The 71,206-nt window shown below is 32.3% G+C and overlaps 7 protein-coding genes and 1 long non-coding RNA gene across 14 annotated transcripts; 3 read left to right on the forward strand and 5 right to left on the reverse strand.

Moving 5' to 3' along the window:
* Positions 1-12,277: 12,277 nt before the first annotated feature.
* On the forward strand, positions 12,278-17,468 carry LOC25502283 (protein ALP1-like). 4 transcript variants are annotated; one of them, XR_005643521.1, is made up of 6 exons: positions 12,286-12,669; positions 13,189-13,738; positions 13,818-14,653; positions 15,925-16,056; positions 16,268-16,312; positions 17,178-17,468. XR_005643521.1 is itself a non-coding variant. In XM_024773213.2 (3 exons), exons 2-3 carry the CDS (start codon positions 13,202-13,204, stop codon positions 14,535-14,537), a joined length of 1,257 nt encoding a protein of 418 aa, XP_024628981.1. In that variant the 5' UTR covers positions 12,286-12,669; positions 13,189-13,201; the 3' UTR covers positions 14,538-14,891. The 4 variants fall into 4 exon arrangements, 1 of the variants encoding a protein (XP_024628981.1); XR_005643523.1 differs by lacking the exons at positions 13,189-13,738; positions 13,818-14,653 and adding an exon at positions 14,902-15,330 and having other exon boundaries at positions 12,278-12,669; positions 15,546-16,056; XR_005643522.1 differs by lacking the exon at positions 16,268-16,312.
* A 2,500-nt stretch (positions 17,469-19,968) lies between these two features.
* On the forward strand, positions 19,969-22,706 carry LOC11412391 (heat stress transcription factor A-8). 2 transcript variants are annotated; one of them, XR_003008051.2, is made up of 3 exons: positions 19,969-20,422; positions 21,257-22,342; positions 22,445-22,706. XR_003008051.2 is itself a non-coding variant. In XM_024773519.2 (2 exons), the coding sequence occupies exons 1-2, from the start codon at positions 20,177-20,179 to the stop codon at positions 22,124-22,126; spliced, it is 1,116 nt and encodes a 371-aa protein (XP_024629287.1). In that variant the 5' UTR covers positions 19,969-20,176; the 3' UTR covers positions 22,127-22,706. The 2 variants fall into 2 exon arrangements, 1 of the variants encoding a protein (XP_024629287.1); XM_024773519.2 differs by having other exon boundaries at positions 21,257-22,706.
* A 2,802-nt stretch (positions 22,707-25,508) lies between these two features.
* Positions 25,509-28,022, reverse strand: LOC11410138 (vacuolar iron transporter 1). Its single transcript, XM_003630932.4, has 4 exons — positions 27,633-28,022; positions 27,456-27,541; positions 27,264-27,378; positions 25,509-25,968 (listed from the first exon to the last, which is right to left on the reverse strand). The coding sequence occupies exons 1-4, from the start codon at positions 27,881-27,883 to the stop codon at positions 25,671-25,673; spliced, it is 750 nt and encodes a 249-aa protein (XP_003630980.1). The 5' UTR covers positions 27,884-28,022; the 3' UTR covers positions 25,509-25,670.
* A 5,574-nt stretch (positions 28,023-33,596) lies between these two features.
* LOC112417065 (uncharacterized) lies at positions 33,597-34,263 on the forward strand. The gene is made up of 3 exons (XR_003007525.2): positions 33,597-33,794; positions 33,884-33,942; positions 34,037-34,263. It is a non-coding gene; the product is annotated as an uncharacterized lncRNA (long non-coding RNA).
* A 2,805-nt stretch (positions 34,264-37,068) lies between these two features.
* Positions 37,069-39,114, reverse strand: LOC11411163 (vacuolar iron transporter 1). Its single transcript, XM_003630933.4, has 4 exons — positions 38,861-39,114; positions 38,648-38,733; positions 38,443-38,557; positions 37,069-37,431 (listed from the first exon to the last, which is right to left on the reverse strand). The coding sequence occupies exons 1-4, from the start codon at positions 39,112-39,114 to the stop codon at positions 37,134-37,136; spliced, it is 753 nt and encodes a 250-aa protein (XP_003630981.2). The 3' UTR covers positions 37,069-37,133.
* Positions 39,115-42,879: 3,765 nt separating this feature from the next.
* On the reverse strand, positions 42,880-45,344 carry LOC112417058 (disease resistance protein TAO1). The gene is made up of 3 exons (XM_024771791.2): positions 43,829-45,344; positions 43,693-43,744; positions 42,880-43,305 (listed from the first exon to the last, which is right to left on the reverse strand). Exon 1 carries the CDS (start codon positions 45,202-45,204, stop codon positions 43,954-43,956), a length of 1,251 nt encoding a protein of 416 aa, XP_024627559.1. The 5' UTR covers positions 45,205-45,344; the 3' UTR covers positions 42,880-43,305; positions 43,693-43,744; positions 43,829-43,953.
* Positions 45,345-45,437: 93 nt separating this feature from the next.
* Positions 45,438-48,911, reverse strand: LOC11410139 (disease resistance-like protein DSC1). Of its 3 annotated transcripts, none has more exons than XM_039829608.1 (4): positions 48,296-48,911; positions 46,868-47,951; positions 46,428-46,730; positions 45,438-45,814 (listed from the first exon to the last, which is right to left on the reverse strand). In XM_039829608.1, the coding sequence occupies exons 2-4, from the start codon at positions 47,777-47,779 to the stop codon at positions 45,764-45,766; spliced, it is 1,266 nt and encodes a 421-aa protein (XP_039685542.1). In that variant the 5' UTR covers positions 47,780-47,951; positions 48,296-48,911; the 3' UTR covers positions 45,438-45,763. The 3 variants fall into 3 exon arrangements, with proteins under 3 accessions (XP_039685542.1, XP_024627558.1, XP_024627557.1); XM_024771790.2 differs by having other exon boundaries at positions 48,107-48,911; XM_024771789.2 differs by having other exon boundaries at positions 46,868-48,911.
* Positions 48,912-53,288: 4,377 nt separating this feature from the next.
* On the reverse strand, positions 53,289-57,079 carry LOC11411164 (ell-associated factor Eaf). Its single transcript, XM_003630935.4, has 4 exons — positions 56,773-57,079; positions 56,077-56,580; positions 54,863-54,905; positions 53,289-53,943 (listed from the first exon to the last, which is right to left on the reverse strand). The coding sequence occupies exons 2-4, from the start codon at positions 56,566-56,568 to the stop codon at positions 53,501-53,503; spliced, it is 978 nt and encodes a 325-aa protein (XP_003630983.1). The 5' UTR covers positions 56,569-56,580; positions 56,773-57,079; the 3' UTR covers positions 53,289-53,500.
* Between the last annotated feature and the right edge of the window lie 14,127 nt (positions 57,080-71,206).

Genomic DNA, 71,206 nt, shown 5'->3' on the forward strand with positions numbered 1-71,206 from the left:
TTGATTTATCACGTTTGGATGTTTAAAAAAAAAAAAAAAAATTGATTTTCCTCTCAATAAAAAAATTGATTTTATTTGTAGAAGAAGTGAGTAAAACAGAAACTATAATTTCTTGTTTTCTTCTTTTACAATTAATTTTAGCTTTAAATTAACTGTTTAATTCACTATTACATAAATACATTCGGACATAAATTAATTTTCACTTAATTCACTTTTATCCATAATGAAATTTACATAATCAATTATCATCAACAATAATCAAACATATTATGTATCTTTAGCTTTGTGATGATTGCTTAGACTTCTACTTACTATATTATAAAATTAAGTTTCTAGGATTTTACCATTTTGCTCCTAGGAGGGGCATTTTAGTAATTTTCAATTGATGGGGTGTGGTTAGTGCCACCTCATCATTTTTAGGGTGCATTTCCCATTTTGCTCTTCACAATTTTTTTTAATTATTTTATATTTTTAATAACATTTAACTATTTTTCAATTTTGATTTTTTTTAACTATTTTCTAATTTTTTTTCTCCCAAATTCAGTTGCTTTTACACTACCGTTGTGGGAGATTAAAATACCGTTTGACCCGGTTTTTTTTCCTTCAACTTCTCTACATTTTTAAGGAGAAGTTAGGCCAAGTACAATATCAATTAAGTACTTACTAAAAAATGTACTTTTTTTAATGCATAAAATTGAATGGAATGAGCTTTGGCCAAAAGTTGTTGAATGCTACTTCAAAAAACTACTTCCCGACAATTTATTTCACAAGCATCTCTCTTCAATTCACGTTGGGAACCTTTTCTTTTATTTTCTAATATTATATTTCAATATGTTTTTTCCTTCCATTTAATTTTTTTAGCCATTCCATTTAATTTTTTAAAGGAGGTTTCATTTAATTTTATTACATTTTTTTCAAAGAAATTTTATTATCTTTTTATCATTTATATATTTAATTTAAATATCGTTTAATCCTAACAACCTCACAAATATTTTTATTCACGCTATCATTTAATGATACAAAATATTTTTATTTTCTTTCTTCAACCTCGCAAATATACAGACACACATATTAGCGTTTAGAGTAATACTTTATGTGTGTCTGTTTTTTTGTTACGCTAATGCGTATAATTTTTATAAAATTTTAATTTTAATTAAAAGTACAATTGTAGATGTCTTTTCTTCAAAAAAGGTATAGATTTCTAAAAAAATTATGCTTATCTTATCTTATCTTATATATATATATATATATTGCACCTTTATATCGTTAAAAACTATGCATATCTTTTTCTTATTCAAAAAACTAAACATTGCAAAATAGAAAAGATATTATTTTCTATTTTGTCAGCATCAGATGTTAGAATTTTGTATAAGTTTGATAATGACCCGAATAATGTCTTTCCTTATGTAGTGGGAATATAGTTGATGTAACACTATGGGAAAAATACTCCGTAGCTTTATCATTTACCATCTATTTACCTTGAGTTCTTTGCTTCCATTTTGTAGTCAATGTCAACCCAAATATATGTAACAATTGGTCAGGTTCGAGGCTGCTCATCAACCTACATCATCCGGTTGTTAAGAAGTTTAAGACTTAGTAAGTTTGCATTATGATTTCACAATACAGTGTTAGAGTAACTTATTATTTCACAATCCGATTTGATTGTTTTTTGACCATGTTTCTTGAATTGTTGTCGTGACCTTAACACTTCTCAAGCTCAGAGTCAAAGCTTCAGTTAGAACTTAAGTCAGAGTTCGACTTCTTCTCAACGTACTTCGTACAACGATTTTTGCAAACTGTCTCAGGTTAGGCCAATTGCTGAATTTATAAACTTAGTCAATGTCTGCTTTTTTTATGCACAAACATGTTTTGAGTTTTTTTACGCACAAATTAAAAATACATATTGCATTATTTTTTTATTTCATGTGCATATTTTGTGTTAGGAAACATATTGCATCACTATTTGGAAAACAACTAAATTCAATCCTAACCAGTTTGGATTGTATTATGAGAGTTGCTCCTAGGAGGGGCATTTTAGTAATTTTCTATTGATGGGGTGTGGTTAGAGGTGTCAAATGGGCCGGCCCAGCCCGGACCCGAGAGGCCCGACTATAGAAATGGGTCAGCCCGCCCAACCCGTTTATGATTGGGCCGTGAATTCTAGAGCCCGGCCTGGCCCGTTTTTATGTATTTTCTTATGTATTAGTTACTCACCATTATTTTTTTGCTAAAATATGATTGGATGGACTTAAAAATATAAATAATTTTTATATTAACATTGAATAATAATTAAACTCTAGATTATTCTTTCAATTAAATCAAATTAATAATTTATAAATTTTAAAACTGTAAGCTAAATTCATCCATATTTATTAAATTTATTTATTTAAATATTTTTTTGTTAATAAATTTTAAATTAGTTGATAATGTTTTAAAAAAATAAAATGAAATATGGGCTAACGGGCCGGCCCAAATTTTTTATGGCCCAGATGAGCTTGGGCCGAAAAACCCCGAGTGCATTTTTTGGTTAGTTTTTTAGGCCCAGTCCGGCCCAAAAACATGGGCCAATGGACCGGTCCATGAGCCCGGCCCATTTTTGACAGCTCTAGGTGTGGTTAGTGTCACCTCATCATTTTTAGTTAGTCTATGAAACTTGCAATCTCTTTTATAAACCTAACTATTATGTAACGTTAATCTGCATATTGTTGGTTCCTTCATTGGTTCCAATTAGTATCATGTTAATTATAATGTTGTTTTCCTAATCTCTTGAACAAAATAAAACATGCTCTTTTCCTACATCAAATCTTTATAATGCTTTGGTAAATGTTTTAGAAATGTACATATATATAACTTCTAATTAACACTGCAATTTGTTTTGTACCTAGCACTTTTCAAATGAGATATCAATGACATTTTTAAAAGGAAGACGGAAAACAATCACACTCATCGACAAACAAGCTCAAAAAAGGTATAAGTGTCGCTTGATAACGGCAAAAAGAGCCAGTTATAAAAAATACTTAGGCGGCCAATGGTTCAAATTTGCCGAGAACAGATGTTAGAGGTAGGTGATAAGTTAATTTTTGATCTAGAGAAACCACCTAAAAATATGCACGTTCAAATCGTTCCCAAATAAAGATTTGGTGTTCATGATCCGCACTTTCAACAGATCACCTTAACTCTAATCCTAGACTAGATTATATTCACTCACCGATGCTACTTCTTTGCTTGATTTCATTTGATGTAAATATGGGTATCAATCATTTTTTGGTAACTCTATAACAACAACACTCTTTTTTATAATTTTGGATAATATGTAAATTCACACATCATTGGTTTCTTTATTGGTTCCAATTGTTTTCATCCTACATATTATGTCAATTTGTATTCTCATAAACTGATTATATGCTCTCTTAATCAACTCATACATATTTTATGATGAATCACAATGTTCCGTCGTTTTAATATCTCTTCTTTCGAAGAATTTTTTTTATCGAATACGTTATTGAACCCGTGCGAAGTTCGTACGGGTTTGTAACTAGTTATTTTAAGAAATTGATTCAAACTAATAGTTAGCTGAATCATCTAAAGACTGGTACTAACAACGCTCTTTTTTTTTTAGGTTAAACTAACAACGCTCTCTTATCAACATTATATCTAACATTCACTTTATTGTTGTCTCAAATTAAAGCTTTATTGTTGGCTCAAATCAAAGCGGATGTCACAGTTAAAAAATGTGTTTCACTCAAAGCGATGGATCCGACATTGATTTTTTTTCAATAACAGAATAAATATTGAAAAGTGTGTTGAAAATAGTGTTTTTAATATTTTTCATGAAAATATTATGCTCCTTGAAGTTTAAAAGTCTGTTTTTTTTGTTAGAACTAGCATCAATGCGATTGTCTTTCCGTTTTTTCTATTATACTTATTTTATTGCATTTGTTTATAATTTGTTTTTTGAATATATCACGATTAAATAAATATTTATATTATTTCTATTATTGTGAAATTGTTCTTATTATAAGATTTAACTGATTTTTTAGAAAAAGATTTAAAAAATAATATCACACAAAAGATAAATTGTAGTTAGAATAATTTAAATGAATGATATAACTGAAAAAGTGTTGTGATTTGTTAAACTTTACTATTTTGCATGATGGTGTTATCGACATGTGGAGGTGAAATTAGCATTATTCAAAAAAATTACACTGTCTATCTACACCGCTTATAATCTTCTTTAACAATCAGCAACTCAACACGACATTGCAGTTGACAGCTTATAGTATAGCATAAAATGCTAATTTAAAAATCAATTTTTTTTTGTGTGACGCCTTCTTCTTAACCTCCTTCCAACAAAAGATCATTTGTAAACTCGTGTTGGAGGGTGTGGGTGGTAATCTAGAAGATGTGGCTCGTCCTTTTCTTAACTCTGACTTTTTTCAGTCAAATCTGGATCATTGTTTTCGATTGGTTGGGTTTATCTATCGTTACTCTGTTTCGTATTTCAGATCATTTAAATCATTTTGGATCCTTCAGAGGTTTTTTTAACCGCATGTGTGACATTATTCATTTAATTTGGTCTTCTATAGTCTGGGTGTTATGCAAAGAAAGAAATCCACGAATCTTCAAGAATACAGATGAAATTAAATAACTTTGCTTTTGACTACCACATGTGCCGGCTAAATTCTTTTCAATTCTTGTATGGGTTCTCTTTATTTTTTCTGGCATACGGAATGATGTAACTTTGATTTCTCTTTGCTTCACTCTAGCACTATTTGTGCAGGGTAAGTAAAAAAATGTTGGTTAATATAATTCCATTTAAGTTTTTATTTTATTTTAAAAATGACAAAATAGTGAAAATATAGGGACCAAAAGTACAATCGCAATTAGGGATGGAAAAAGGTTAGGGAGGCCTACAGGGGCCTACGACCTAACCTACGTCAGGTCAGGCCAGATTAAGTTTTTTTCTTAAATAGAGAAGGCCTGAGCTTTTTTATAAGCCTATTTAGCTTAAAAGATCAGGTCACAGACCATTCAAAAAGCCTATTAGGCCAACCTATTTAAATAAATAGAAATAATAATATTTATTATTATATTATATTTTGTACTTTGAATTAAAATAAAAATTTGTTAACTTTTTCAGTATTTTAAGCTTATTAGTATGCATTAATTTTTTGCATATATAAATGTATTATTATAAACTAGAATTGAAATATGGTACAATATATAGTAAAATTCTCTAAAAATTCATGTTGATTATCAAAAGAAAGTTTAATCTAATTGATATATTAGTTCACTAGTCTATTTAAACTTACATCGCATTGCTTATTTAAAAATGTTAATACGAAATATGCTTTTAAACAGATTAGTAGGTCATGTCAGACTTCCAGAAGACTAGAATCAGACCTAAAAAGTAAGCCTATGACAGGATTAAAATAGTTCATCATATATTTTTAATACATGCGTTTTACAAAAAAAAAAAAAAAAAAATGATCCTTGTAGTCCCTACACAAGTGTATTAAGTTTTTTTTTTTTTTTTTGGCCGAAGTTTAAAATCAAGACTTTATATATATTGTGCATTGGCCCTATAAATGAGCTAAGCTCACGAAGACTAAGAATTTAGTTAGGAGTATAAATTTGTAAACCTTAATCAATAATTGTCTCGTTTTTTTTTTTTACTAAAACCTTAATCAAGTAATTGTTATAGTGTATATAAACAAAAAACCACGAAGGTATGGACAATGCATAATATATGCAAGGTCCGGAGTTCGAACTCTGGTAAAAAAAAACGTATATTTTAAAATAATTGCGAGAATGTTTCTTTCTTTTTTGAAGGAGTTGCGAGAATGTTTCTTAAAAAATAAATTTGCGACAATGTATGTACATGACCACCACTACCAAATTAGCTTCTGGTTTTTTTTACACAGGTTAAGAAGCAAAGACTGAGGTACCATTTGGTCAAGTTTTTTTCGGTCTAAAAACTATTTTAAAACAAAGTTAAAATAAAGCTCTTTACGAAAAAGGCTAAAGTTGTTTGGTTTCTTTATTTTTTTTTAGTTCTAAAGTTATTTTTGAGTTAAAAGCTGTTTGGCAAAATATTGTACAAAACTTTGAATTTATTATTTTTTGGTGGTGTATGGGGTTCGAACCCGGGACCTTGCATATATTTATGCATTGTCTATAAATAAAAAAACTTTGAATTCATTATGAATTAACATAATAAATAAAAAAATGTCTAAAATATTTTTTGAAGGGAAAAAATGTTTAAAATATAAAAGATATATTTTTACCAATACTATATTTACTCAATGACGTTTATTTTGTGTAACATGAATACAAATTTGTATCATCATATAAACGACTTGTTAAATATTTGAATAGGAGAAATAATTTAAGGAGGCTCAAATAATAACATAAATAATATCAAAGTAGTTTGGAAAATTAAAAACAGTAATCATCTTTTTTTTTTTAAAAAAGACATAAATCATCACAAACTCAAACATTTCTACTCTCCATCAACGCAACTCCTATTTGATTTCTAACTTTATTCATGTAGCCTCCATCTTGCACTCTTCCTGGATTATATGAACTGATTTCTTCATTTATATTGCTTTCTTCGTCATGCTCAATCATATATTCAGAGATAACATCACATTTATTAAACTCTTCATCTTCAACTTCACACATTCGAATAAAGTTGTGGAGTGCTGTTGTTGCAGAATATATCTATAATATGTATATGTGTGTGTATATAATGAGAATAATTGATTTTTTCTTTTTCAATTATACTCTATAACAAATTTTGTTATAAGAATACCATATTTTTAGTGTTGGTCAAAAAGATAAGAATTTATATTATATAATATTATATTTGTTACATTGCTGGTGTCATTGAAAAATATATATTTAGTTTTTTTAATAAGAAAAAGATATGCATAGTTTGTTACAATACAAATGTGTAAATTATATATAAGTATAATTTTTTTAGGCAACTACACTTGTACTTTTAATTAAAATCAAAATTTTATAAAAATAATTATACGCATTACACAACACTAACAAAAATTATATGCATTAGCATAACAAAAAAAAAACAGAAAGAGGAACATAAAGTATTACTCTAAACGCTAACGTGTGTGTATTTCCGTGGTTGAAGAAAGGGAATAAAAATATTCGGTGTCATTCATTGATAGCGTGAATACAAATATTTGTGAGGTTGTGATGATCAAAAGATATTGAAATTAATATATAAGTGATAAAAAGATAATAAAATTCCTTAAAAAAATAGATAATAAACTTAAATGGAACCTCATTAAAAAATTAAATGGACCGGTTAAAAAAATAAAATAAAATAAAATGGAAGAAAAAAGCATATTGAAAAAATAAAACAAAAGGTTGCCGGCGGGAGTTGAAGAGAGGTGCTTGTGAAATAAATTGGGGAGAAATAGTTTTTTGAAGTAGCATTCAACAACTTTTGGTTAAAGCTCATTCCATTCAATTATATGCATTCTAAAAAAAGTACTTTTTTTCGAAGGTACTTTATTGATATTGTGTTTGGCCTAACTTCTCCTTAAAAACGTAGAAAAGCTGAAAAAAAGTCGGATCAAACGATACCTTAGAATCGATCTTTAGCACATTCTTCTATTTTTAATTATGGAGAGTTACTTCATTAGAAATCCTACGTTATACAAAGGATTTACCGTGAGCTGCTTCAAATAAATAACATAGTATATTAATATGCTATATATGTAATGAAAAAAAGTAAGATAATAAGTGTGATCTTCACAATCTAGGGTGTGCAGGTGCAAACTCTCGACTCAAGTAGATCCGCCACTTATGACTTACACATTTGTGTTTTATGTTTTGATATTCAAATAAGCAAACATAATTTATATTTAGATATTCTTTTTTTTTTTTTTTTGATAAATAGACGAAATGACAAAACTATTATAAACTCACACACATAAGTGGAGGTACCGGGGTTCGAACCCCGATCATGGCATCCGACCTAACAATTTCGGCATTTTGCCAATTGAGCTAGGACTTTTAAATTATATTTAGATATTCAAATAATATATACTTCACTGCTTCAAATACGTTTATTTATTGAAAACAAGTAAAACAAAAAAACCAAAAAATTATCACTTAATTGTAGTTATAGGTTATCATGCACTTGATTGTCATTAGAGGTTATTCTACTTTGTCACGTCAAGTTCTTCAAGTGAGAGAAAAAAAACTAATTATTTCTTAACAGAATTACATAATTCATCCTTTAACTTAATTTTATGTGATACTCTTATCCTTTATTTTTTTGGTTTCATTTTAATCATTTATGGTATAAAATGTCAAAAGAGACTAAGGCTATGTTTGGATTGGTGGTATGAGATGAGATGGTATGGAATGGAATGGAATAAATTAATGTTCCATTGTTTGGATTGTCATTAAAAGGATGGAATGGAATGGAACCCAATGGTATCCATTTCATCATATTCCATTACTTACTTACATTTTGGTTCCCCTCCAATTTGGGTGAAATGGAATGGAACCACTTATTATTTTATTTGTCCAATGACTAAATTACAAATACAACCTCATCTTCATTACATTTCTTCTTCTCCCAGCCTTAGAACTCTGTTTTTTTTCTTCAATTCTTCAACGTAATTGAACACGACGTTAATTAGAATATATGGCTTCCATTATCATACAAAAAAAAAAAATTCGTTCAATTTAGAGAAATCTTTATTTTTTTAGTTCTGCTTATTGAAAAGGTATCAAATTTATATCAGAAATAACTTTCGTTCTTTTATTCAAAAACAAATAAAAATGTTTCATTTCTAAAATATATTCATATTATGAAATCCATTTTAATATATAGTACAATAAAACATTGATATATTTTATAAGTACAATTTAGATTAATATATTTTAAATATTCAACATATTAGAAAGAAATTTTTTTAATAGAAGAATATATTTTAACCAAGGGTAAAAATGGAATAAAAATGTTATAATTTATTCCATTCCGTCAACTTTCCAAACATTGGAATGGAAGATTTATTCCACTCCATCATAAAATACCCAAGGAGTGGAATGGACTCTCTGGTCCATTCCATTCCGTTCCATTCCGCTCTGTTATGCTCCATCAATCCAAACAGAGCCTAAAACTTAATTTACCAAGCCAATACGTAAGAGAAATTTTACGAGAACAATAGTAGTATAAAATAGGCTTAATACATCATTTTTGGTTTTCACTTATTTTTGGTTTTCACTTTGGTCCCCTAACTATATAGTGTTTCAATTTGGTCCCATAAATCTTCTTCTGTTTATTATTTTGATCCTCTCCATTAGTTTTTAACCTTAAATGTCTAAGGTGAACCAACTTTATAGGTGGTCCACCATAGACCTTGTTAAATCTTTTATTTTTAACCGTTTGATCTTTTTTTTAAATGGATATTGTTAGATCATGAAGAGATCTATTTTACCTAATAATGAACCACAAACACCTGATTTTTTCATCCATCTTCTTCCCCATGTTCTTCTTCATCCCCAAATAAAACTCTCATCTTTATTCATCATCTTAAAAAAAAAAAAACAGAAAAAAAATACAAAACTCATTCATAATCAGAAACACTACATCTCAATTCCAATAATCTCCTTTATCATATAAATTCAAAAATCCAAAAATTAAAAATTAAAACCCAAAATCCAAAAATTACCTTCCTTTCCAATTCCAAGTCAGTCCCTTCAAATGCACCAACTCAGTAGTTGTGGTGGTGAAGGTTAACACGAAGCAACAAAACCCTTAGATCTGACCTCTTCTTTCTCATGCTTATATTGTTTAATTGATGTTTGCTTAGTTGATTAAAAGGGAAAAATGATTTGAACGTTTGGTTCGTGTGCATTTTTACTTCTGTTCCTGTTGTGTTTTGTTGTTGGAAAGTTAATTCCATCTTGGAGTAATTGTTATGAGTTTAGATGGGTCAATTAAAGTCTTTTCCAACTTAACAGATTTAGTTTTGCTCCTCCTTGCGTTTCAGTTAACCAAGTTAAATCTAATTTTTTTTCATTAATAAATCAATGGGTTCCTATTGTTCTGAGGGAAAATTATTTACCGTTGGGTTTTTATTCCTACGTTGTTTCAAACATAACTAGGTCAATTCTAACTTGTTTTAGTGATTAGTGAAGGATTCAATCAGTTTTTGTTTTTTCTGGGTTTGTTTGTTAATTTTTTCTAGGTTTATATGAACATAATGTTTAAGATGATGAAGATAAGAGGAAGAACATGAAGGAGAAGAAGAAAAGGAAAAGAAAATTAGATACCGGTGGTTTACTGTTATATACAATGGACCTGCAATTCAACGGTCATAATCATATTAAAAATATTAGACATTAAAAAACTAACTGAGAGGACCAAAATAGATAACGGCGTAATACATAAGAGACCAATTTAAAATGTTTTGTTTTATAGTTAAAGGACCTTTATGAAATAAAGAATTAAATTAAGGGACTATATGATATATTAAACCTATAAAATACTAATCGGACTAAATTTGGAATTAGTATTTAGTCTCTTAAGTATTTCACATGTATTATTGAAGATGGTTGAATTAGTAAATGCCTATAAAATACAAACAATAGTTTTTATAAAATTTCGATTTTGATTAAAATTACACGTATAAATATTGTGCGCTTTTATATTGTAACAAGTTATATATATATATATATATATATATATATATATTTTTCAATGACACTAACAATTCAGCAAATATAATATAAATTAAAGAAATGATATTTGTACAACCATTTGGTGACAACTTTCTCTCTCATTCTTATATGATGCTATCATTCTCTCTCTCCATTGTTTAAATGGTTGTACGAATATCAATCTTCTATAAATTACATTATCTTTTTGGTTGACACCAACAATATAATATTAATATAATTAAATTTATTTAAGGGTTAAATTGAAAGTGAACAACTCAACTCAAAATAATGTATTCTCTTTATATTTATATATATACAACATAGTTTATATTGTTGGGAAAAAAACATGGGTGGAAAAATAAACACTCCAAGTTTTATGGGAGGGCATAAGAAGCATGGGGAGTACATCCCAAAATAAATAAAGTCGGGTTCAACCAAACCAATTTTTTCACAATTTTTTTTCTTCATTTTATACGTTTCTCACACACTCTATTCTCTCCTTTCCCCACCCATGCCAAAAAAAAAAAAAAAAACACTTTGCTCAAATTATATAATTTGAACATTTTTTTTTCGTTATACAATCCGAACCTTGTAAATATATGGTTCGAAAATTATAATCCAAAAACCTTCACAACATTTCGGCTAATATAATTCAAAAAAATTTGTACCCCCCTTAAGAAGCGAATTGTAGTGTATGTACTGACACATTTCAGATTTTATTTTCCGAACCAATGTTAAACAATTGATATCATATAATCTGAACTGTGTCAACACATAAACAAAACAAATGTCGTTAAAATGAACATCTTTTTTTGATGAATTCAGACACCATAATTGTCAAGAACATGCATCGAAACATATCATATTGGAAAAAATTATGGAAACACACGAAACAACATAAATTTAAAACTAGAATCATCCAAATATTATATCAACAAATTCAAACATAAATTTAAAACTTATTTACAAGTTTTCTGAAGGTTTTTAATCTTATAGTTTCAGAACCGTATATTTACAAGTTTTGGTAAAACCTGAACAAAGCTATATTACTGCCTTCAATTTTAGGAAGGTTCGGATTGTATAATATAAAAAAAGGTTTTAGGTTTATATATTATGAGTAAAAGGTATTTTAGAGAATAAATAGGGTGCGTGAGAAACGCGCAAGGTGGGAATAGAAATAATCATTTTTTTACAAGTAAACGATTCCAATTTTCTAAAAACAGGGCCTAGTTTGATGTAGCAGGCCTAAAAATTGACAGATCTACTTACGATTGTAAAATTGCTCTTTCGGCTTCCCAATCTGCTCTCAGGCACTCCAAATCTATGTTAATACTCCAAAAATAATCTAAAATATTTCTATTTCGTATATACAGGGGATTCAGTATAAACAAATAGTATATATGCTTCTTAAAAAAAAGCATATATGTTGGAGATTTAGAGTGTGTTTGGATAAAGCATTTTAGTGAGGGAAAGTAATTTTTTGGAGTATTTAAATTGACTTGACCCAAATTCTATTGTTTGGGAAAATATTTAAGTCATTTTTAAAATTCAAGGCATTTAGATAAGAATTTCTCTTTTGCAAAATTTGAGGGATTTAAAATAACACCTAAATTACTAAAATTGTAAAATTCTCTGTCATTTTCAAATCAGCTTTTCACTCTCTTCTCTCGCGACTCACTCTTCTTCTCTCACGAAGCTTCACCGTCCCTCTCTCCTCGCCGCGGCGGTGCTTCCCTCTCCTTGCCGCCGTTTGCTTCTCTCTCCTTGTCGTCACAGTTCTCCCTGTTCGCCGTTTGCTTTTCTCTCGCGCGCTTCACCTTCACCTTCATCGTGCCTCTCTCCTTCTGCGGTGGTGCTTCTCCCTCCTCGCCGTTGCCGACGCCGCCGTTTTCTGTCTCTCCTCTCCGTGACAGTTTTTTCTCTCCTCGCCGAAGTTTTCATCACACGCGACTCTCACTAGCTCAGGTATGTACATTTTTTTGCTTTTATTCGATAGATTTCAGTGCTTTTTGATTTTAAGCTGTTAGAATTGATACATCTCAGTTCTTATGTTAAAATTTGTTGGAATTTTTGAATTTTTGAATTTGTTAGAATTTGTTGAATTCATTGTGTATGCTTGTGGTTTGTGTTTGATTGACTTTTTGTTGAATTCATTGTGTAAGCTTGTTAGATTTTTTGAATTTGTTGAATTCACTGTGTAAGCTTGTGGTATGTTGAATTCACTGTGTAAGCTTGTGTTTTGCGGTGTAAGCTTGTGGTTTGTGTAAGCTTGTTGAATTCACTGTGTAAGCTTGTTAGATTTTTTGAAATTGTTGAATTCACTATGTAAGCTTGTGGTCTGTTGAATTCACTGTGTAAGCTTGTGGTTTGCGGTGTAAGCTTGTAGTTTGTGTAAGCTTGTTGAATTCACTGTGTAAGCTTGTTAGATATTGCTCTTGTAAAGCTTTTTCTATCAAATTTCAAGTCATAATTTCTTGTGTTTAGATTTTAAGCAGAAATGGACACTATTACAATCAATGATTCAATAGCTTCAAGAAAACGTAAAAGAGATGAAGAAGAGATGAGAGAGCTTGAGGAAACAACGTTCATTGTTGTTAGTGTTGCTACTATGCTTTTAGGTGCAATGATTTGGTATTATAATACATATTTTGTTAAGGAACCAGCTCGAAATTTAGAATTGGAAAGGCGCAATTTTCTAAATCGTTTATATAGAGGAACAGAAGCTGATTGTATCGAACAGTTGAGAGTTAGCAAGAGGACATTTTTTAAGCTTTGTAAGATTTTAAAAGAGAAAGGGCAATTGGTAAGGACAAGAAACGTTCCGACAACTGAAGCTGTCGCAATGTTTTTGCACATTCTTGCTCACAACCTAAAATATAGAGTAGTTCACTTCAGTTACTGTAGATCAAAAGAAACAATAAGTAGGCAATTCAATAATGTCCTCCGAGCTATTATGAAAGTGAGCCGAGAATATTTGAAGTTTCATGACTATCATCTAGAGGGTCCAGAGGCAAATAAATGGAAATGGTTTGAGGTAAGTTTGAAATTTGTTTGACAACTTATAAATAATTTTAAGTAGTTATGGTTGCTGTAACTTTTTTTAATGTTTTTAGAATGCAATTGGAGCACTTGATGGGACACATATTCCAGTGACGGTTGCTGCAGAAGATAGGCCTAGATATCGTAATAGAATTGGTGACATATCAACGAATGTCTTAGGAGTTTGTGGTCCAGATTTAAGGTTCATTTATGCTTTACCAGGGTGGGAAGGATCTGCTGGAGATTCTCGAGTATTGAAAGATGCTTTACAACGCCAAAATTGTCTTCGAATTCCAAATGGAAAATATTTTCTTGTGGATGCGGGATATACAAATGGCCCTGGTTTTTTAGCACCGTATAGAGGGACTAGATATCACCTCAAAGAGTGGAATGGAAACACCCCTCAAAATTACAAGGAGTTGTTTAATCTCCGTCATTCACGTGCAAGGAATGTAATTGAAAGGTCATTTGGGGTATTGAAGAAAAGATGGAGTATACTAAGAACTCCTTCTTTTTTTGATATCAAAACACAAATTAGAATCATTAATGCATGTTTCGTGTTGCACAATTTTATAATAGAAGAAAAACAAACTGATGAAATTTTAGAGGATCATGACTTGGAGCTTTTATCTGTTGTTGATGAAGAGTTAACCAACCAACAAACGCTAAAAGTAGCAACTAATGATGTAGATGAAGTCGCAAGCGTTCAAGTGACTGAAGAATGGACAACATTTCGTGACGCATATGCGAAGAATATGTTTGTTGAATATAAAGATAAAATGAATATTTCTTAGGTTTAGTGGATTATAGGTTCAGTGATTTGTTTCTGCTGCTGTTGGTTTGTGCTCTGCTGTCTTTTTGGTCTTGAGATCTTCCTAGGATTTTGGCTTCTGATGCTACTGTTTTTCAGGTTTACAGCTTTCGATGGTTTCATTTTCTTGGGACTAGGTTTTTTTGTTTTCTAAGTGGTTGTGTGTTGCACTGCTGAGTTTAGCTAGGTATTGTTCTTTAAATTGGTGGTGTTTCTGTTTGTTTTGGTGTGGCAGGGAATCGGTCTGTGAATCCTTGATAGTTTTACCTGCTAGTTGCAGTTTTTGTAATTCTTTTGTTATCATAAAAAATTATGTTTCTACCTTATTGAAATCTAATTGTTATTAGTGTGTGGATACTTGATTTCAAGAAATGGATTCTAGTTTAGTCAATGCAAGAATTTTGGGCCACAAGACAAAGGTAAAAAGAAAGAGGGAGGAAAGTAACACTGTGGAAAAGAAAGAGGATGTACGAGGTTACTTCACGTGGAATTTGGAAATGGAGCGTGTTTTAGCTGAGGCACTTAGAGATCAAAGAAGTTTGGGTCGCCAGAGTGACGGAGCATGGAAAGCAGTGGCATAGAACGCTGCAGCTGATGTGTTGTCAGCACGTTTTAATGTCCAGCTTATCGGAGATAATGTGAAAAACCGAATCAAACTTTGGCGAGGATGGTACGGGATAGTAAGTGATATTCTTAGTCAAAGTGGATTTGATTGGGATGCCCCAAAATGCATGATTAATGTCGAAGATGAAAATGCATGGAATGAATATGTCAAGGTATTTCATACTTCAATTTCTCTATCATATTTTAATTTCTCTTTATGTTATACTTCAGTCTTCAAATTATAGCTAGCTGAGATCTAGTGTCATATAAATCAGCAAGTTCTTTACTTCTCTGTGTTACTTCTATGACATTTTCGATTATTGTTGTAGCTAGCTGAGATCTAGTGATCATTATTGTGATTATTGTTGTTTTTTTTTTTGTTTTGCAGTCTCATGAAGAAGCCAAACGGTTCCGATTTAAGGTCATTCCAAATTGGGATGACATTGTAGATATATGTTCTAAAGATAGAGCAAGTGGAGTTCAAGTAGAACATGCATTTGATGCGGATGATGTTATGAGCAAAGAAGCAAATGTGAATGAAAATAGTTCTGATGTGTATATCGATTTAGAGGAACCAAACTCCGCAACAAAGAAAAAGGTACAATTCACTCGTGCTAATAAGGGTAAAGATAGAGAGGGGATGATGAACTCTATGAAAGAAGTAGCCGAATCATTGAAGGACTTTGTGCAAGTTAGTAGAAAAAGAATGGAAGGAAATGCTCAGGCAGTGGTGCAAGAAGTTTTGACTGAAATGGAAATGATTACTGATATTGATGAAGAACAAAGCTATAAAGCAATCAATTGGTTGATTGAAAATCCGAGCAAAATACCGGTTCTCAAAGCACTTTCGTCGAGTAAGAAGAAGAGGTATCTCTTGTCTTCTATGTCTTGAGACCAAGGTAATTTCTCTGCTGAATATGATTTCTCTTTAGTCAGTAGCTGTAATTAGTCATGATGTTAGGCAAGTTGATGTTAGATTATAGCATAAAATTTGTCCTGGGTGTTTTTTTGGTGCTGTTGTTGGTGTTTTGGTGCTGCTGGGTCTTTATATCTTAATTCATTTGTGCTGCTTCTATCCAAGCTTTGTCATCTTTACCTTTGTTGTATCAGCTGCTGTGAGTGTTGTGCTGGTGCAGTTTGATCTATTTGCAGCAGGTGTGGGTGAATTTCGAACATTATTGGATCACTGTCTTTTACGTTAGTGTATAGCTTTATTTAGTTTTTGGGTTGGTAGTGATTACTGTTGAAATTTATACACAGTTTGTCGGAATTGTTGGACTTGAAACATAGTACATACACCGTTTTGAGTGTGTTTGGTTGTGCCTAATCTGAGAAGTTGTATCTAATTAGTTATGATCTAATTAAATTTATCTCATTGGTTCTAATTAGTTTTATCTCTGTTCTTGTATTCTTTTGTTGGAAGGAAAAAAAATAAAGAAAGAATTTACAATTTATATATGATGGAAGACATCAAAATTTGCTTCTGTTAAATCTTCTGAAAGTGATGTTAAAGGATAGCTATTGAAATCTTCTATTGAATTGTGAGTTTGAAGTTGTCCTTCCCATGAACTAGTTCCATAATCATCAGATTTCATAGCATTATTATTTTCCATCACAGTACTTCTCATTTGAGATGGATAAATAGTACTCATATTTGAGCTATTGCATGAATTGCTTTCTTTCCCTTGATCATTAATGAACAATGAGCTGAATTTTGAAGCTGAATTGTTGTATGAAAACTCTGTCACAAACACATTCGCGTGATCCGATTTTTGGGTAGAGGTTCCACATATATAAGGATTTTGGTGTGACTACATTGTTAGGTGTTCCGCATATTTCCGGCACCTTTGTATGTTTTTGTTTGTGGTCGAAGCTTTTGTTATTCTTTCACTAGTTTGGCTTCATAAATTTCACTTGTTGTTGGTACCACTGGTACCTTATATTTCTAATAAACCTTTGTCTTGGCTTTTAAAAAAAAACTATATGAATTTATCCAAGATTTTGCTGTGATTTTGTGCAGTTGATGATTGAAGGATGACGACTATAGGCAGACTGGTGACAATGGAGGGATGACATCTACAATTGAACTTAATTACTGTACATGTGTATACCACATTTGTTGTGGGGATTATTACATTTAGTAGTTAATTCTAATCTATACTTGTCTATTGAAATTGTCTACGATGAGTAGTTAATTCTTTTTAAATGTCATTTTCGCAGTGGCGGAGAATATTAGACACATGGATTATATGTGTACTTACAACTCTTATAATACAAATATTAGTTTTATTAAAAAGGTTTTTTGTTTCAATATTTTTCTATTCTTACAAGTCACGTTTTAGAAAATAATCCAAATTCATTTCCATTTCACGTGATTTTGCTAATAATTGATGTATAATATGCCAGATGTTTAATAGAAGGAATTATTAGGGAAGAAAATATAGTTATTTTGTTTCAATTATTAAAAAAAAAAATGAACGATTGTAAAAAAAAAAGTGAATGAAATCGAGTCAAGAAATTTAATAAATTATGATAGAAAAAAATTTAAATTAATTATTTTTTTAGGATTTTTTTTTTCCAGTTAATTAGTTTAAAAATGGAAGAAATTATAAGAAATAAAATTTAGTCAAATAAAGGAATTCAATTACTTTGTCATCCAAACAATGAATTTTGAAAATGAAGGAATTCATTCACTTTACCCAAACAATGAATTTTGAAAATGAAAGGAATTCAATTGAAGCATTTGAATTCCTTAGAATTTCAAATTCCCTTGGATTTTCAAATGCTCTATCCAAACACACTCTTAGGGTTTGTTTGATTTAGTTTTCAATAACTATTTTTCAGTTTTTAAAAATTAAAAACTAGAAAACTTGTTTGGATGTATGATTTTGTAAAATTGTTTTTAAAAACTTTTTGCCATTTTGCAGTTTTTAAAAGTAAAAAACCAAAACAGCAAATATGGGTTTTGCTTTTCACTTTTGCTTTTCTCTTTCAACAAAGATTGAAAACAGAAAACACGGAGAAAATGTACAATTTTCATTAATGGCAGTTTGGTAATTAAGTGGAAGTTCTATTATTATTTTTTACCTATTCTTATGTTGACGCTCACAGCCTCACACACCGGGAACCTATTCTTATATTAATTGAATTGAATTTTTGTCTATTCTTATACTTCATCCGTCCCATATTTAATTGAGCCAAAAATTTATTTCACATATAGGAAAATATATAAATGAAGGAGATAGAAAAAAAGTTTTTATCTACCAAAAAAAAAAAATGTTTGAAGTGTTTTTGTTAAGTATTGGTGAATTCTCCACTATTATAAATGCAAAGTAGAATATATTGAATTGAGAGTGATGAAAATAATATTAATTAGAGTTATAAAGGGGAAAAAGTAATTAATATTGTATTGGAAAGTGAAATGACTCAGTTATTTTAGAACTTTTTTTTTTTTGCAATTGACTCGGTTATTATGAGACGGAGGGAGTATTAATTTAATTTAATTGAATTTTTTTCATTATTTTTTTCCATTATTTCTTGAATTATAGCTTATTATTTAATTGTATTCAATAAATAAATAATCATTAAGTCTCCTTGAGCTTAGCTCAATTGATCGGAACATTGCATAATATATGCAGGGTTAGAGTTCGAACCCCGGACACCTCATTTCTTCACATTTAAAATGTGTGAGTTTCAGCCACTAAACTACTTGACCAAAAAATAAATAAATAAATAACCATTAATTCAATCAATCATGTGTAATCCTTTTTTTTCTTCTTGTTTGATAAAGTGACAAGTACTACCGATACTCACAGACAACTATGAGGTCTCGGATTTAAATTTGGGTGAAGGTGTCTAATCTAATATTATCAACATAATTACATTATATGAACAATTCAGTTAATTTTGGATGACTAACAAAAAAGTTAGGTTGTTTCTATCCAATTAAATAAGATCTAATTTTGATCAATATCTAGAAATCTAAATTATAAATCATAATTTTCTTTTACTAATATTTGTAATATACGGCGGTTTCCTTTTATAATTGGCCTACAAAATACTTACATCTATGACAACAAGATATCCTTTTTTTTTTTTTTTTAAGAAATCAAAATGAAATTATATAACTACAACAATAGCAGTTCCCAAGCACAAGGTTTGCCTAGGAGACCACTAAAAAGTTACAAGAAGTCAGAAACATACTAAAACAGAGAAAACTCAGACAATCTAACGGGCAACAAGATATCCTATTTAATGTAAAAATACATATATTATTTTATATAAAAAAATTGATGGAGTTTTAATCAAATAATTAATTGAATTGAATAACATTTTTTTCTTAGGCATTATTTCAAGATAGTGTTCTTAAGCATTCGCTTGAAATTCAATTCCCATTAAAATATGTATCAATCAAACACATTTTCAATTTTTTAGTTTTCAAAATAAATTTATCACACAAGTTTTTTTATTTTTCATCTCTAAAACTGTTTTCAAAAACAGGATTACCAAACAAAATTTTTGTTCTTTTTCTTCTTAAAAACTAAAACACAATTTTTTTTGCCACCGTAGGAGATTTTTTATTTTTTTTGGTCAGGACAGTAAGAGATTTATTATATAAAAAAAGGGAAAAAATTGTATAAAATTTTTTACATTAAAAATTGTGTAATCAATACTTAAAAAAAAAAAAAAATGTATTTTTAATTTAATTTTTTATTTTCTAGATACTTTAACCAGCACCGGTTAACATAACCAAAAAAATAAATATATATTTGTAGAAAAAGAAAAGTATAAAGGATTCGAAAACCCAAAGAAAAGTTTTTGGTAGAGGAAAAGAAAAGAACGCGTGGATGGAGTCGATGGAGGGAGGCGCAGCGAAATTTCATAAATCTTCTAAGTCTTTGTTTGTAGTTAGTTAGACAACTGAAAAGTCATTCTCTCTCTCGCTCTCTCTCTCTCTCTCTAGAGTTCTACTATTTCTTCTTCCTCATCAGTCATCAGGTTAATTGTTGATTAATAATAATGGTGAAAGCAGCAACATCGAGCGAGAAGGGTGGTTCTGGTTCTGGTTCTGGTTCGGTGGCACCTTTCTTGAACAAGTGTTACGATATGGTTGAAGATCCTTCTACCGACTCCATAATCTCATGGTCCGCTGATAGTAACAACAGTTTCATCATCTCCAACGCTGATCAATTCTCACTCACTCTTCTCCCTAATTATTTCAAACACAATAATTTCTCCAGCTTCGTCAGACAACTCAATATCTATGTATGCTCTCTTATTCATCCCCTCCCTTCAATTTTATATTTGATTTAGGTCATTCTTTTGCGATTCTCTCTTTCATATATGTTATTTAATTTCTCTGTTCCTTTCCCCAATTATTAACTGTACATCGTTCTGTTTCAATATTATATTATATTATTAATGGATATAGCTATTCGGTTTCCTTGATTTACATACTACTATTTAGTATAAAATAGGGTTTGTTTGTATTTTACTTCTAAGCCACTTTTTGCGTTGTTGATTTTATATTTTCACATAAGCCCTGTGACTGTGAGACTGTGTTTGGGAGACCTTATGCCAAATTTGAACATACCACTATTGTCTATTTAGTACAAAGTGTTGTCAAATAGCAGCTATATCACTGAAAAACAACACACAATTTGAGAAACCACTATTTTTCCGCAATTGCCAACTTTGATGCCCATAAGCAGTTTTTCAGCTTATTTTCATAAGCTCTACAGGATAGCTTCTAAAAATAGTCTATATCTTATATGAAAACAGTCTAACTATTTTATTTTTAGTTATAGAAATAGCTTATACATAAACTGTTATATAACAAGTGTTTAAGCTATAAGTGCTTGATTAAGTTGTTTATCCATACAGGATCATAATCCTATGGTGCTGCTAAATTGAAAATGTATTAGATAATATACTTGACCTTTTGAGAAACCTTTGCTACAACAACATGCAACCTTTTCCCACTCAGTAGGAGAACCTAGAATAAGTTTGTTTATCTTGAGCTGCATCTTTACCGTGTCTCTATTTGTTTAGAGTGTCTCTCTTTTAAAGTCAGCAACTGATGACTGTTGAATTTATCAGGGCTTCAGAAAAATTGATGCAGATCACTGGGAATTTGCCAATGAAAACTTCATTAGGGGTCAAAAGCATTTGCTGAAGAATATACGTAGAAGGAAACATCCACATGTTGCTGCAGATCAGCAAAAACCATTGCCACCAAAAGACAACCGCGATGAACCATCACAAGAAGCAGTAAATCATGGCCTTTGGAGAGAAGTTGAGAATCTAAAATCGGATAGAAAAACCCTCACGCAGGAGTTGGTCAAACATAAGCAGCACCTTGAATCTTCTGAGAGTAAGCTGCTTCTACTGAGTGACCGCCTTGAAGGAATGGAAAAGCATCAGCAGCAGATGCTCTCATTCTTGGTCATGGTCGTGCAATGCCCTGGATTCTTGGTTCAGCTGCTTCACCCTAAGGAAAATAACTGGCGTTTTTCTGAAGCAGGGAATATGTGGGACCAAGGTAACCAAGATGACAGACCAGTTTCTTCTGATGGGATGATTATAAAGTATACACCACCTGTTGCTGAAAAACTAAAACCTGTTGTTCCACGATCTCCTGCCTTTAATAAGCAACCAGAACCTGAGGTTTCTACGGATGGGTTAAAAGACCTGTGCATCAGTTCTGAGTTCTTGAAACTGCTTCTAGATGAGAAATTGTGTCCATTAGATAATCATTCTCCGTTTCTTGTACCTGATTTACCAGATGACGGTTCGTGGGAACAACTATTTTTAGGCAGTCCTATCCTCAAAAATGTTGAAGATACTGATCGTGAAAACGAGGAGCAAACTGTTAGTGACACGGAGATGGATCACATCATATCTGAAGCTCTAAATGAAACATCTGATTTTGAAGCGATGATTATAGAAATGGAGAACACTCACGCATGAGTTGAAATTATATGCTGATGGGGGATATTTGATGGGCTACAGAGTTTTGGAACCTCAAACTGAGAAGAACGATTTCTAGCTTCTAAAAACTAGCAAAATATAGAGAGAAGGAAACAAATTTCCTCGCGCTGAAGTTATAATATTATCAAGTCACAGTTTAACTATTCTTTCTTCCATCTTCCTCCAGCAGCTGTTTGATCGTCATCTGGATTCAGTGTAAGCCTGGCTGCATCTTTATCATTTGTCTACGTACTAAACAACTCAGCCAATCATATAATGGAGCTGATTGAGGATCTGTTGATTTGTTGCTGTTTGCAGATCTACCTAATATCTGAATACTAATCGGGATTTGCTTTTTGGCTTCTTGATATGGTGTCCAGTCCCGTCTCGTCCGGGAGTTGTATGGTCTGTAACTAGTACGATGGATCAAATGTTTCATATTAAGTTTAGATTGTAAGGAAGAGCGTTGAAGGAGCTTTGTCTTTTGTGCCACCCTAAACAGTCGCACATGGCTTCCTATACTTGTAAAGAACAAGTAATTAATAGAAAACATGGTTTTTTGCCATATTATTTTGCACTAGCCGATGCTTGTCACTATTCTAGTATTATTCTCTTCCCCTCCCTCTAATCAATCCTTCTCCCTAGTTATCTGTGTTTTGCTCCAACTCTTGTGTATGATCGCTGATATGCTGAAAGAGTTTTTGTTGCTCAATGAAAGGGTCTTATGGCAAAGAGTAGTATTTAAATAAACTAGAACTTTGATTTCATGGTAAAGGAGCACCAGTCTTATAACAACTAAATAAGAGGATAAAAGTGTCACACGCATGTATACATTGCATAACCAAAAAACTCAGCAACACGGACACAAACGCAAATAGGGATTAGTTATATAATTCAAGGATTGATTTGCTGTTTTTCAACATAATCTGATGTAAATATTTTGATAGAAAGGTTACATGAAGATTCATCTTCAACCTCTTTTCATTACAACATTACACACGTCTAGTACAATTCAGAAGCATGTTCATAAATTCAAACAAGCAAACCATGACTATCAAAAACTTAATCAACCTAAGCTCAACTCCTAAAGTATCAATTTTGTCTATCAACCTCACCCTCCAAACAACTTCATTCTCACTTTCCTTTGACTTGAACATGAAGATCGATTTTCTAAATATTTTTTGCCGATACACCCACCCCCATCATTTCAGATTCAATTACAACAGTTTTGTTTGAAGGAATTTTGGAGATTTTTTTATTTTGAATTCAATCAAAAAATTAGGGTTTGAGGTTATTTCAATTGGGAAGAACATTACCACTAATTATTGGAAGAATTTTTGTGAATTTTGGAGTGTGGATTAAAGATTGTAAAATTAGGGTTTCAATTTTATACATTTGGGGAAGAAATAGCCATTGGGGAAGATGACATTCTTACATTTTCTGCAAATCAGCCAAATTAGTCCTTGAAAATGTTGGTTACAATCGGCCATATTAGTCCATGCTTATATGGCGTCTGACATGGCAGTCCATGTGAGAGGTTAACGGCCACGTCAGCTCCGTTAACACTCCAGTTAATTGGAAGGACGAAATTGATTGTCATTTTACAAATTCAGGGACGAAATTGATATTTTGCAAAATTTGGGGACGATTTTGACCGATGCTTGCAAATTCAGGGACGAAGTTGATGATTCACTCTAGTATCAATATATATTTTTGAATTTTTTATAGCCATCACTACCCATGGAGATGTTTTGTATGTGCCACTTATGCTTTTAATTCAACCAAAATAGCATTGAAACCACAAGTTTAGCCACATTCAAACTTTGAAGGACTTCCCAAAATTTCCCACATTCAGAGCATGGAAGGTTCTCCCGAAAGCAAGAAGAGCTGTTAAATGGGTTGACCCATTCCAGCCAGAGGAGTCTGGTTAGATAAATGGGTCAAACCAACGACCCATGCATGGGTTGACCCATTCCAGCCTAAGGGGTCTGGTTAGATAAATGGGTCAAACTGACGATCCATGTGAGTTATGCGGGCTAATGGGCCAGTCCAGCCCATTCAATATAAAATAAATAGGGGTGTGTTGGTAAAGAATTAATTAACGTATTTGGAAATATCAAATGAGTCTCGTAAAAAAAGTATCATTTAAACACGAGAATCCATGCTTCAACGCAAAACCAAACTGCTATTAATCAAATACCCCCAAAACAACATTAGAAAGCAACTAGGAAGAAGATTCTAATTGTGTATCCTCTCCTACAAGCTGCCCAGTTGCCACTTGAGGAACAGGAGGCTCCATCACAATTTAGTTTCACGAAGCCTTAAGGAGAAAGGTTCTAATTCCAATTACCAAATTAATAGACTCTAGAGCAGTAGTACCTGTTCTGTTTATCTTGTTTTTCTTTTTCAAAATAAAAAATCCATAGAGAACAAACATGGCACCAACTCAATGGTGAATATAAACAATCCTTATGCCTACATTTTGGCAAATGTAAACTGATTGCAAATTCTTAGATTTCAAACATGCGTTTTTAAATAGAGGCAGAATCCGTTGACACCAGGTGTAAGTCTAAAGGCTTGCACCAAATCCTAACCATTCAATCTATTTAATCTAATGGTTGAAAATATGGAAACAAAAAACTTAATATGTGTCATGTAATAAATGATAAAGATTTTATAATTAATTTATTACCTTAAATTAGTCACAAACAAAAACATATTCCCTTTGTACTTCTTCCTTGCCATTCTTTGCCATTGATCAAAATTGTCACCCAAAATAAAAATATCAAAAGTTTCACAACAGTCTTCGATTTTTTTTTTTTGTTTGAGGAAAAGAGACTTTGAAACTTAAATTATGATTTTCGCATAATCATGTTTTTATTTTAAAATAATTGATCAATGGATCTGAAAAGAAAAATCCCTGATGGAACTCAATTGAATAATTGTCTTAGTGCTTGAAAATTACGTTGAGAAACAAAATCAAGAGTTCTATATGTGATTGATTAATGGAATTTAGAAATTGGAATTTAATTGTTTCTTTGAGATTTTTGTAGTATTAGGGATTTGTTTCGTCCCCAGTATAAGATGAGAATGGTCAAAAAGGAAAGAAAACAAATACTCACGTGTTACTCTATTATATTTCTTAATGTGTTTGTCATATGGAAAATTATGAACCAATGGATTGATAACATTGAATGGTTAAGATTTGGTGTAAGTCTTAAGACTTAAACCTGGTGTCAACGGATCCTGCCTCTTTTAAGTATATTTTTAAATTTTATCTCTTGTCATCTTGCAACAATAGCCATTTAACACCTCTTCAAATGGTGGTGGCAAACAGTTGCACCATAATGATCACTCATTCCATGTATCAACTATCGAAGGAGACGATTAAAATGCAAATTGATATCAACCACAAAAATTTCAAGCCAAAAGTTAAATGGTTCATGAAAATGTGGCAAGAAACTGAAAATTGTTGCCAGTTACCACCACAAGTAGCATCTAATAGACAAGAAGTAGAAAATAATAGTTCTGAAAGAGCATGAAACTATGGATGGAAAGCCTTTGCCAAACCATAAGCAGCCGCAGAGGCAATGGCACCAATTAGAGCAGTTTCCAAAGCACTCCTGATTGGCTTGTTGCCGGTGAAGGATCCCTTGACAAAGCCAAAGATAAGCAAAGCAATCAATGTAACCACCACTGAAACAAGAACAGCCTCTGATGCATTTCGAATGAACATGTAAGGAATGAGAGGAACAATTCCACCCAATACGTAAGCAATAGCAATTGTCATTGCACTATACAATGCTCTTCTCGGATCTGGCTTCTCTAGTCCCAACTCAAACCTGCCACGCCAAGTAACCAATTTGTTAATTAATTTGTTCAATCAGTCACAAATTCACTAAGTTATCTTCTATTGTAGAAATTAATTCATATTTTTGAGGAAGCAGGTATTGTAGAAACAATAAAAAGGTGCATGTATATAAAATTGGATTATATCAATTTGTTTATTTTTTCAAGCATTCAGAGTCATATTTGATTGTAGCAAGTATTCACATTATGAAAGATGCATGTAGAAACAATATAAAGGTGGATGAATATAAGTTGGATTCATGTTTCAAAACTTCTCTTCATAGTATAAAAAAAAAATGGTCTTTCGGTTCTCTACATCCACCAGTAAATCTGTACCTCTAATTTGATTTCTAAAGTAAACCATATCAATCTTATTTTAATAATTCAAATTCAAGTCGGAAACATTGCAACATACTTGTATGCATCACAATATTTTTGTTCTGAAAAACTTTTTTTAGGCACAAGTTAGAGACGTTTATTTATTTATAGAAGCATAAATATTAACATTGTATATGCACAGGATCATTTATTCATCCTAACTAGCTGTACATTATAAATAATTATAAAAGAAACCCACGTGTAAGGTTCTCTGGGATAATTCTTTTGACTTTTATCATGTTTTTATCCGTTTGCATTTCATGGACCAGTAGCATATGCCTAATATTAAAATAACTTGAGCTAATTATTCTCAGCTTTCCAACAACAAAAACAACAACAAAAAAAACATTGATTCTAAAATACAATGGTTTGGAATTAAAAAAAATGGTTATGATAAAAATTGAAATCGAGGATTTCAAACTTTATATTTTATCTTGACACATATTTCTTCTAAGATAGTAATTAAAGTTGAACTCAAGTTTAGAAAACAATGTTAAAATTCATAGAAAAAGTTTTACGCTCATTTGAAAATCACAAAATTTGGAGATGTTAATCTTCAAAGTTGCGAGGAATATATTAAATTAATTAATTTTAAATATTGACGTACTAAAAAAAAAAAAAACAAAAGGAGAGTCGAAATAGTAGTATTATTTGTGTAACTGTGGCACGCATGACCAAAGTTTGGAATCTATAATCAAAGTATCAAAGCATGTCCACACTGAAAAAGTGGAAACCCACAACCAGAAAAAGTGCCTTTCTCTTTCCAATCCCACTCTTGCTTGCAAGCATATAGCATTCAACAAGTAACGACGCATAGCTAACTCCAAATTTTGGACAAATTACTTTCTCATGCGTATTATTAACTCAACAAATATTAAAATAAAATAAAATAAAATAAAATGAAACTTACTTCATCATGAAATCAAGCCATGCTTGAGGATTCTTTCTCAGAGCATTCACCACAGGTCCATATTCATGTGCCTCTATTCCATACTCAGCCAATATTTCTGCCACCTCAGCTGCTTCTGAAATTTTTTCACACAAATAAAAAACAATTTAAAAATCAAATAAAAAAAAATAAAAAATAAAAAATATTACGAACCAGTTTCTGGTACTGTAACGATTTCTTCTTGTTCCCTTTTCAATTCTCTATTGTAATGATCAGCTTCACCTTTTGCAGCCAAATACCTTCACAACAACACAGTGCAACGTTTCTTCAAATCAATTCATGATGATAAAAAAAAAATATGATCAAAATTGAGTGTGTAAAGAGTGTTACCCTCCGAGACCCATGGAGATGGCGCCGGCGGCGACTTCGGCGATGCCAGCAGTGAGGACGATGGAAGAAGTAGCATTGGCGCCAGAGAGACCGGCGGCGAGGGCGAAAGGGACGGTGAGGCCATCGGAAACGCCAATGATGATGTCACGGACGATTTCACCCGCGGTGAAGTGCTTTTCAGTGTGGCGATTGAGAAGGCTCTGTTTCTCAGGTTCAAGGTTTAGTCTGTGTTCGTCGCCATTACCAGCCATTTGAAGTAGTGTATGTGATTACTACTACTAGAAGTGATTTTAGAATTGGAATCCAAACAAAGCCTAATGTGCAACTGTTGTTATATATGCTGCGCAATTGTATACTACTGCTATAACCCAAACGTCGCCATTGGGATCGTTTCACTTCATTTTTTTATGGAATTAAAATGGATTAAATATATTTTTGATCCTATAAATATACAAACTTTTTGTTTTAGTTCTTATATAATTTTCCTTCAACTTTTAATCCCTATAAAATTTTTCATCTTCATTTTTGGTCCCTCTTTTATAGTAAACTTATATGTAGAATTCATATTTTTGAATAAAATTTTGTAGAAAAATGCATAATATTATAAGAATCTCTCCTTTAGAATTTTTTAACAAAACATGAATTTAATATGATTTTTTTATACTTTTCTCGGTTAAAAATTCATATTTAATTTGTATTTTGTTAAAAAATTCTAATTTTTTTGTGGATTTTTTTTTACAATATTCTACATATTTCTGCACAATTCCATTAAAAAAAAAAATACAAAAATTAACTTAAAAATAGGGACCAAAAGTAGTGATTGAAAATTTTGTAGGGACTAAAAGTTGAAGGAAAATTTTAGAGGGACTAAAACAAAAAGTTGATATATTTATAGGGATCAAAAACATATTTTACCCAATTAAAATTAAGGGTTAAATATGTTTTTGGTCCCTATAAATATGTCAATTTTTCGTTTTAGTAAATGTAATTACTCTCTCTTCATAGACTACCCCTATAAGTAATTACTATTCTGATACCTACGTGGATATACGATTTTTATGGAATTGAAAACTCATTGGCAGAACCACTAACCACGGACTTATATAAATGAGTATTGTAACTCATAATGATTTGATTAAGTCTATGATATATTGGGTTAGTGGGAGTTTGTTATTACATTTTTAAAATGTCTGGGCCATTCTTTAATGACACATTCTTTTTTAAATTCAAACGTGTCACTATAAATTCATCATTTGTTAGAAAAGTGAGTCTTTGACCTGTATGATTTGTTTTCCCTATCAGATTCAATTTCTGCAGCATTAAAACTTACTTCTCTTTTGAATGATTAGTGCTTTGACCATACATATAATTTTAAATTCTTTATTCTTTATGACAAGCAAATTTTTATTCTTTTAATAATTGAGTATTGTCATCCAAGTGAGAGATTGTTGGATTAATTATTTAATTAATCAATTATGGATTGACAATAATCAATTATTATAAGTTGATGTCATAATATAAATTATGGTTTATTGTGTTAAGCACTAATTAGTTGATGAATATGTCTAATTGAGCTATTCTTTCTAAATGGACCGTGATGGGTTGGACCATTTAGCTAAGCCCAATGAGAGGTCTCTGCCTTCAGCCGTTTAGCTATTTAAACGTCATCTCATCAGACGGTTAAACTATTCTGAATATTCCAGTGCTAAACGGAATGAGGGTAGTCATCCCTCTCATCCTTCTGACGGTTATCCTTCATCAACCTAATTCAAAAGGTACATAGTTTCTTCATCATTCTTTATTACTACTGATATGCTATAATTTGTATCTAGTGATTCATGGCTAAAAACTAAAACTTTTATCAATTGGTATCAAAAGTGAATATTGAAAATTTTATAGGGACTATAATTTGTTACTCTCTCTTCATAGGTTACCCCTATAAGTAATTACTATTCTTATACCTAAAATAGGGACCAAAAGGGAATATTGAAAATTTTATAGAGACTAAAAGTTGAAGGAAAATTTTAGAGGGACTAAAACGAAAAATTGATATATTTATAAGGACAAAAAACATATTTAACCCTGAAACTAATTAGTATTCACACCCGTGCTTTAAATGAGAGAAACAAATTTAACTTATCTCACCGTCATTTTCAGGATATTTTTTCTTGTTAACATTTCAGTGTAATTTTATGTATTAATAATTCCTACCTTTTAATCTTTTAAAAAAAAAATCCTACCTTTTAAAAAAAAAAATGAAACATGATGTATTCATTTTTATATATAATTTTTAAGGGTTTATTTACTTATTATTGTTAATTTGTGTGAAATTATCCAATATGATAATCTTTAAAAGAGAGAGTGAGTATATTATCTAGTGTAAGGATTCCATTCACACAACTATCGAATTTAGTACACACCTCTATATTTTTTCTGTATAACATGAATTTTATCTATCTTAATCACTGATTCATTCTTTATTATTATATTTAAAAATTTTAAACAACTATTTATGCAATTTTTTTACAAATTCATATATCAAGGCTTTTGTAATTTAACACAATCGACCGTATGTATTCTTTTGAAATTAAATCCACTGTATTTTTACTGTAGAGAAAGTGAATGGAATAATTTAACAATCAACTTCTATACAATAAGAGTACATACGGGCGATTGTATTCGAAATTTAACACAATCATAATGAAATATAATCATTATAATTTAACAACTTCTATATCTTGTAATAAAAAAAAACTTCCATATAAAAAAATCGTAATAAAAACTACTTATTGTAGAATGAATTTTCGATATATTATTTTATTTGGTTTCCGATTTATAGAATCGTAACAATTTTTTATTGTAGAGTTGCGATTGTTGTGGAAAGCAAATAAAAGTTGTGCTACAATTTTTATAATTACAATGAATTTTGGATATATTTTATTTGATTTCCAATTTGTTACTACATTATAAGTAGTTTTTCAATTTCATTTGGATTTAGCATATAAGTCTTTTATTTTTTTGACAAGTTAGCATATAAGTCATAACAATGAACTGTATGTGTATGTTTGAAACAAGTTTTTTAGATGGAGAATGATAAATTATTATTATTATTCATGACACCAATGATATTTTACGACTGTTTCGTATAAAATTTAAACTTTGTTTAACGAGGTAACAAAGTTCAATTCTTATTAGTGAGTTGAACTTCATGGATATAGTTGAAACAAATTGTTAAGATTTGAAAGAAAACTGATAAGTAGCGATTTATGAATTACACACTCGTTTTATTGTAAAGATAGGAGTAACGTGACATGATAACTATCATATCTTGTCTAAATTCAACATTTCTCACCTTGATATGATAAGTTAATGTTAGATTTTATCATATCATATCTTTATAAAAAATATCATACTAGCATAATAAGATAGGAATAATCTCATTATGTGTTACTCTATCCCGTTGATTTAATTTAACAATCAACTTCTATACAATAAGAGTACATAAGGTCGATTGTAATCGAAATTTAACACAATCATAATGAAATATAATCATTGTAATTTAACATTATTTTCATAATTTAACAACTTCTATATAAAAAAAATCATAATAAAAACTACTTATTGTATAATGAATTTTGGATATATTATTTTATTTGGTTTCTGATTTGTAGAATCGTAACAATTTTTTATTGTAGAGTTGCGATTGTTGTGGAAAGCAAATAAAAGTTGTGCTACAATTTTTATAATTACAATGAATTTTGGATATATTTTATTTGATTTCCAATTTATTACTACATTATAAGTAGTTTTCCAATTTCATTTGGATTTAGCATATAAGTCTTTTATTTTTTTGACAAGTTAGCATATAAGTCATAACAATGAACTGTATGTGTATGTTTGAAACAAGTTTTTTAGATGGAGAATGATAAATTATTATTATTATTCATGACACCAATGATATTTTACGATTGTTTTGTATAAAATTTAAACTTTGTTTAACGAGGTAACAAAGTTCAATTCTTATTAGTGAGTTGAACTTCATGGATATAGTTGAAACAAATTGTTAAGATTTGAATGAAAAATGATAAGTAGCAATTTATGAATTACACACTCCTTTTATTGTCAAGATAGGAGTAACGTGACATGATAACTATCATATCTTTGTCTAAATTCAACATTTCCCAACTTGATATGATAAGTTAATGTTAGATTTTATCATATCATACCTTTATAAAATATCATACTAGCATGATAAGATAGGAATAATCTCATTATGTGTTACCCTATCCACTCCCTCTACAAACAAACCCCATACATCAGGCATACAATTTCCCACCACAAGCTAGCACCCGATAGATGTAAATAGGCAATTACTCTCTTAAATTGTAAGTTTCAGCAATTACCCCCTGATGTTAACAAAACTTCAATTACCTTCCTGAAATTGTACAACGTTAATTAATTTACCCCCTTCGTCAAATTATTTTGTTAGTCAACATCTCATTTTGCAAATACCCTCATGAAGTTTTGCACTTATGTGCATAATGCCATTCGAACTTGAAAATTTATATTTTTTTCTTTCTTATACTTGACTCAAAAGATATTAAAAATAAACAATTAACATAGTGGTTGATATTCTTGTAAAAAATGTATAATTATAATATTTTTCAGCTTAACTACATATTTAAATTGATATGCTTTGTTTTATAAATAGATTAAATGACATTTTTTTTTAACCAATGATTAGATGATATTGTTTCTAATGGTTTTAGTCTGCAATACTTATCTGATTATGAAAATTAAATCAAGTGACAATATACACTATTATCATTTAGCAATATAATTAATTACCATGTGGCATCATCCACTATTTTGATGTAACAAAAAAAAAATCATCCACTATTTTGAAATCACAAAGATATGAAAGAATTAAATGATAGTAAATAAATACACCTCTTAGATTAAGCAATAGTCTCCTAAATTTTAATGGTGCAAACAATAATTTTAAGGGTAAAAATTACTTCAGCTTTTTTTTTAAACTTTGAAATTTGCTTGTTAAAGTTCTGTTGACATGTTGAAAGATCTTTATAGCTTTGAAAGCCAATAAACTTTGATTCATATGGTGAATTGTTTCATATGCGTTGTTGCGCTCACATCTTAAACTTTGATTGTTAAAGATGGTATGCAAACAATTGGAACTTAGATTGAAAAGATTAGGGAAAGTGTTGGTTATTGGGTTGCAACACCTAAGAGGGAGGAGAAATTTAAAGATACTTGTGAACAATTGGGTATGACCTATGAAAAGAAGCTTGCACAAGGACAAGGTGGAACTCTGCTTATTTGATGCTTGCTTCTGCATTGCCTTATGAAGAAGTTTTTAAACGTTGTGCTATACGTTTTAGTCATTATAAATCTTCACCAAGTGAAAAAGATTGGAAAGTGGCAAGAGAAATTTGTGAACATTTGAAATTGTTTTTTAGTGTCACCGAGTTGTTTTCAGGTACTAAGTATCCAACTTCAAACCATTATTTTCCCAAAATTTGTGAAATAAGGTTGACTTTAAGAGAGTGGCAAATTTCTTGTAGTGATACCATTCGGAATATGGCAGGAGATATGATTGTGAAGTTTGACAAGTATTGGGGTTTGATTAATGGGGTGATGGCAATAGGGGCTGTTTTGGATCCTAGATATAAAATGCAATTGCTGAATTACTTCTTCCCTCTTATTTATGGTAGTGATTCTTCTAAATAATTGGAAAAGGTGAAGAAAACGTGTGAAGATTTGATTTTTGAATATCAAGCAAGTGATAAAATGGTTGGTAGTGAATGGAGTACATCAACACTAGATGGTCCTTCTGTTGAAAAGCAAGATTATATGAAATATGTGATGGAAAATGCTTCAACTAATGAAAAATCAGAATTTGTTTCTTATTTAGAAGATGACATCTTAGTGAACAAAGAGAATAATGAGTTCCTTAAAAATTTTGATATCCAACTTTGCAAAAGATTGCAAGAGACTTTTTGGCAATTCCAATCTCCACGATTGCTTCGGAATCTGCATTTAGTACTAGTGGCCGTGTTGTAACTCTACAACGTAGTAGGTTGAAGGAAGACACATTAGAGGCTTTGATGTGCAGCCAAGATTGGTTCCGAACAGAAATGCAAGGTAGTACATTTAATGTTAAATTCATCTTTTTTTTTTTTATCATTTGTATTTTTGTCACCATACTTATAATTTAGCTATTTTTTTCTTAGGTTATTCAAAGATATTGGCTCCTTTTGAATGTGTTGATGAGGATATGGATGATGATGAGGTAGTGTAAAAATTATTATTGTTGACTACTTTCATGTTTTTAAAGTATTTTTGTGAAGTAGTTATGCTTATGACTATATGTTTACTTGTTGTAGGAAATGAGTCAAAAATAACTGTGGTGGAGGGTGATGGAGAAGATCTTATAAGGAAAAGTTGGAAGCAAGAGACATGATTTTTTGTTGTGAATGGATGCCTTGTTGGAAGCAAGAGACATGATTTTTTGTTGTGAATGGATGCCTTCTTATTTTGAATTTAGATGTATCTTATATTAAGCAACATGACTTGTCCACTTTTGTGGTTTTGCTACTAGATTATGACTTAATTCTCTCCTGCTACTAGTAATGTGACTGTATCAAGTAATGCAACTTCTTCTATTATTTCTCTTTGTTATCTATTAATATCTATTAGATCTCTTTAGCCTAAAATATGCATGTGTTTAGCTATTTTCCATTATCTTGACCAAGAAATGGACTGTATAGAGCTTAAATTAGCAAAAAAAAAAAAAACCGTGGAGCTCCGTGGGATCCGCAGGGACGGGGATTGGGGACGGGGAATGGATTCACCGGCGAAGCGGGGATCGGGGAAGTATCCCCGCCCCCGATCCGCCCCATTGACATCCCTACACACATCATTAACATAACTAAACTCATTATTTAATTTAACGATATGTCATCAAAGACTGTCTAATCAAAACAACTAGTCCAATTTGATGGTCGTGCAACCTATGGATCATGAGACATGGCTATTCAACATACGTACTCTTGTCCATTATATTTTCAGTTAAACCCCTTCACACTGTAATCGACGAGTTAATTTGATTAACAAAATATGACTTGAAACACTTTAGTTTTTAAGGATTTGACATAATTCAAGGAGCAACAAGAGTAAGAATAAGATTTTTTTAACAACTCTCCTCAAAACTATTTTCGATTGTGAATTTTACCAATCAAATGAATAAGAGAAAAAGTGTATTTTTTGAACAACTCTACTCAAAACTGTTTACTTAAATTGAGTGATTCATAGCACAAACGAATTCGAAATTGATTAAGTATTGTCATTTTAATGGCTATTTGAGTTTTGAGAATTTAAGCTCAAATTCATATTTTTGTCTCAGATTAAAGGTAGTGAAGTCTATTGAAGTTTCTTTTGTAGGCAAGGTTTATGTTTCTCAAGTACAACATACTATTTTTTAAAGAGACCTATAAAATTAATTTATTGTGACAAAGAAAATCGATTTCTTTGAGTAAAAATAATATGTAAAAATAATATCATTTTTTTTGTGGTGGTCGGGGTTTGAACCCCGAACCTTATATATATTATGCATTGTCATACCAACTGAGTTAAACTTACATGGACAAAAAATAATAATAATATAATTTAGTACAATCTGATAAATTCGATTTCTACAATAGGAAAATCAATCTTTTACACTTCAATCGATTTTTGAATGCCAAAAATCGATTTATGTTTTGAAAAAACATATTATACTCGCTCGAATTATCTTATATTGATATTGATATAAAATCCAAACACCTAACAATTAGATAGATAACCTAGATGGATTAAAGTTCATTGCAGATTTTTTTTGGGTAAGATTGCGCCAAAAATTTATTGATATATGAACTCAAATATCTAACAAATAATACAACTGATTGAAAAATGTTTAAACAAAAAACATTAAAAATTTGGGGTGGTATAAAATGTATGTGAGTCTCATCAGTGGAACTTAGTTTCAAAGTGATAGACTTCATTTCTAAAAGGGTGAGTCCAACATGCACTTCTTCCATAAAATACGAGTGTTGAAAAAAATAGGTTTAATTGCTATTTTCGTCTCTTAATTAATTTTTTGGTATCGTTTTGGTCCCAAAATTAATAAAAAATTCGTTTGAGTCCTTTAAATATGTCTCCGTTACATAAATTAGTTCCTTCCGTTAATTTTATTAAAAAACTGTTAGGGTTTGTACAAGTAATCACCTTCATTCAACTTCTTCACTTCTTCCTCATCCACCTTCATAAAAAAAACCCAACAAAACAAAAAACTGAAGAAAAAAAAAATCGAACCTTGAAATTGAAATTGGAAGAAACCAAATTGATTCTTAAGCATTGAAACAGAAAAGCTCTATTTTATGGAGAAAAAAAAACTCATTTTCAAATTCAATCTAAACCCTTCATCATCATCATCATCATCAATCCTTCACAAAAACCCATTTTCTGATCTAAACCCATTACCATTATTCCTTCAAAAACAAAACCCATTTTCAATAGAGGAACACAGATGAAGGAGAATTGGAACACGTTTCAGCACCCAATCAAAAGAGGAACACATGAATAAGAACAAGAACACGAAAAACTTGAAGATGATTTGCAATTTGCAGTTTCAACAACGCAAATCAACGATTTTGAGCATGATTTCCGATTTTCATTTGTTCAAGAGGAACTGAAAACGAATTTTCATTTGATGGTGTTATGGTGTTACGAGAAGACCTATGGAAGAAGAAGAAGACTACTTATGGTGTTATGGGTGAAGCTGTTGTCATTGTAATAAAAAAAAATTAGTCATTCCAAATCTTAAAGAAATTCAGAAATAAAATGATAATGGGTTTAGATTTGGATTTCATATGATAAAGGTAAAATTTTATTTGATGAGTTTTGTTGTTTAAGTTTTTTTCTTCTTCTGGGTTTGTATGAAGGTGGATGAAGGTTTTATGAAGATTTGTTGAAGAAGATGAAGGCGAGGAGGAAGAAGATGAATATAAATTCCAACCAATGCGAAAATGACACGTGTGCTTGAGTTAACGTTTTTTTAATAAAATTAACGGAAGAGACCAATTTATGTAAAAGAGACATATTTAAAGGACTCAAATAAACTTTTTATTAATTATGGGACCAAAGCGATACCAAAAAATTAGTTAAGGAACCAAAATAGCAATTAAGCAAAAAAAAAAAAAAAAAGTCTACTCTTAATAAATAAATATACTCAAAATATCAATTACGCTTGAATTTGAAAAGTATGAAACTAAAGAGAAGAAGTAGCATCTAATTAATACTTTTTATTTAAAAAATTAAACACCAACAAGTAAACTGTAAATAGATAAATGTAGTTGCTCATAACAATGTGGCAAGAGAATGAAAATCGTTGCGACCACAAGTAATATAGTTTGCCTTCGTTGCCATTAAATACAAAACGTGAAACTATGGATTGAAAGCCTTTGCCAAACCAAAAGCAGCTGCGGATGCAATGGCGCCGATGAGAGCAGTTTCGAAAGCACTTTTGATAGGTTTGCTGCCGGTGAAGCATCCCTTGACAAAGCCAAAGATAAGCAAAGCAATCAATGTAAAAATTACTGAAAAAAGAACAGCCTCTGATGCATTTGGAATGAACATGTAAGGAATGAGAGGAACAATTCCACCCAATATGTAAGCAATAGCAATTGTCATTGCACTGCACAATGCTCTCATTGGATCTGGCTTTTCTAGTCCCAGCTCAAATCTGCCATGCCATCGAGTAAGCAATTTGTTAATTAATTTGTTCAAGCACTCACGAAATAATACATTCTTTCCTCTTCTCCAAGAAAGTTATTTAAACAAAAGGTACACTTGAATAAACAATTTTGTTAAAAAATGTGACTCCAAGAACAAGCAATGATGTTAAAAATTACTTTGAGAGATTCAGTTGCTTGATATTATGAGAACAACATACTAAATAATCGTAGGATTTTACTATGAATTATGTGAAATCAACGTTTTATTTTTTGGATTTGTGATATCCAAATTTTTATTATATGCAATTTCCCTCAATGTTATTCTTGAAATATATCGGGCTTCTTCTATTTTCTCACTTACAAACAAAAGATGCTACAAATCTTCACTTCAAAAAAAAAAAAATGCTACAAATCTTCACAATCAATCGAGTTCGTTTTACAGGTCATTCCATTGTATTATGGATAATAATATATTGCTCGCGAGAGTTTAACAACAATACAAAGTGATACCCTTTCTCCATCTCTTTATTTGTTGGTCATCCATGTGCTCAACAAAAGGCCAAATCTAAGAGTTCCAAATTAATCGTGATAATTTCGTCATGTTTTCTCTCGCATGAATGACAACACTCTTGTATTATACATGTATGAAACCGAGGTGTTCCAAATGATGCACAACCACACGTCATGGATTATCCTTAATTAATAATTAACATATAAATGTCCAATTTACAATAATTACATATATTAGTTATAAAATATAAATAAAAAAGTTCCGCGAACTTAACCCAGTTGATGATGATATTATATTATATATATCGAGGTCGATGTTAAAACCCTGATTTCTCACTTATCATGACCAACTTATCCAGAGTTCTACTTCTCATCTAAGTTTAAACATCACTTTATCAAATAATATTCATTCTCCTCTGAGACTCCTTTTCGAAATATTCTTATATGATTTATATGTTGTGATATGTATCGATCATTATTAGCATATCATTTTCAAATGTTTAACTTACTTCATCATAAAATCAACCCATGCTTGAGGATTCTTTGTGAGTGCATCGACAACAGGTCCATATTCGTGTGGCTTTATTCCATATTCAGCCAATATTTCTGCCACCTCAGCCGCTTCTATTTTATTTTTCTCAACAAGAAAAAAATTATTAAAAAATCAAATAAAAAATCGAAAATCATGTTAACAAATAAATGAATAGTGCAAACCAGTTTCTGGTACAGCAATGATTTCTTCTTGCTCCCTTTTCAATTCTCTATTGTAATGATCAGCTTCACTTTTTGCTGCCAAATAACTGCACAAGACAATGCAACGTTAGTTTCAATTCTTGATAGTAAAAAAAATGTGAGCAAAATTGAATGCTTTGAAAATCATCAAAAGTGTAAAACTTTTTGAACTAATTTTTTTTAAAGATAAAGTACCCTCCGAGACCCATGGAGATGGCGCCTGCAGCAACTTCGGCTATGCCTGCAGTGAGGATGACGGAAGAGGCAACATTGGCGCCAGAGAGACCGGCAGCAAGAGCGAATGGAACAGTGAGTCCGTCAGAGGCACCGATAATGATGTCACGGACTATGTCACCGGCGGTGAAATGCTCCTCAGTGTGGTTATTGAGAAGGATCTGTTTCTCAGGTTCAAGGGTTAGTCTGTGTTCGTTGCTGCTATTGCAAGCCATTTGAAAGTGTGTATATGTGATTACTTTACTACTACTACTATATATACTCCTTTGAAATTGAAATCAAACAAGCCTATGTGTTAGTATTGGTTCCTATAACATGGTCATGGATATATATAGAAGTATATTACAACCCAAATCAAAGGGGATTCAACCCCCACACCACTCCCCAATCAACATCAACATATATTCTATATGTAAGCCATCGTACAGCGTTAACGTCAAAAATAAAAATGTAAACCATTAACTACTATATTCTCTTTTTTCCATATACATGACGAGATATATACACTACTATAATATAGTATTATTTAATTAAGTTTTCAATTTTTATAAGAGATACAAAATATTTGGAGAAAATAGTAATATATGTATTTATAATTTTAAAAATGATTTCAAATATTCTATACGGGTCTTCCAATTAGAAACATTTTTTTTAGGGAAAAATGAAAGACAGGAACATATACTTATAATTTACAATTTGTTGGTAGATGTAGATCCGTCATCCGTAGACTGGACTAACATATAGACTCGAATACCTGAAGCCATAATTCAATCGCGGAGGGTCCCCCAATCAACATACTTCCGCCGTTACAGGTTTACTATATCCTATGTGTATTTTTTTGAAGGAAGAAGTTTTACTATGAGTGTATTTTAATCATATATATTTTTTTGTTAACCATTTGAAAATAATTTGAATTTTATTAACCACTTAAACTCAATTGTTAAGTTATTTATTTATATTTTTACTAATATATAAAGGTAAACAATACTAGTAAATAAAACTACGTACGTTCAATTCGTTTTGATCAATATTTTCAAAATATATCATATAATTAGGGGAGCTTCTACGGTACACCTCACAAATTGAGGTGTACCGATATTCTGCTTCATAAATTTATAAATTAATGATCATTTTATGAAATAAGTTGTTATTTGTCATTATTTATATTTTAGAAAACACCATCTCATGAGAAAAAAACATCATTTCATTGTTTATATGAATTATATTAAATTTTTAACATTTTCTCATAAAAAATAATCAATATTCTTCATTATGAGCAATAAAAATTCAAAAAAAGTAAATTTTATTTCATCCACGCTTTTGGTAAATAAGATTTAATTATTATAATTGTCAATGATAGAAAATAATTATTTTTCCTTCAAAAAATAATCAATTTAATTATTATTTTAATGTTTGGTATACCGGTACACTTAAAATGTTGGATGTACCATAGAATTTGTCTATAATTAAGGTCAACGTTGTGCATTAACATATATGAAAGTCAAACTACAATCACTAAGACAAAGCGTATAATATTATACAATACTCCATTCGGAGGAATGAAATATAAACAAAAAATTAGGTGACAATTTTAACCACATACATGGATTTTTCAACTATCACTTTTACTTATATTTCAGTTTGGAGGGAGTTTGTAGCATATAATGATGGTCCAGGACTAAAACATTCTCACTCCCTCATCCTTAGTTCAGATGCATCAAATTTTCGATTATTGATTTTACTACATCCGACCTTGTTTTATAAGACTCTTGCAAAATTTGTTATCCCTTTTTACTAAGATCCTCTTCAAATATCAATGGGCATTAATTAGTTTTTTTTTTTTTTTTACAAAAACATCCCTAATTAAATGAAGAGATTTAAAATATCAACCATCCCTCTCGCTCTCTCTCTTAATTATTGAAGGATAACTTTGGAAAAAGAATTATCAGGGTCAAGATTCTCACAATTTAATAGACACTTCCATTGCATTTAGAGATCACATACTCATGGAATAAAATAATATTTAAATTATTATTATTTTATTTCAGAAGTCTATCTCTCTTTAAATATTAGAAGTGTCAACTAATGAAGATGAACTCAACTTTAATTTTTATTAAAAGAATCTTATATATAAACACAAAGCTTCCTCTGTATTTTAATATAAGTCGTTTTAATTGTTTGATGACATAAGAATGATAAACTAAGAAAATTGAAAGAAGATGAAGTAGAAATCCGATTTAGGAGTTTTTTTTTTTTTTTCTACTCATAAAAGGTGTGGATATTAGCACTCACATGACAAACTAATTTAATATTAGCAAAAAAAAAAAAGACAAAACTAATTCAAAATTTCTATTCATTTACAAATAATAACTTTTTTTTTTGAGTGATACAAATAATTACACATAAAAATGTTTAATTTCCATGCCTTGTTAATGTAAAAAGTTTTACACTTTCATCATATCATCACTATTGATGTGTGCGACTTTAGAAGTGATTACAATAAAAAATCAAACATTTCTATTGATCCGACCATTAGAATTGATTGATATAGTAAAAAGTTACAATCATGTGACTTGGTATGATTGAATGTACCAAATAAAACTGTAGGGAGAGTATTCACCTCTAATTGATTAAAGGCATGTTATTATTAATTTAACTTTCTCATTGAATGCCTTGGCCAACAGATTTGCCATACATAGAGAGAAGAAGCAGTTTCTTTGTCATGTTAACTTGATGAAACGCTTATCTTCCAGTTCTTATGTGCAACCAACCACCCTTCAACATTGAGTTCCTCCTACCAGCCACCATGTGGCAAAATGCATTGCAATTTGCAACAAGTATGTCTATTGGAGTGTGGATTTCACATTCCCTTTTCACATTTCCCACCAAGTCAGCAAGAAGCCTACTTGAAAATGGATAGAACAGTGGCTACATTTACATGAAAAATTCGGTTGGTGTTGGGAAGTATTGGTGGGGGTAACAGTGGCTACTTTTGATGGGTTCTAATTCCTCTGAAAGTTTACTTCTAGATATTTTTTATCTATTTTTACCAAATTACTCATAAATGTTGTTTTAAACGAGTTGTCTAGAATCCAAGAACGCTTAGGTGAGATTGCACATGTCTCTTCTAACTTAATCAAGGTCCTGAATTTGAATCCAACCTTGAGCATGCAACAACGTTAAAACTCTTAGGGAGAGTTTGCCGCACATTTGAGCCCCACAATACTTGGGAGATTAGTCTTTACAATTGCATGCGGATGATACCCGGTTTATAAAAAAAACGGGTTGTCCAGAAGTATACACTAGACAATTTTCCTTCCTTCTTAAATAACTTTCGGAGATGGATAATTTTGCAACAAATAAACAAGAGGTTTTTAAAACCATACTAATCTCTTACGTAAAGTGAATTTAACAATGAATTTGATGCTAAAGTTCAATTTTAGAGGCAAAAGTTTCAAATCTCAATCTTAAGTTAGAACTAATTTTGGAGGTAAATTGAATTTTACTCGAAAATATAAAAATCAATTTCATACTTCATGAAGTAGAGAAAGATCGACGATTTATCAGCCAAAGCAGAACCATGAGGAATAAGTCCACATTTCTCAGAATGCACACAGTGCTTGGGAAAAACCTCCAAGAGGTTGGTTTCAATGTCATATTGTAATGTGAACACTACTTTTCATCCATCTTCTGGTTTAACCAGTGTAGGAATTAGGATGCCGCCTTAGTTCAATTTTTGTGAGAGCTTTCACCACTAGGTTTGAGCTAGACTTACAGCTGGTTGTGTATGCCATCATATTTTAGTAAGAGCAGGAGGACCTATATGAATTTGGTTCATATGCCATCAAATAGTACAAATATTTTGGTTAGTTTTTCTCAAAGACAAACCAACATGGAAGATCATACTCTTGCAAGGGCTGTCATGTCTTAGGCTATTCACCATGATTTTAAATTTTTACCTACTTGTAGAAGGTTAAGGATGGAGAAAAAGAAACAGACATGTTACTGAGATTCACTTCAAAGTTGGAGGAAGTATAAAGTTACGCTTCATAATATATACATTTATTTGGACAAGAAGAAAGCTTAGAATGAGTTCTTCTTATACTCTCTCTGTGTTCCATTCCACAACTCAATAAATCTTTAAGGTTTTGAGCTATATTCTAGAAGTACATTAGAAAATTAAAATGGTCTTCAAATTAGTAAGTAGTAACTATCGAACCACAATTAACACCGAACTAACCACATCATGCCTACCATATATATATATATATATGATATAAGTCATAACCTGAAATAAAATATGATCATCCTCGGTGATGACTTGATGTTCTCCATGAAGTGCATACAAGCTGGCCAATCAGGGCATGGACAAAGAAAATGACACAGTTCAAATGAATTTGAAATGCCTGAAATGCAAATAATCACCTGTTATCAGTTTGTCCAAAACAATCGATACAGAAGTTAAACACAACACAAGGTTGCAAAGTTAACTGAATTGTTATAGTTAGCTGTTACAACTTCCAAGATGACTGACTACAAAGTTTTTTGGTTTTACAACTTGCACAGAACTAATTCAATGATTAATACAAGATACGTTTATAACAACAATCATTCAAAACACAAAACGCTGTCATAAAAAATGGGGATATTAGGCTTTATAGGATGTAATGATTTTACCTATTCAAATGATGCTTAAAAATTATTGTAGCCAAAATGTATCAAACAAATTAAAGAAATTGGAGCCATGCAAAATCAGAGAAAATCAATATATGCCAATATTCAAAATGCCATACCTTGTCTTATGGTAACTTGGATATCTTGTTGCAAAGGAACCCATGAAATAACCTAAAAGGTGTTCAAAGTACTTATGAAATTTAAAACGTAAAAAAATGAGAATTAGAACTTTGATATTTATAACATATTATATACCTGCAACCACCCATCTTCTTTTGTTTGTTTGCATAGAAAACTTATTATTATGCAGCATTGCTCCCACTCAATTCTTCAATGCCATTATTTAAAAGTCTCAAACTATTACCACAATTATCATGATTTCATATTGTATAAAAAGGGCATACTCCAGACTCTTTCACCATGACATCCGATTTAAGATATGAGAGACAATTGTCTTCACAGACTTCACTGAACTCAAAAGTAAATTTCTGGGCATCAAAGACTCTGTTGTCAATGCTTCGAAAGTGCAATGGATATGTCCATATGAATGTGTGATCTTGGATGAATAACATGTCTCGACCCTTCCCATAGCAATAGTAATTATTGCCAAAGTTAGAAATAGGAAGACTGTGTGTGTGACCATCAGATTCAAATGTTAATTTGCAAATGATGTTATCAATTACCATATCCACACGTCCCAAAACCACACACAGAGCAAAACCAAAAAGCCTGTAATTATTGGGACAATCTACAGAATCTTTTTCCATGGTTACCAAACTTCCTGTACAACGATAAGGGAACCGACCAGGAACTGCACTCCCAGGAAAACAGAAGAACAGAGACCTATATGCACCCCTGGTGATCCTAAGAAATGCTTCAGCCCCGATATTACTGCAAACAGTTTCATCCAGTTCTTGACTATTGGTGAAATGGAATATGAAGATATCGTTATCGGAAATTGCCGATAATTCCAACCTTGAATTTGGCATCATTCTTCCAACAGACGGGCAATCATACGCCAACAATTGATTTAGAGAGGATGGAAGTTGTGGGATGCATTCAAGCCTTTTGCAAAAACTTAAATCAAGTGATTTTAAATTTGAGAGGTTAGCTATGCTCTCAGGAAGGTTCACAACATTGCTTTCTTGAAGTGAAAGTTTCCTCAATGAGGACAAACTACCAATGTTATTTGGGATTTCTGTTAAACTACAACAGCCAGAACAATCAATCTCAGATAGATAGTTTAGATTTACAACACTGTTTGGAAGTGACACCAGATCACTGCATAACTTCAGGCACAAGGTTTGAAGTGCAACCAAATTATACTCCAAAGATGAAGGCAGTTCCTTAATTGCTGTTTTTGTTAGGTTAATGTGAACAAAAGTTTCTGCAGGCTCCAAGATATCTGGGAAGTTTTTCAGCATTGAGCAACCATGCAAATCAAGCTTTTTCAACTTCAATTTGAAAATGCTGCTAGGAAAAGTTTCAAGTGACTCACAGTAGGTAAGGTCTAACTTGCTGAGTTTGCTAAGACTTCCAATGGAAGATGGAATAGTCTCGAGCTCTCGACAGTAACACAAGCTCAATTCTTCAAGTCCAACCAAATGCTGCAATGATGAAGGTAGTTCCATGATACAGTCTCCTTAATTTCAGGGATCTTCTCCAAATTTAAGTAACCAAGGAGGTAAAGTCTTTTTAGAAATTTTAATTTGAAGATTTCAGTTGGAAGGCTCAAGAGAGAATCACAGTGAGAGAGATCTAACCAACAAAGCTCGTTAAGACTTGGGAATAATGAGGGTGACCCTTCTCTCAACACTTCTAGGCTCAGTAATTGTATATTATCTTTTGGTTCTTTATTTAACACAACAAAATCTAGGGGTTCAAAAGTATTTGACTCAAGAGGCGGTATTGATTGGTTTTGTGCTGTTGCTACAATCCTGAGACGCTTATTTCTGGACATGTTGATGTCATATGGTGTAGCACGTTGAACCCTCATTTTTTCATTACCTACTACAAACATGTCAAGACTGGAACAACCATGGAGTACTGTTAACCCGGAAGTTGTCTGGAGAATATTGCTAGGAATGTGTACACTCTTGAGGCTAATACACCAATTTAACCATAAACACTTGAGCTTGGACAGAAAACTAGAAGAGTAGACTTTACTCAACTTTGTGCAGTGACTAAGAATTACTTCTTCAATATTTGGGCATTGACCAGGTCTGGTATCTGAATCAGGTTCTGAGAACCACAAAGGTAAAGTGTTTTCAGATTTGGTAAACCATGGAATAAAATAATTAAATGATTGATTTTCCTTTTGTGGTGTAAATAAATGATTAACATAAATAAAAATTTGAGGGAGAACATAAAGAAAATTTAGTCCCCTAAAAAAAAATTAAGAAAAGTTATACGTTTGATTTTGCGGTGATTAGAATTGATTGTGGTATCAAGAACCTTAAAAAAATGAACTGATTTTGGTGTCCCTGCGAGTTTAACTCAGTTGATGGGAACATTGCATTATATATGCAGGGGTCGGGGTTCAAATCTCGGATTTCCATTTATTCATCTTAAGGTGAATTTCTAATCGTTAGACTACTTGACAAAAAAAGAAGTTGATTTCAATTAAAAGTGAGTTGAATGAGATTGATTTATGTTTGGATATAAGACGGAAAAGTGATTCTATAAGTTTACTTTATTCGGATAGTTTGATTCAAAATTGTATAATTACTAAACGGTTTTAACCTTTTCAAATTTATTTACATGAATATTGTTTTGTTTTAAAAAAAAAATCTTTTTAATATGATTTAATTTTCAAAACAACGTGCAAAGGAATATGATATAAAGCTTGACATACCTTATCTCTCTGCCATAGTTGTTTAAGATGGCTATGGGGCATATAAAGTTTAACAAGATTGTCGGGGAAAAAATCCTCTGGCAAAGACTTTTGAGGGAATCCGTCCCAACGAAGAAACTTTAAATCATCTGGAAGACTTTCTAGAAATGCAGGAAGGATCACATTTGACTCTTTTGAAACGCCATAAGGCTTATAGAATAACATCATTCTAAGATTGTCCATCTTTTTGAATGTTTCAGCATGTAGTTGAACCTTTTCTATCTTGCATATGTCCAACAATATACACCTGATTGCGTCCGTCCCCTGAAAGTATACACAATGAATTAGAGACAAATAGAAATAAAAAAGTGGTTGCAGGATCATGTAGACAAATAGAAAGTAAATGCATGAGATTGGATGACTTATCAAGTGAGATTTGAAGGACATATAAGAATGAACACCTTGTTGTTTCTTAAAACTTTATAAATTTCTCTATGCTTCCATAGTCGACTGCGTTTTCCAGGATCATTGACACATTGTTGATGGACAATTTCATGCCCCATTTCCTGTATTAGATCATGCATAACAATCCTACTTTCCACAATAGATATAAGGCCTCTATCTTTGAGAACCTCTATTCCAATTAGGGAAGAGAAACCACAACTATCCAGTGTTTGTAAAACAACATTCTCCAAATGTCCTCTATAGAAACAAGCTATATCAAGAAATATCTCATTCTGTTCTTCATCAAGTTCTACATAACTCAATTTCAGCACTTCGAAAATGTCATTCTCAGGAAGCTTATCCAGCTTTTGTAACTGACTTTCCCATGCTTCCTTTGGTCTACCGCAAAGTAAAAAACCCAAAACTTTGAGTGCTAATGGAACCCTTTTGGCATAATTTAATATATTCTCTGATAACCCCACGTAACCTTCTAAGGGATAACTTTGTTTAAAGGCATTTAAACAGAAGAGTCGTAGAGATTCATGAAAATTCATCTCCTTGACTTCATATATTCCATCAGCTTTGACATTCTTCAGTACCTGCATGTCTCTGCTAGTCACAATGATTCTACTACCTGGTGCAAACTTACTAAGCTTTCCAATTAAATCTCTAAGTTGATCCGAATTGTTAACATCATCAAGAACAAGGAGAGCCTTAGTCCATTTGAGCCTTTGATCAAATGAAAGACATAATCCAGAGGATGTGTTGTTTTCTCCCAGAAGCTCAAATCTATATTTGCTTTGTATATGGTGCAGTCCAAATCTCTCTATTTCTTGTTGAACATTTAGGATGATGCTGTTAAAACTGAATTGGGTTGCCAATTTGCGATATATTGCACTAGCAATTGTTGTTTTCCCTATTCCTCCCATACCCCAGATTCCTACACAATTCTAACACTCCGAGACTCAATGTGCAACAATGGTATTTGTTCAATATGATTATCAATTCCAATCATTCCTTGATAATCATTTAAGAAAGAACAATTCAATTTTAATTTAATTAAAATATCTTTCACAATGTCTTCAATAAGTGTGTTCTGGCCTGTCACATAATTAAAAAAAAAAGAAGCATTAGTCTTCAACCTATAAAAACTAACCTGAAGAAGTTACTAAACACAATATCTTTCAATAAGGTTCCATATTAGTTGGAGTGAATTTACTGTGTTTGAATTTATAAAATGAAGATTGAAGTATTACTCTCTTCAAAAGCATAGCAGTAGACACAGTTAAACTACATATGACCTGCATAATTATTTTAACCCCAGGAATAGGTCAGAGACAATTAAAAAACAGTTGATCGTAATTCAACTTGTTTGAGTTAAGGGTCAGGGAGTTGATGGAATTAAAAGAACCGGGGTTCAAACAATAGTGAAAGAAAATACGAACATGGCTACTAATATAACTCTACAAGAAAAACCAAAATGGTGACACTTGCATGGCGGCGGTTTGGTCCCAACTCCCAACTGCCGTTGCTTGTAAATTTCAAACACCATGTGGAAGAAGCATAGTTCTCAGACAAAACAACGACATAAATCATTGATTCATCATATAGATGAATCAATTCAGCATATAGATGAGTGATGAAGTTGTCACGTGTGTCCTCCCCTCTATAGCTGAGGAACACATCATACTTCTGAGTTTGACTAGGAGGAGAAATAGCCGCAGCAGCAGAAGAACTTGATCCCAACATTGTAAAGAAACAGAGTTGTATTTTCCTGTATTTGCACTGCACCTCTTAAGTTAACTTTTCTTAGGTGTCTCCGCCTGCTTTTTGTATCAACATATATACAATAGCTGCATGTTTTTGCTGTCTATGTCTCTGTTTGACTTTTCCTCTAAAAGACAGAGCGCCACCCATTTGAGAATTAAAAATTTGTACTCCTCACATTATAATCACATTTTTTTTTTTAAAGAAGTCAATCTAACCCACCGAAATTGACATGGGAGAATCGAACCTGAGACCTTGAGTCTTTAAGAGAAGCATACTCCAAGGTCCCCAAGCTAACACCACCACGCAAACCCACGTAGGTTCGTTATAAGCACATTATTAAATGGAGCCATGTTTTCGATGACCTAAGGGAGCCATGCATGCTATTCTTTAATACATAATACCATAAACTAACTCATCTTATATTTAATTAGATCGATTTCCAGAGTAATCTAATATGTATATATATAGTAGTGGGCAAGTTGCCATTTATTTCATATTTCATTTAGATATAATATGGTAGTTGATTGCGTATTTTATAAAAGATAGCCATGCTCTATTTCTCTTTTTTCTGGTGAACTCCATGCTCTATTTCTCTAATACATAATATCATACACTATCTCGTTTACTAATATTTAATGAGATCTATTTCCAGAGTAATGAAATGTATATCATAGTTTATCATCACAGAATACAGCTCATCATCCTTTTGATCTGTCGTAAGGATTGCTGATCCTGCATATTTCGTTTTCCTGATTTAATTAATTCAAGTAGTAGTAGTGGCCGGCCACATATTTCATTTGAATATAATACGGTAGTTCATTAGTCTTTTCCTTTATAAATCTGGTTTAATATAATTCAAACTAAATGCTTATATAAATATATATAATGACAGATGATTTTTTTATTTTTTTTTGGAGGAAAACAGGGAGTGCAAAGGCTGGTTTTCTTCACATTCAGATTATTAAAATAGTGTGAGAGAGCCGTCAAGGAATCGGAGAAGGCAGAAAGTGTTAGGAATCGGAGGAGGCACTTTCTGCCTTCAGAAAATATATGATAAATCCAATCGCAGGCGGTTCAGAAATTAAATAGTATAAATAGATAGATATTTCAACAATTTTGTGATCATAGTTAATAATCAGTCATAAGCACATACAAAGCCAATAATCCTAATATAACTTTTTCAGTGTACTAGTTTTGCAAATGGAAAATAAACTATCCATGTGTTAGTGAATGGAAAGGAACCTTCAGGTTCTGTTTAAGATGGATTGTATAAAAAGGATCAAATAGCACAGTTTACTATATCCATGAATATATATGACAAAACTTAAATCAATGATGTTGATTTATCACCAGAAACATGAATTGAATGTTCTCAATTCTGCTTCAGCAAGCTTTTAAATATATCATGGATAGTGAATTATTTCATCGCATGTTCCAGAGAACTCAAAAGAAATTTGGTTGGTTTCTAAGATTATGCAGAAGTTTTCTTCTTATCATCAAGCTATCCTTTATGTATTCAGTTAAACTTACTTGACAGGCCATAGTGTCTTTTAAGGGCTAATATATAGTGGGCCGGCTATGACACCTTAAGTTATCTGCACAAGCTTCGATATTTTGGGACGTCTATGACACTAATCTATGGTTGACTCTTGGAGAAGGGGTCTTAATCCCTTAGTTTTCGTATGTAGCCTCTTAAGTCTTAGGAGAAGGGGTCTTAATCCCTTAGTTTTCGTATGTGTGCACTCTTTCCGGTTGATGGATAATCTTAACTACACTGTTCAACTTCATTCAATACTCACTCGGATAGACTAATACAGCTACATTATGCAGCAAGTAAAGCTATATCATAAAGAATTTCAAGGTTATGGTGCGCGTGTTGATTCAAACCCTTTCTATATACCTTTTCAACTTGCGAGGTCCACAAAAAGCACATGGGATCCCTTTAAAACTGTAATTCCATGCAGATTATAAAGTCTTCATAGCGGAATTCAACCAAGTTTAACTTATTCCCCCATCCAGCTAATAATTGACTTGGTGTGAGGGGTCCAAATTCAGTAAATCTTCAGTTCTCTTTAAACTGGATCCCTATACTTATATGTACTTGTGGAGACCAACACTGGTTGTTAGACTAGATTTTAACACATTATATTTCTTTTAGGGAATACTTTTCAGATCTTGCATTGGGAGGGTCATTATGTCAACAATCAACTCTTGATCGCCCTTCTATGCCAAGTACAATTGTGTTGAATTAAAAAAATAAAAAATAAAAAAATGGTTTAAACTACTATCTGTTATGGACTTATGGTTAATCAAATGTGAATGAATGGTAATACTAGAGATAATCACCTAATATCTGTTTGCCCAAAACAATATCCTATATTAATGATGATAACACAGAAAGTCACTCGAACACAACGTAACAAGATCAATAAAAAATACTACTCAACTTGTTATTATTAGCTGCTATTCCAGGTTGAGCAAGCAAAATGTTATCTGGTTTTTATAACTCCATCCATCCATGTGCAAACCTAATTATTCACTTGTTGTTTTTGTCGCAAAATATTCTTCAGAACATGCATTGAGCAACCAACCATGCAATGCAAAACCTAGTTGGCTGACAAGGCAACTTCAATTTGAAAATTGCTTGCTGGGAATGAATACTTTCACTTTCATGGGAGAGATTCACAACAGACAGTACGTTCTAGTATGCGGAGTTTTGTTTGTTGAGACTTGCAATGGAATTAAGATGAAATAAATAATCTCTCAAGCACCAGTTCCAAAATTTCAATAACATTAATGATTTTTTTAGCAAATACTCATATTTAAAGTATCATTAAAAAATGGGCCATGCTAAGTTGCTAAGACAAAAAAAAGGAATTAATTTAGTACTCCATCCTGCTCATTTTAATAGTAGTCGTTTTAGAGTTGTACACGGTTTTTAAAAAATGATTAGTTTAGTTGATTTCAATGGTAAAATTAGTATCATTTACTAAAACATACTTACTAATTGTAATTAGTGGAGTAATAAAATGTAGTGAAATTAATAAGGGATATTAATGAACAAAATTAATAAATGTTGTATTGATATTTTAAAGTGATAATTTTTTGAGAAAACGTAGAAAAAAAAAAATGAGACAGAGAGAGTATTATGTGTCATTCTTATAATATAAATAAATGTAGGATAAATACCAATATATAAACTTTTTGATAAATTTATTACTACAATTATGTGAGTTTTGTTGAAGGTTTTTATAATAAAGGAATAAGGAAGTAAATTTATAGGATAGTTTAAATTAGTTAATGCAGGGTCTTGCTGCTAACCAGTGCCCTCGGGGCAATGGTTAAGGAATCTACAAATAGAAATTTTGTCTTGAAAATATAAAATGTTACTTTTGATAAAGTAATGATTACACAACTTTTTCATGAAAACTTATTTGTTTTGGATGCTTAATCATTGCCCTTGGGGCACCGCCGGTTAACATTCTCCATATTTTATTGTTTGGAGGATAAACTAGGAGAAATTTTAAAATTAGTGGATTTTCTGAACTATTTTATCAGAACTAAATTTAAGTGTGTGGAAAATTAGAATTCTAGATAATTCAAAAATTTCAATTGGATTTCCATCATTTCTATATTTTTTTATTTGATTTGAGTGATAAAATTATTCACTTTTAAACTTGGCTAAAATATTTTTATTTGATTTTCTGAAGATACTTATATATATTCTATCTCTATTCTATAATGCTGTATAGTACCACTTTTCATGTTTATTACTGACTTCAAAATCTATAATAAGTCAGAATTGAATCTCAAGTTTTGCAGAAAGAAAAGCAATCCAAAACAGAATTTCGGACCCTTTAACATGTAACGTGATTGCAGTTATGTAGTAAACTTGTGCAGTTTGCTACCATCTCTGCTTGCAATCATCACTGCATACATACAATCTAACTCAATTGGAGTTATTTTCTGCAGAACTCAAATCTCCACCCTTTTGAGTGATTGATGCCATGTAAATGTCTGAGCGGTTAACGTTATTAGAAGCAAAGAATCAATCAGTTACAGATGTGTGGAGCTTTAATTGTTTGGAGAACAAAACAGGAAGAGCCAACCTCTCATTTCTGCAATTCATGAGCTTGCAGATCTGTCCCTTCTCAAAGTTAGGCATCCACAGATGCGTTGAGAACCCACTTGACACTCAAGCAAATAAGACAGTAAACTAATTTTTAAACATCTAAACTTTTAGAGCCTCAGATACAATGTTTTTTTTAACAAATCAGATATGATAGTTTACATACATTTTGTGAAATTTATGCACCCTATGGAAGACACTGCTCTGTAGCCTTGTGAATAAAAATAATATTTATTCAACTTTTCTTGAATATCTGCCAAATTTGCAGTATCGAAATGGTTATGCACAGAAGAGGTGTGTCTCTGTATGTATATCACTAACTTACTAACATCATAGTACAGGGATTAACCAAAGACACTCTGAACAAAACCTATTATTAAGTTCAGGATTCAAATCCCTTTTACCTATATGAGAGTCAATTCTTGACATTGCTGCAAGATTAGCCCCCAACGGCCCAGCTTGTCACTCATGAAAAGTTGGGGGTTTCTTGTATGCCTTAAAATTTGCTGTACATGTTTTAACTATGACAAGCAAAATCAAAGACAGTTTAAAACATCAAATATACCATATCATTAATAACTTCTTGCACTCTAATTGTCACACATATCAGCGTTAACAAAATTCCCAACCTTTTAGAATCTACATTCTTCTAACCCAGGCTTGCTAAACACATTCTATATATTGGATTATTTGCAACAAAAACGATATATGGTAAAAGGAAAAGAAAGAAAAAACCCACAGTTGTGCAATTTTATATTGAGTTAACCGAGTCTTCGTCGCTGCCATCACTGTCACTGCTGCTACTGCTCCCACTACCACTAGCACTACTGCTTCCACTGCCACTACTACTGCTAGAAGTAGATGTTTGCTCCTCTCTCCCCTCTGCATTCATGTGGGCTCTCAGAGCCTCAGCAGCATTGGGTCCTTTGTCCACCTCATCACCACTATCATCCACATCAGCGATCTCATCATCAGTGAGTGGAACATTCATGTCAAATCCAACATTATCCTTTTCTTCAACATTATCCCTTTCTTCAATATCATTGTCATCCTCAGGTGTTCCACTGCCAAAAAGGTCATTAATATCTATTTCTCGATGTTCCTCAACTCCATTTATGGCAGCTGGTGAGGTAGCAGAAACAGTGGGTAGTTCAGCTAGATGATCAGATGACCTTTTAGAATCAAATTTGATGCCTGTCACACAAACAACATTAAAATAATTTAAATTCATTAGATTAATAGCAAAGTCACTGCAAACCATTTCATCAGTTGTGTACGCATCACTTCTGAAAACAATGAAGCACACATCCAGAAAAAAATTCATACGTGTGTGCATAGAAAATTACATAGACATTTTGGAAAAAGCAGCAAAGGAGCATGAAAACTGTCATGTTGGAAAGCATGCATTAAATACATTTAAGCAACAATTGATATAATAATAAAAATAATTTCTCACAGATGTCAAATAACAGTCTATATCTGGCATCACCAAGTTACAATGATATGATGAAAATGAAAAGTGTAGGCCCCGTTTACTTTGTGAAATGTCAAATACCAGTCTATATCTGGAATCATCAAGTTAGAATGATACATTGAAGATGAAAATGAAAAGCTTAGGCCCCGTTTACTTTGTGAAAACATCTTTTCTAAATTTGAGTTAATTTTACTTACTAAAAAGGAAGATGAGAGGCTCTTGAAGTAATCAAACAATTGTATGCATATTTTGGAAAAAAGAAAATGGCAAAAGAATTGTTTTCATTATTTCTAGAAAAGCATTATCATCTTCTCTTCATCACAATGGTTCACTTTAAGAGTCTCGCATCTTCTTATTAGAAAGTTAAAATGAGCACATATTTTAGAAAATAAAAATATAAAATGTTTTCACAAAGTAGATAGGGTCTTCATATATCCTCCATGTACCTGATTGAAGGAAAAGGTTGCACAGTGGGAAATAGAAATGCAACCGATATAGTCCAAAAAAACAGAAAGTCATACAAAAAAGACGTGTTGCTAGGGATGTCTCACATGTCACGAGAAAATCAATTAATCAAGGAAATCTACACAAAGTCCAGATATTCTACTACAAAAAACCTTCTAACCAGATCAGACATACCAGTATTTTCAGGTTCACCAATATCAATACGCTCCACTTCAACCTATGCAGAATCAATGTAAATGTAAGAAAATAAGGTAAGAAAAGAGAAAAGCAAAACAAGGAATGAATCATTTACTTCACTTCCATCACCATAGAAGTAACAGCTCAGCCAAAACACACAAAATCAAAACCTTCTAAAAGAGATTTGTAAGTTTATTTGTTCTACATCTAAAAGCCCAACGTACACCAACCTCAAAAATATAAATCACCAACTTCAAATCATTCTATAATTCACTTTCTTTTAACGTAAAAAAAAAAGTAGCTGAGTGAAACGTACGTATCTAAGTATGTGCGTATGTAAACTATACAGTTTACATTACCCCTCCCAATAGGGATGGGAATAGGCCAGACCGGCCTACAGGGGCCTACGGACTAGCCTACGATAGGCCAGGTCAGGCCAGACTTTTTTCTTAAATAGAGAAGGCCTAGGCTTTTTTAGAAGCCTATTTAGCTTAAAAGGCCAGGCCACAAACCATTCAAAAAGCCTCTTAGGCCTATTAGGCCGGCCTATTTAAGTAAATATGAATAATATTATTTATTATTATATTATATTTTGTACTTTGAATTAAAATAAAAATTTGTTAACTTTTCAATAATTTAAACTTATTAGTATGCATTAATCTTTTGCATATTTAAATGCATTATTATAAACTAGAATTGAAATATGATACAATATATAGTTAAATTCCTAAAAACTCATGTTGATTATCAAAAGAGAGTTCAATCTAATTGTTTATTTAAAGATGTTCATATGAAATAAGCTTTTAAACAGGCTAGCAGGCCGTATCAGGCTTTCAGAAGGCCAGACTCAGACCTAAAAAGTAAGCTATTCTTAGGCCTCCAAAAAATTTGGCAGGCCAGGCTCAGGCCTTGCAAAGCCTAGCTCGGCCTAGCCTATTCCCATCCCTGCCTCCCAATAAAAAATTAAATACTTATTTACAAATATAGATTTATGTTATAGCGGTATGACAAGGATAAGTATATGATATCAACGGAAAAACTACGTGTGTACGAGGTTTAGTAAAGTATCAACTTCCACAAAAACAGTGAAAATCTGAATATATATTACAAAATAAGCATATAAAGAATGGTCTCCAACAGCATACATTTTTATGATGTAACGAACTAGATTACAACAACAAAGCTAAAGATAATTGGCAGTAGGCACTTACTGGTATAGCTTGATTTGAGCTCCTGCCACTACCAAAAGAGGCTGGTTTTACAGGCTTCCCAATTGGAGATGACCGAAGATCCAAAGCCGGTCCAGATGGGGCAGTAACAGATCCAGCCACAGCAGCTGAAGACTCACCAGGCTTACGAAGATGGCGCAGTTGCTTTACGGCCCTATCAAGACGCTCCAATCGAAGTGTCTGACCATCAAAGAACAAAACAGCATCATTTTCTTTGTATTCCTCGCTATTACCCTCAAATGTGACTTTAGGTTTTCCAATCTGATTGTTATGAAATTCGACAGAGACTCGATTCTCTTTGGTCTTGCGTAGTAATCCAGGCTTAGTCTTATCGACTGAAGCAGGTTTAAATTCGTATCGAAGAGTACAATATTTGTTAGAGGAATCATCTTTGAAAGAAGATCCTAAGGTGAGATTGTACCATCTATCAGGCTCAGGAGCAGTTTTCGGTTCTTCTTTGGACTTATTCGCCATCAGTCCAGGAACCTGTTTTCGTTAAATTTGTTTATTCCATCCAAAACAAATAAAGATTAGCCTCTAATTTGAATCTCTATAATCAGCTATAGCATATAACAAAACCTAAAATTAATAAAGTAAATTTGACCATTATCTTAATGACTCTGATTTATCTTCTTATCAGTTATCAGAAAATAAATAAAAAAATAAAAAAATAAAAACCTGGATGGACGGAGTTTATGACGGCGGCGGACGAGCAAGTTGGGTTGGGTTGAGTTGAGTGGTGCGAGTTTTAATTCATTCTTAGAAAATGTCTTCAGCGAATGATGATGGTGACGACCCTCTTCAAAACCAAAAGGAACGAATTGATTAGATTCATCGCTTCTTTTTATCTCAAATCCCTATTACTAAGAGCCGTCTTTCTTTCAAATTTTAAATTCCTAATTTTTCCTTCACAATTCTTTTTCTTCCTGTTGATATGAACACTCTTTCTTTATTTTTTTTTTTTTTTTTTTTAACATAAAAATTGATATTATTAACCGGTGCTCTGATGAGGACAATGGTTAAGGTACCGTTTGGTCCGGCTTTTTTTCAGCTTCTTCGAAAAAAAGTACTTTTCCAAAATTTGTTGTATGCTACTTCAAAAAACTACTTCTACACAATTTATTTCACAAGCACCTCCATTCAACTCACGCTGTCAACCTTTTATTTTATTTTTTAATATTATATTTTAATTTGCTTTTTTCTTCCATTTTATTTTATTTTATTGAATCGGTCGATATTTTTTTTTTTTTTAAGGAGGGTCCATTTAATTTTATCATTTATTTTTGAAGAAATTTTATTATCTTTTTATCTCTTATATATTTAATTTAAATATCTTTTAATTATCACAACCTCGTAAATATTTTTATTCATGTTGTCATTGAATGACACCAAATATTTTTATTAGCTTTCTTCAACCTCACAAATATACTCACACATTAGCGTTTAGAGTAATACTTTATGTCTGTATGTCTGTTTTTTTGTTATGCTAATGCGTATAAATTTTTTAGTGTTGCGTAATGCGTATACTTATTTTTATAAAATTTTGATTTTAATTAAAAGTACAAGTATAGATGCCAAAAAAATTATACTTAATACATATTTTACACATTTATATTGTAACAAACTATGCATATCTTTTTCTTATTAAAAAAACTAAACATATCTTTTTCAATGACACCAACAATGTAACAAATATAATATCATATAATATAAATTCTTATTTTTTAAATGACACCAAAAATATGATATTCTTATAACAAAATTTGTTATACAGTATAATTGAAAAAGAAAAAACAAATTATTCTCTTTATATATACACACCATATATCTTTTATATTTTAAACATTTTTTCCCTTAAAAAAATAATTTAAATATTTTTTTATTATTATGTTAATTCGTAATAAATTCAAAGTTTTATACTCGTGAGCTTAGCTTAGTTGATATAGACAATGCATAAATATATGCAAGGTCACATATTCGAACCCCGGACACCACAAAAAAATAATTAATTCAAAGTTTTGTATAAAATTTTGCCAAACAACTTTTGACTTAAAAATAAAGTTAGAGCTAAAAAAAATAAAGAAATCAAACAGCTTTAGCTTTTTCCTTAAAGAGCTTTATTTTATCTTTGTTTTAAAGTAGCTTTAAGACCGAAAAAAAGTCTGCCCAAACGGTACCTAAGAAATTTTGTCTTGGAAAAATAAGTTGTTACAATTGACCAAGTAATAATTACACTACTTTTTATTAAAAACTTATTTATTTTGGTTGTTTAATCAATGTCATTAAGGCATCGGTTAACATTCTCCAAATAAAAAATAAACATTTTTTTTAACCTACTCTTTTATTGGATGAAATGCATATAAATACCACACATTGACAACGAATCTCACCTAAAGTGGATGACACTCATGAGTTTCATCTAATATAAGAATGAGTGTTAGAAAATGTTTTTAACATTTCTCTAAACAAAATGAGAGTCTTCATTAGTTTGACTTATTTGGTAGAGACACTATAAAATACGGTGGTGTCTAAGGTGAGTGAGCAATTAAATCCCTCACCGATGCACCATCTATTATATTCAATTAGATCTTTAAATGCGATTTAAAGGTTTAGATTTTATTGAAAAAGAGAGAGTAACACATATGCCTTGTTTCACCCAATCCCTCCTCCTAGTTGTCTCTTTAAGAAAGGGCTTCTTAACTACCACAAATTCGTGATCTCGCCATTTATGAACCTGAAAATCTTCTAATATTTGATCAAGTTTACGATAAAATATAAATTATGTCTATTCATGTATAGAAAGCTTTAGATCAGCATGTAAATTGAAGCCAATAAATATTATGGCTTTTCATGAATAAATTATAAGATTTCCAATGATTATGTTTTTACCAATTGCCTATAAAAATTAAACCAAATCTTTAAATGTAGAATGTTAAAGGTTGTGAAATTCGTTTGAATTGTGTTTTTTTAATCAACTGCCAAGCTTCAACGGTTGTTACAAGGTTTAACGATTTGTTTATTTGGGTTTTCTTTTTCCATTGTTATAAGGTTTGAAGTTTCTTTGATTTGGATTTTCTCTTTCAAATATAAAATGAAAGAAGACGTTAAGGAAGCAAGAGAAACATGAAGGTTTTGCTGGAAAAAAATGAAAGGAGGGATTAGGTGGAGAAAGACATGTGTTACTCTCTGTTTCAATAAAATTTGAACCATTAGATCATTTTTAAAGATCTAATGATATATCATAGAAGGTACATCGGTGAGGGACTTAATTGCTCCCTCACCTTAGAATCCACCTATACTAGTTCGTCTACCCGCGCTACCGCACGGGTCATATATAGTTTAAAACATTACTTGAAGAAATATATAATAACCGTATATGTTTATTGAAAAGTTAACACGGTATATTTAATGTGAGTTTGAGAGAAGTATGTATACTACGCCACGACATTTGATACACAACTTTCGAATGATCGCATATTAAGAATTTCAATAACTAACCACGACACTTGATAACGGTGAACTCGTGCCTTTCACAATTTAGCATAACAAAATGCATAAAATATGTCACTACATGGACTTGAAATTCATCTATGGATGGATTTTTTCTAGATTGTCATTGACATGAAAATATGCTCACTTTGGTCCCAATAAAATCTGCTCTGATATGCACATTGTAATAGTAAACACATGCACTTAATATTGAAGCATATCATAATACATAAATAGTGTCATAAAGTAGGCTTCCAATACAGCTAATTGCGTAAATATGTTTACCAAAAGACAGCAACCTGAGATCCAGGACAGACATGAAATTCTTAACACATGAAACATACACTTGCAACATGTGATGCCTATGCCTTGTGAACTAATTCGTTCGTTCTATCAAGTTTAGTTTAAACCTGTGTATAATGCATCTATACTTTGCTTCATTGTGAATAACCAAGACATTTTCGATTTAGTAAGCTGCTCCATTCTGAACCAAGGACCGAATCTTAGGTATAAGGACCTTCTTAGCAATTGCTTGAATTTTTCCTAGCTGCATAGTGACACAAACTTTACGTCAGACAAACATCAAGTTTTGTGGTGATAAATATTAAAGAATCATTTTGCACCGTAAGATACTTTTTCGTCTAGCAGCAACATGTGTATCGAGCTATCTTATGCTGGCTTGCTGAAATCTAGAACACTCCAGACATTGATGACACGAACATGAAGCTTGATGTTCATTTTACCAGCAACAATTGCAGACACTGAAGTGATGATGGGAGCCATTCTTTTGGGATATCAACTATATTTCTTAACATAAACCAAACTCCCATCATTCTAAACCAAATGTTCGAGAACTACACAAAGGTATGCTTCAAAATTGCAAACTTGCCCAACCCAACAAACACCATTGTTATCCAAGCACCCAGCTAAAATTTGTTAAAATCCCAAAGCGCATGCTATCCCCTAGTTAGATAGATGCAACTGATGTGTTGTTACGATACTGATAACAGTACTAACACAGAGAAAGGAAATTGATAAAAACTATCTAAGAATCTAGATAAATGGTACTTAATTCATTTCATAAACCTCCAAGTACTGAGTACATGCCTTTATAAATAATAGGCTTGATTAGTGCATAGTATAGATCATGACAAGTGTCTTACATCCCTTTAAAAGTGTTAACAGAATTATCAAATAATTATTCTAAAACCTTAATGTGGATAGTAGTCATTCATCCATATTGGAGCAGTTCTCTTCCTTTTCGTCACAAGCCCATCACTTGACCCAATAGTTGTATCATTACCTACCCCATCTGGAAGGACCTTGTCCTCAAGGTCAAAAGATGGAAAAGAGGTCTGAAACTCCTCTTTGTCCTCCCATGTTGCTTCATTTTCCGGAGCATCCTGCCATTGTATGAGAACCTGTCTGCGAAATCCGTGATTAGTCTGTAGAGTTCGAGAACCCAATAATTTTGCAGGGCGTAGTTCAACGCGAGTGCCAACGATCTCTTCTGCTAATTCTGGAACTGTGGCAGGAGGTGTGCCATGGAAAGCCTTGAGTTTAGAGACGTGGAAAACCGGGTGAATACGCGCAGTGGTTGGCAGTTGTAACTCATAGGCTACATTCCCGATCATCTTGAGCACCTTAAAAGGCCCATAGAAACGGCGTGCAAATTTAGGACTCTGACGGTTTCAGACAGAATGTTGCCGGTAAGGTTGGAGTTGTAGCATAACCCAATCACCCACCTTGAAAGTGAGGTCCACCCTATGCGAATTAGCTTGAGACCGCATCCTTTGTTGAGCATAGGTGAGATTCTGCTTAAGTAGTTGCAGCTGAGCTTGACGTTGAGACAAGGTTTTGTCAAGTGTGGCAATAGGAGTGGAGCCCGGACTGTATATTGTTAAGTTGGGAGGCAGTCTGCCATACAAAGCTTGGAAAGGAGTCATTTGGATGGCCGAGTGATAAGTGGTATTGTACCAATATTCTGCTAGATGTAAGTACTGAAGCCAGTTTCGTGGTGTATCAGTTACATAGCATCTTAAGTAAGTTTCAAGTGTACGGTTCGTTACTTCCGTTTGACCATCCGATTGAGGATGATAAGCACTAGAAAATGCCAATTGGGTACCGCTAAGTTTGAAGAGCTCCTTCCAAAACTTGCTTATAAACACCCTGTCTCGATCACTAACAATAGATTTGGGAATTCCATGGAGTTTGTAAATCTCCGTCATATAAATGACAGCAATATGAATGGCAGAATACCCACTTGGTAAGGCTATGAAGTGACCATATTTGGTGAGCCTGTCCACTATAACCCATATGACAGATTTTCCATGAACCATTGGTAAATGAGTGATAAAATCCATTGATATATCTTGCCACACTTGAGTCGGAATGGGAAGAGGTTGCAGCAACCCCGGAGTCTTTTGAGTTGAATACTTACTGCTTTGGCATACTAAACATTCCTTAATGTATGTCCTCACATCCTTAGCCATGTTAGGCCAAGCAAAAACAGTAGCTAGTCGAGCAGTTGTACCCTTGATGCCAGAGTGGCCTCCCGTAGGTGAGTCATGGAATTCCTTCAAGAGTTCTCTGCGCAATTCACACTCCAATGGAATAAATATTCTGTTTCGGTAATACAATATACCTTGCTGGATGGAAAAGGGCTCTGTGGTTGTGGCAGAATTGCCAAACTTCATCATCAAAGCCACACCTGTTTGATGTGTGGTGTAGAAGCACCGCAATGTTTCTATAACATAGGTTGGAGAGTTGATAGGGCCATATGAATGGACTCCACTGGCTGGATGCGTGACAAGGCATCAGCCACTCGATTGTCCTTTCCCGGAGTGTAGAATATTTCATAATCATATCCGAGGAGTTTGGTCAGCCACCGCTGTTGAGATGGAGTTTGAATGACTTGATTGAGAAGCCCTTTTAAACTCTTTTGATCAGTAAAGATGTTGAAATGACGCCCCAACAAGTACTGCCGCCATTTTTTTACCGCTTCCGTAATAGCAAACATCTCACGGTCATAAGCTGATGCAACTTGCATTCGAGGACTCAATTTCCTGCTGAAAAATGCAATGGGATGTGCTTGTTGTGATAAAACCGCCCCAATTGCAATGCCGGATGCGTCCGTTGTAACCTCAAATAATTCATTGAAGTTTGGAAGTCGCAATACCGGAAGGTTAACCATAGCATCCTTAAGCTTCTGAAAGGACTTCTGAGCAACATCAGACCAAGAGAAATTATTAGTTTTAAGCAATTCTGTTAATGGCGCTGCAATTGTTGCATAGTGGCGTACGAACTTCCGGTAATAGCCTGTCAGCCCCAAAAAACCTCTCAAGGCAGTGACAGAATTGGGACAAGGCCATTCCAAAATTGCGGTGATTTTGGAAGGATCAACCGCTACCCCTTCGGCCGATACAATATGACCCAAATATTCCACTTTACTGACCCCAAAAGAACACTTAGATTCCTTAGCAAAAAATTGATGTTGTTGTAAGATTTCCAAGGTAGTTTGGAGGTGTATCAAGTGAGCTTCTAAGCTGGGGCTATAAACCAAAATATCATCAAAAAACACCAATATAAATCGCCTCAAACACTCACGAAACACCTCATTCATGGTAGCTTGAAATGTAGAAGGAGCATTGGATAGGCCAAAGGGCATCACCAAAAATTCAAAATGGCCATCCACCGTGCGAAATGCCGTTTTGAATGTGTCTTCCGACGCAAGAAGGATCTGATGATAACCAGATCGTAAGTCCAGTTTGGAGAAGTGGGTTGCACCATGGAGCTCATCAAGCAACTCATCCACAGTTGGTATAGGAAAACGATCTTTAATCGTTATAGCATTCAGGGCACGGTAATCTACGCAAAAGCGCCAAGACCCATCCTTTTTTCGAACCAATAATACCGGTGATGAAAAGGGACTAGTACTGGGTCGTATAGTACCATTTTCAAGCATTTCTTTAATCATTTTGGTCATAGTTTCCTTGTGGCAGTGCGGGTATCTGTACGGTTTCACATTAATAGGGGAGGAGCCAGGTAAAAGGTGTATGTGGTGGTCTTGGCTACGGTGGGGGGGAAGTGATTTTGGTTGGGAAAAAATTGTTGGAAATTTGTTGAGAATGTTTTGGATTGAAGGGTCTCTAGATCCTTGTGGAATAGCATCAGTATGGTCAGATGGTTGAATGGGAGTAACATCAATTGAATGTATGGACGCAATTGTGTCAGTGTGTAAGTAACGGGTAAATTGTGAAAATGAAGCATGTGTAGATATGGGTGAATTGGCTCCTGATATAGTGACTGGTTTATTATTGTGGAAAAATTGAATGCAAGGAATGCTATAATCAGATAGGAATGGCCCTAGAGTACTTAGCCATTGTACTCCCAACACAACATCAGCACCATGGATGGGTAAAATCATAAAAGGAACTTGAAATATGGCATCATTAATGTGAACCGGAATGTTGTTACAGCTACCTGAACATTTGATGGTCTCCCCATTGCCGACGAACACATCAAAAGGGTTGATAGATTCAACATTCAGTTGAAGGAATGAGGCAACTCGGGGCTGAAGGATGTTATGTGAACTTCCAGAGTCGATAAGGATGGACACCTCCATCTGTTGTATACGCCCGGTGACACGCAGGGTGCGTGTTGATGGGGAACCGAGTAAAGCAGCCCGTGAAAGATGAAAGTGTTCAGACGAGATCATGGAAGCAGGTTCTACAACGTCTGATGCTTTTGTGTCCTCTAGCTCTGGTGGGTTTTCCTCCGTCTCAACCGGAGTGGTGTAATCGTCGTCAACCAATAAAATCATGAACTGACGCGATTTGCAACGATGGCCGGTTACCCATGGGTCATCACAGTTGAAACAAAGTCCTCGCGACCTACGCTCCTGCATCGCCTCTGCAGTGAGCCTCTTGATAGGAATGGATGAGTGCTCTGGCGTAGTTCCGGTAGTCGCCGGTGGAACCGATCGTGTCGAGCGATGACTAGAGTAACGTGAATCAGCAAGTTTAGCTTCAATTAACTTAGCCATACCAATCGCATCATGGAGGGAGTAGGGTTTAAGAATCTGCAATTCTCGTTGGATTTCAACACGCAACCCCGATAGGAAGCAATTGAGCAACACTAAAGGAGGAATACCACGTGTGCGATTCGAGATATGCTCGAATTGCGATTGATACGCCACCACAGATCCAGTTTGCCGTAAGTTGAACAACGCGATTTGGTGATTTTCGTAGCTCGACGGACCAAATCGAAGCTCAAGAGCTTTGATAAATTCATCCCAGGTCGCCGGAGGGTGATTCGCATAGATCCACTTAAACCAAGCTAAGGCTGAACCAGTCATGAAAAATGGAATGTATGTGAGCCTTTGGTGATGTGGGGTTTGTGATAGATCAAAGTACTGTTCTGCCTGGAAGATCCAATCAAGGGGTTCGGAACCATCAAAGGAACGAAGGGTTATTTTGGGAGGTTTGGGTTGTAGTGGTTGGTACGATGGATGGATAGATGAAGTGGGTTTGGAAGCAGCTGAATTGGCCATGGCGATTTGATCGCGAAATGAATCTAGTCGAGTGGTGACTAGGGATTCCATCATCTCACGCAACTGTTGCATTTGTTCTTCAGAGATCAATTTTTCAGTTTTGGGAGGCATGGTGAGTGAAGATGAAAGCACCAATTTGTTACGATACTGATAACAGTACTAACACAGAGAAAGGAAATTGATAAAAACTATTTAAGAATCTAGATAAATGGTACTTAATTCATTTCATAAACCTCCAAGTACTGAGTACATGCCTTTATAAATAATAGGCTTGATTAGTGCATAGTACAGATCATGACAAGTGTCTTACATCCCTTTAAAAGTGTTAACAGAATTATCAAATAAGTATAATAAAACCTTAATGTGGATAGTAGTCATTCATCCATATTGGAGCAGTTCTCTTCCTTTTCGTCACAAGCCCATCACTTGACCCAATAGTTGTATCATGTGTCTCTCGACATAAACCTCAAACTCATTTCCTTTGCTTTCAACCAACGTCGTGTGATGATCGATCTGGTCACCAAAGTCATGACTGAACATCATTGGAAGAAGAACAGCTCCCTGAACATTGATAGAAAATAAGAACGTCAGGAAAAAAAGAAACACGGCGAAGCTCATTATGAGAGGACAGAACATTGATATTAATTATGAGAGGACACATATATACATAACAACCCAAATAACTTACATGCTCAATGTCGAACTCAACCACATATGTTCGATATTTCCGACGAAGCTCGTTAACCATCGTATCAAATTCACCAACAGGGTTGGGATCCAATGGCGCTGCATAATCACCAACCAAATCAGAAATCTTATGCCAATTATACAAATAGAAAAACGGACTAATCGAACTTTATAGTTTTACCGGTCAGACAATGGTATGATAGCAGTGTTTGGATATCTCGGTTCGGCATGGCACAAATGATAAGAACAAAAGTCAAAGTATGAGGGAATAAGAGCATGTATATATACACATTGGGCACGCATAACCTATACAGTTAAGTATTGCATGGAAACCCATTTTATCGGTTCCAGAGAAGAACTTGAAAATCCTTTTAGAAAAAGGGGCAAGGGAAATGAAGAATAAGAAGAATGAAGAAGTTCTATGGGTGAGAAACTACAAAGTTAATAGAACTGGGTGTTTAGAGAGAATACATAAAAATGTTAAATTCTTGGTAAGAATGAGATTTTGAAAAATTAAGAAGGATGATTTTGGAATACTCAAACTATTTTGAATGCTTGTACAATTCCAATACATAGAAGGAGAAATTTTAGCGTATCCAAGAAAGAGAATATTAAAAGTGGGGTAGGTTTTGGAAATCAAAATTAGAAATTAGTGCAATGCAATAGAAGGTTGTGGTCATTTGACTTGATGCGTTCACGTTAGTTAATTTAGGTGGAATGTGTGCAGATCAGTTTGCTTTGTAATCAACGGTTGATATGCATTCAAGCAATAATTACCATTTGTGCTTCCCATAATCAAGATTAGATGTAGGGTTGATAGACTAATGGCGCAAAAAAAGGGTTGGATCCAAGGGCTAATATTGATTGGCGCCTAAAATCATAGAATTAGGGTTTTAAGTGGTAATTGGAGTGTTAACTAGGATTAGGAATAAGTTAGATAATACTCCCTCTGTCCCTAATTGTAAGCAACAAAAAAAAAAAATTAAATCACACTTATTAAGAAAACTAAATTATAAGAATTTAGAGTATAGTTTGTGTTTTCTTTGGAATAAATTTTATGGAAAGATGTAAAAATAATTTTTATTGGCTATTGATTAGGGACAAAATGAAAAACGGATAAAGTTGAATATGATTTGCGTTTAATTTCACGAGAATTAAACACTTTTTTTAAAAAAAAAGATGATTTTTTTTTAAATAAAAAAAAAAACAAGATTAAATAGGATAAAAGTTTGTTCTCTTTCTTACGGACAAATAAAATACGTTTCATTTACTTACAAATTATCAATCAAATTGGTTGTTCTAATAACACTTCACAAAACAAAAACATACACCAAAGCCAACCCCAAATAAAAAGCCACCAACAAAAACCAAAAACCACATCAATAACTGCTAAACCACCACAACAAACACCAAAACACACTCCGGAAGGAAAAAAAAAAAAAAGCATATTCCAAGTTAAGAGCAAAATAGATAAAAGTAGTTGACGGAAAAAATTTACAGTTGCAATAACTTACTACCACCGACACGCTGAGCCGAAATATGGGAACACAAAATCAGGACTGTCCCTGTGAAATAGGTGGCTCGGCTCTCTTTTTAAAATAGGTCCCTAGTAAAATAAAACGTAATTTTTTTGTGTAGCTAAATTTTATTAAAAAAAAAAATCAGAATAAGAAGATGTTTTGAACATGAAAGGAATTAAAAAAAAAAATGGCTTAATTATGTGTTTCGTCCTTGCAATTAGGCGTCATTTAAAAATTAGTCCCTGTAATCGTTAATCCTGGCAATTTAACCTTGCATTGTTTAATCATTTAAAATTTCGTCATTTGACCAACTTAATCACTGCCACGTCATCAAATTAGCAAAATGGCACGGGAATGGACAAAAATATCCTCGTCATCCATTCGTGAAATGACATTTTTACCCCTGTCTTCATCTTCTTCTCATAATAAAGACGAGGATATTTTTGTCCATTCCCATGCCATTTTGCTAATCTGATGACTTGGCAATGATTAAGTTGGTCAAATAACGAAATTTTAAATGATTAAACAATGCAAGGGTAAATTGTCAGGATTAGCGATTACAGAGACTAATTTTTAAATGACGCCTAATTGCAAGGACGAAACACATCATTAAGACAAAAAAAAATTAAGTGAAAAAGGTGAAATTTATCTAATGGTATCGTTTGGATTTGTCACTCCTCTGTTGTGGAAAAGGGTAAAACGAATGGTTTATGCGAAGAAAAAAATGATTGTTGTGATTCTTTCAATGAAATAACTTTCCAAATAGACTGATTAAGTGATGATACAAATTAGAGGTGGTTTGATAGGATCCGATTTATGTACAAAAAGGAGAACTAGAGTCTATAAAAAAAACTCAAACGTGTAAGAAAGAAAAAGATATAACATATATTTTTTATTTAAGTGAGGGGTGGGTATTAGATTTAATTATGCGTTAGAGGCCCGTAGCATTTGGAGGCCCGGCTTGATTGAGCACCTTACACACCCTCAAGGTCGGGCCTGCACAAAACCATAAACAAACATATTATAAACAAACAGCGTATAGATTGAATTCCTTATAAAAAAAAATAGCATTGAAGATACATAGCAAAGAAAAAAGGTTATAAAATAAAACCAAAAAATCTACCTGTTAAGTAAAGGAAGAAGCTTAAATTGCATGAGCTGCAAGAGTGCAGCCTTGTGAAAACGATGATAATATAAGAAAGAGGCAGAGTGTGAGTATATACAGAGAGTGAGGGTTTGATTTGTTAGTTGTGAAACGTGACCAACAAGATTAGGTCAAGCCGTCACCTCTATCACTCGAGGAAGTCTTACTTGCAATAGGATTAGGTTTAGTAGAAACCCTGATTTTTTTGTTGAGATAGAAACCCTGATTTGTACAAATATTGATGGCACCGAGCAATATCTCTTTTATTTTATTTTTTATGGTGGCTGCGGTTCGAACTCAAATCTTATATATTTTACGCATTGTTCGTACCAAATGAGCTAAGCTCACGAGGGACATATCCTCTTTTACTTTGTCACAAATATTTGATCACTATTTTTTTGTTTTTGAAGGAAAATATTTGATCGCTATTTAAACACACAAGTATAATATTATGTAATTCCTCTCAAAAGAATATTAATTAATTATTTTAAAAAAATATATATTTCTTAACTCTTTTCTTTTTATATCTTTTTTCAAATAGGTGTGTTTGTCTAAATTGTGTCTAAATAATTATGACAAATTTTCTCTTTTATTTGTCTATTTTTAAGAAAATGCTGACATGTGACATAAATTTGAATGTTGAAGACAACAAAAAAAATAACTTTATTTTATAAAGAAAACTTTGTTTAAAAAATAAATAAACTTTCGTTTTTCCAATAGATAATATTAATTAGCTTTTCTCTAAAAAAATCATTAATTAGTTTTATTGAAAAAGATAAGAGAAATTGAGAAAGGGTATAAGTGAGAAATCATGCTCTTAAAATATCAAATCGACAATTATATAGGAAGGTTAAATCCGCAGTCAAATAACACTTCAAAAGGAACGAATGGAGTATTTGTTAGTGTGCTAAAGAAATAAGTTTTGTATTGCAAATTGTGCAAAGTTAAAAGTTGTTTTTGAAAAGATAATTATCACTATGCTTTCTGGCACAGATATCACTTCATGACCCTGTTTTCAGGACACTTGCCGACAATGTAGGGCGGAAAGTGGGTGATGGGTCCTCTACACTATTTTGTAGTGATCCTTTGTTAGACGGCAGACAGTTAAATGTTAGGTTCAGAAGGTTGTATGATTTATTTGAAAATAAATTAGCAACGCTAACAAAGATGAATTCTTTAGGCTGGGAGGTAGATGAAGAGGCGTGGTTTTGGAGAAGGAAGTTGTTGACCTGGGAGGAGGATCAGGTGAAGGAGTGTAGTCAATTGTTAAATTATATTGTTTTGCAGGTTGGTGTGGTAGATAAATGGGTTTAGCGGTTAAATTCATCCACAAACTACTCTGTTAGTAGCACTTATCAATTCTTGGCTACGACGACTCACGATATTCTAGTAGAAAGTTCTAACAATTTATGGACAAAAACAGTTCCTCTCAAAGTTAATATTTTTGTTTGGAGGCTTCGTCTTAATCGTATTCCTACCAAGGATAATTTGCTCAGATGATGATCAACTATGTACGGGAGGTTGCACAATGAATGAAGATGTGGATAACTTATTTGAATTATCACTATAGTATTGGTGGTTTAGCTTTAACGGAGGCTTCAAGGAAATTTCTCATGAATAAGTCATCATTGGATTCATTGTCCTACAATTTAAGTGTGATCTATTATTATCACTCAAGTCTAAGACAATTTGAACAGAACCACCAGTTTGGAATCAATTCCAACTAATTTTTCTCTTCAATGCCTTTTCTAAGTGTCCAGAGTTTTCAGAAAACAATAACTAACATCACATACTCTGTAACATCCCAATATTTTATCTTATTTTTATTTTTATGCTAATGTGTATTTTATGATTATTCGACGTAAAAATATATTATCGATATGATTTATTAAGCGATGATATTATTTCTCTCTTAAGAATAAATAATTTTCGATTTTTTTTCATTTATTATATGGTCAAGTCATCGTTCCTAATTATTTAGTTGATGTCTTATTTTATTTTATATTATTTTAGTAAACTACATGAATATTTACTTTATTATTTATTATATTAGGGTAGGTAAAATGGGTGACATTTATTAAGTTACTGATGTAGTTTTATTATAATTGTTTCTAATTTTATGCTATTTACCGGTTAGGAAGCACACACTCATTTTCATTCATTACTAGAAAGTAGGAGATACAACTTCTTCCCTGTTTATATGACCATGACACACCACTTTCCACTCCATGATTTAGTTCCACATTTTTAGGAAGAGAGTTAGTGGGAGAGTTATTAGAATAACCGGTTCCTATTCATTTTCACACACACTCATTCTATGCTTTGAAGAACAAAAACAAAAGACATAGAAAGAAGAGAACGGGAAAAGGGTTCTGAAGGAGGAAGGAGAGAAAACAAACATTCACTCTAGGGAGACAAGTAAGAATCCTATTATCATTATTACTCTTCATTGCAACTATTATTGATGAACCAAAATCATTCCCTATTTTTATCGAGTATCATTTAGGGCACACAAGTTATTTTTGCTTTGTTTCAACTGCTTAGGTATAGAAACAAATAGGATTGTGTACAGTTCTATAAACAAATTATCCTACGCAAGCACACCGTTTTAAGTATTTTTATTGTGGAAATCATACTGCTTTTGGAAAACATCTTCTACCTATTCAATGATTTAAAATGAAAGAAATTTCAATGAATTCTTTAGGAAGCATGACTACTAGG

The sequence above is a fragment of the Medicago truncatula genome, chromosome 8 (assembly GCF_003473485.1).
Source record: "Medicago truncatula cultivar Jemalong A17 chromosome 8, MtrunA17r5.0-ANR, whole genome shotgun sequence".
NCBI lineage: Eukaryota > Viridiplantae > Streptophyta > Magnoliopsida > Fabales > Fabaceae > Medicago > Medicago truncatula.

Excerpts from the sequence above, each read along its gene's own strand:
- LOC25502283 (XM_024773213.2), top strand. The coding sequence starts at position 13,202 with ATGGACACTATTACAATCAATGATTCAATAGCTTCAAGAAAACGTAAA. Across the intron at positions 13,739-13,817 it reads ATAAATGGAAATGGTTTGAG|AATGCAATTGGAGCACTTGA; the intron begins GTAAGTTTGAAA and ends TAATGTTTTTAG.
- LOC11412391 (XM_024773519.2), top strand. The coding sequence starts at position 20,177 with ATGGTGAAAGCAGCAACATCGAGCGAGAAGGGTGGTTCTGGTTCTGGT. Across the intron at positions 20,423-21,256 it reads TCAGACAACTCAATATCTAT|GGCTTCAGAAAAATTGATGC; the intron begins GTATGCTCTCTT and ends TGAATTTATCAG.
- LOC11410138 (XM_003630932.4), bottom strand. The coding sequence starts at position 27,883 with ATGGCTGGTAATGGCGACGAACACAGACTAAACCTTGAACCTGAGAAA. Across the intron at positions 27,542-27,632 it reads ATCTCCATGGGTCTCGGAGG|GTATTTGGCTGCAAAAGGTG; the intron begins GTAACACTCTTT and ends GTTGTTGTGAAG. Across the intron at positions 27,379-27,455 it reads CGTTACAGTACCAGAAACTG|AAGCAGCTGAGGTGGCAGAA; the intron begins GTTCGTAATATT and ends AAAAAATTTCAG.
- LOC11411163 (XM_003630933.4), bottom strand. The coding sequence starts at position 39,114 with ATGGCTTGCAATAGCAGCAACGAACACAGACTAACCCTTGAACCTGAG. Across the intron at positions 38,558-38,647 it reads CATTGCTGTACCAGAAACTG|AAGCGGCTGAGGTGGCAGAA; the intron begins GTTTGCACTATT and ends AAAATAAAATAG. Across the intron at positions 37,432-38,442 it reads TGGGTTGATTTTATGATGAA|ATTTGAGCTGGGACTAGAAA; the intron begins GTAAGTTAAACA and ends ATGGCATGGCAG.
- LOC112417058 (XM_024771791.2), bottom strand. The coding sequence starts at position 45,204 with ATGGAACTACCTTCATCATTGCAGCATTTGGTTGGACTTGAAGAATTG.
- LOC11410139 (XM_039829608.1), bottom strand. The coding sequence starts at position 47,779 with ATGGGAGGAATAGGGAAAACAACAATTGCTAGTGCAATATATCGCAAA. Across the intron at positions 46,731-46,867 it reads AAGTTTTAAGAAACAACAAG|GGGACGGACGCAATCAGGTG; the intron begins GTGTTCATTCTT and ends GTATACTTTCAG. Across the intron at positions 45,815-46,427 it reads AACTATGGCAGAGAGATAAG|AACCTGATTCAGATACCAGA; the intron begins GTATGTCAAGCT and ends TGTGGTTCTCAG.
- LOC11411164 (XM_003630935.4), bottom strand. The coding sequence starts at position 56,568 with ATGGCGAATAAGTCCAAAGAAGAACCGAAAACTGCTCCTGAGCCTGAT. Across the intron at positions 54,906-56,076 it reads GCTCAAATCAAGCTATACCA|GTTGAAGTGGAGCGTATTGA; the intron begins GTAAGTGCCTAC and ends GATTCTGCATAG. Across the intron at positions 53,944-54,862 it reads TGGTGAACCTGAAAATACTG|GCATCAAATTTGATTCTAAA; the intron begins GTATGTCTGATC and ends TTTGTGTGACAG.